Source organism: Hyla sarda, chromosome 8 (genome assembly GCF_029499605.1).
Source record: "Hyla sarda isolate aHylSar1 chromosome 8, aHylSar1.hap1, whole genome shotgun sequence".
In the NCBI taxonomy this organism is placed as follows: domain Eukaryota; kingdom Metazoa; phylum Chordata; class Amphibia; order Anura; family Hylidae; genus Hyla; species Hyla sarda.
Genome location: NC_079196.1, coordinates 70,718,419 through 70,789,752, shown reverse-complemented (window position 1 = coordinate 70,789,752; position 71,334 = coordinate 70,718,419). Strand labels below are relative to the sequence as shown.

The window sequence follows — 71,334 nt, the reverse complement described above, 5'->3', positions numbered from 1 at the left end:
CACCTTTCATTTACACATCCAATGTACGGCCCAATGAAAACTAATATTTAAATTCTTAAAACTGGCATGTTTTTTTTTAATTCTGTGGGTCAATACGAGTGAAGTGATGTTAACATGTTTCTCTCTAGTCTGACCCCTATAACATTCTTTTTTTTCTGTATACGGGCATATTTTTTGCAAATATGTGTCTTTTTGATTACTTTTATTTTTATTGTCTGCATGGGACAGACAAAGTTTTCCTTAGTGAAGTAAACCATAGTTACCATAAGACTACCGTATATACTCGAGTATAAGCCGAGTTTTTCAGCTAAATTTTTCGTGCTGAAAACGCCCCCTTGGCTTATACTCGAGTGAACTCTCCGCTTGTCAATCCCTTCTCAGTGGTCTTCAACCTGCGGACCTCCAGATGTTGCAAAACTACAACTCCCAGCAAGCCCGGACAGCCATCAGCCATACTGGGAGTTGTAGTTTTGAAACCTCTGGAGGTCCGCAGGTTGAAGACCACTGCGGCCTTCATCATCATCATCCAGACACCCCCTTTAGTTTTATACTCACCTCCCCTCGGTGGGAAGGAAGGGTGAGCTGGTCCGGGCCATCTATGCTGCAGGGACCGTCCGGTGGGGAGGGTTAGTCGTTCCGGGCTGTCAATTTTCACCCGGGAGGCCCTCTACTCCGGGCCCCACCCTGGACTAGTGACGTTGCCTTGACGACAACACACAGGGACGCGCATGAACGTCCCTGTGCGTCGTCATCAAGGCAACATCACTAGTCCGGGCCGGGCCCGGAGAAGAGCCCCTCCTCCCCCGGTGAAAATGAACAGCCTGGAACGACTAACCCTCCCCACCGGACGGTCCCTGCAGCATAGATGGCCCGGACCAGCTCACCCTTCCTTCCCACCGAGGGGAGGTGAGTAGAAAACTAAAGGGGGTGTCTGGATGATGACGAAGGCCGCAGTGGTCTTCAACCTGTGGACCTCCAGAGGTTTCAAAACTACAACTCCCAGCATGCTGGGAGTTGTAGTTTTGCAACATCTGGAGGTCCGCAGGTTGAAGACCACTGATGAAGGGATTGACAGGCTGTGATGATGAAGGGGGAGGGGGGATGATGATGGGGGTCTGGATGATGACATGGGGGGTGATGTATTTCCCACCCTAGGCTTATAGTCGAGTCAATAACTTTTCCTGGGTTTTTTGGGTGAAATTAGGGGCCTTGGCTTATATTCGGGTCGGCTTATACTCGAGTATATACGGTATGTTTAGCCAATTAAATTCTATACACCTGCTAGGAACATGTCGATCGATATGTTGGCAAAACTTGTCAAGCCTGCCAATGTATACCTGTCATGTGGTCGAAAATGTGTGTGAATAGCCTCTAAACAGATTGAAAATATGGCTGTGTAAATAAGTCTTGAATGCTTTACATTACTCACATCTTAAACCCTTCTTCATCTTCTAGATTCTTCCTGGAGTAAAAGTCATTATTGCACATACAGAAACCAAAGGTCCCCTTGGAGACTCTCATTTGGGAGAGGTAAGGAAGCAGTACATTTGGGCTTAAGGCTAGGTCTCCACACTTTTTTTTACTGTTGTTCTTTGGAAAACTGCTATTGCAGTTTTTTGAGCCAAAGCCAGAATATTGTAAAGGAATGGGAAATATTAAGGAAAGACTATTACATTTCTTTCCTGTTGAATCAATTTCAGGATCAAAAACTGCAGTGGCAGTAATCCAAAAAATCTTGTGTGAAAGCCTAAAAGTGTTTTTTTATAACCATAATGGTATATACATAAAAAATGGAGTAACCGCAGCGACATCACCTCAATGCTGCATTTCGGCAAACCCGATGACAATAGTTTGGCGGATTGCCGCGTTGGGGTGGTGTCGCTCCGGTATCCAGTGCCTTGTTACTTTTATGTATTGCTAAGTATAATTTATGTTATGGCTATATTTATTTGTAGGAATAATTTATGCCATCTTGATTTGTATAGTGACCTGATCTGTTTAGTGATCTGGTATGCACACTGATAATATGTATATTTGCATTATTAGGCACTTTATGTGATACCTGAGTGACAATTGCCTTGTCTTTTCTGTCCCCCTCCTGGGTAGATTTCTTCTTATGTTTTATTTTATATTTTAATAAAGTTTTTTTTTTGCATTTTTGTAATATTTTGTAAAATGACCATTTTTTATGTATATTATTGTTGAGAGATCATGGCGCAATACCTACTTTGGGGTGCTACTATTTATAGTAACTAGGCTTACTGATATGAGGTTTGTATTTTTGGTCTTTTTCACCCAGTCTGAGATATATAAAAACAACCATAATGGGTATTTATTTATTTTTCTTTCCAGATTTGGGTGAGCAGTCCACACAATGCCAATGGATATTATACAGTGTATGGAGAAGAGGCCCTGCATGCAGATCACTTTAATGCAAGACTCAGCTTTGGTGACACACAGACTATTTGGTCACGAACGGGATACCTTGGCTTTCTCCGCAGAACGGAGCTAACTGATGCCAGTGGAGGTAATAAGTTGCATGTTAGTAAATAAGATATTCACTGCTCAAAAAAATAGGGAACACTTAACAACACAATGTAACTCCAAGTCAATGACACTTCTGTGAAATCACACTGTCCACTCAGGAAGCAAAAATGATTGACAATCAATTTCACATGCTGTTGTGCAAATGGAACAAACAGGTAGAAATTATAGGAAATTAGCAAGACACTCCCCAATAAAGGAGTGTTTCTTCAGGTGGTGACCACAGACCACTTCTCAGTTTCCTATGCTTCCTGGCTGATGTTTGGGTCACTTTTGAATGCTGGCAGTGCTTTCACTCTAGTGGTAGCATGAGACTGAGTCTACAAACCAGGCTCAGGTAGTGCAGCTCATCCAGCATGGCACATCATTGTGAGCTGTGGTAAGTTTTGCTGCGTCTGTCAGCATAGTGTCCAGAGCATGGAGGCGCTACCAGGAGACAGGCCAGTACATCAGGGGACATGGAGGAGGCCATAGGAGGGCAACTACCCAGCAGCAGGACCGCTACCTCTGCCTTTGTGCAAGGAGGAGCACTGCCAGAGCCCTGCAAAATGACCTCCAGCAGGCCCCAAATGTGCATGTGTCCACTCAAACGGTCAGAAACAGACTCCATGAGGGTGGTATGAGGGCCCGACGTCCACAGGTGGGGGTTGTGCTTACAGGCTAACACTGTGCAGGACATTTGGCATCTGCCAGAGAACCCCAAGATTGGCAAATTTGCCACTGGCGTCCTGTGCTCTTCACAGATGAAAGCAGGTTCACACTGAGCACATGTGATAGACGTGACAGAGTCTGGAGATGTCGTGGAGAATGTTCTGCTGCCTGCAACATCCTCCAGCATGACCGGTTTGGCGGTGGGTCAGTAATGGTGTGGGGTGGCATTTCTTTTGGGGGGCCGAACAGCCCTCAATGTGCTTGCCAGAGGTAGCCTGACTGCCATTAGGTACCGTGATGAGATCCTCAGACCCCTTGTGAGACCATATGCTGGTGCAGTTGGCCCTGGGTTCCTCCTAATGTAAGACAATGCTAGACCTCATGTGGCTGGAGTGTGTCAGCAGTTCCTTCAAAAGGAAGGCATTGATGCTATGGACTGGCCCGCCTGTTCCCCAGGTCTGATTGAGCACATCTGGGGCATCATGTCTTGCTCCATCCACCAATGCCATGTTGCACCACACTGTCCAGGATTTAGCGGATGCTTTAGTCCTGGTCTGGGAGGACAACCCTCAGGAGACCATCCGCCACCTCATCAAGAGCATGCCCAGGCGTTGTAGGGAGGTCATACGGGCATGTGGAGGCCACACACACACACACACACACTCACACTCTCTACTGAGCCTCATTTTGACTTGTTTTAAGGACATTACATAAAGTTGGATCAGCCTGTAGTGGGGTTTTCCACTTTGATTTTGAGTGTGACTCCATATCCAGACCTCCATGGGTTGATAAATTTGATTTCCATTGATACTTTTTGTGTGATTTTGTTGTCAGCACATTCAACTATGTAAAGACGAAAGTATTTCATACAATTAGTTCATTCATTCAGATCTAGGATGTGTTATCTTAGTGTTCCCTTTATTTTTTGAGCAGTGTAGTTTTAAAGCTTAGAGGATAAAACCAAAAGTCTTAGTGGTTAACACTGATTGTTTTGTCTACATATATAGAGAGGCATGATGCCCTATATGTGGTTGGTTCCCTTGATGAAACATTGGAATTGCGAGGCATGAGGTACCATCCAATTGACATAGAGACGTCTGTGATTCGATCTCACAAGAACATTGCTGAATGGTAAGTTCATACCATGAAATGTATTCTTGTAATTCTTCTTAGCAGTTTCCTAAATCCACTTTTTTTTCCCCCTTTAACAGTGCCGTCTTCACATGGACAAATCTTCTTGTAGTTGTCCTAGAGTTAGATGGTCCAGAGCAGGAGGCCCTTGATCTAGTAGCTCTGGTGACTAACGTAGTATTGGAGGAGCACTATCTGATTGTTGGAGTTGTAGTCATTGTGGACCCAGGTGTTATTCCCATCAACTCACGAGGAGAAAAGCAGCGTATGCACTTACGTGATGGATTCCTGGCTGATCAACTTGATCCCATATATGTGGCATACAACATGTGAAACTAGGACAAGCTGCTTCCTGCCTTATTCGACCATGTACTTGGGTGCTGGGAATGAATGGACGCTGAGGGAAGGAGACTACATACTACTTCCATTCATCGAGGTGCTAGATTGCTGCTGTCTTCCTTCTCAGGCAATTCACCTTCCCACCACCCAGGTGTGCTCCTAGCCACAGATGGAGGAAAACCCTCTTCATGCCAAGAATGGTTCTGAACAGAATGTAACTAGCAAACTTTTACCTCTTACTGTGGCACTGGGTGTAGCATCCCGAACCCCACCTCCAAATGCTGTGTTCCCTGTGCAGCGTCCATCCTGCCTCCTGTGTTGTGTCGCCTTACAGAGCCCAAATCCATGCAATAATGTGAATCTTTGGATCTCCTATATCTGAGCACATAGATTTTCTTTATTTTATCTAGTGCATGGGGGTACCAATGTCCCCTAAGCCAAGATGGACTTTTCCAAAGTGTGAATGTTCACCAGCCCTTTGTGAGCTGCTACTTCACTTTTCATCACTGAACTGAATGTAATTATGTATAGAGACTGTATAATTTATTACGTGCATCAACCTTAAGGACATCCCAACTGGTTCTGAACAAAAGGGACAGGACCACTTCAATTTTAACACTGTAGTTTTTATAGCAAAAAAGGAAGAAAAAAAATTAAAAAATAACTCTATTAAGCACTACGGAGCCTGAAAGTTACCTGTGATATTACAAAAATGATACAAAAGCACATTAAACATTTTAAAAAATGGCATCAGTGGTGTCTATGGGCACTGACAGTATTTTGTAAAGATTGCCCAGTAGAATTTGTGCATACTTCTATGTTCACCAGTTCTTATGAGCATGCCTTGTTTGTTAATGCATAGAACAGTGATTCCCAACTAGCGTGCCTCCAGCTGTTGCAAAACTACAACTCCCAGCATGCCCGGACAGCCAAAGGCTGTCCGGGCATGCTGGGAGTTGTAGTTTTGCAACAGCTGGAGGCACGCTGGTTGGAAAACACTGCCATAGTAGTTCCTAGCCCTCTTTTAACAATACTATTTGGTGAAATGGGGTGGATCTGGTGCGTGCACTATAGCATTTAAATCAACTTATAGTGCTGTACTCTGACTAAATACCTATCTGCTAAAATACCTATATCCAGACCAGATTTAAAGTTAATTCTATATTATGCATAAAAGCAATTTTAACGAAGAAGATCACTTTTCAGTGCAACAGTGGGTGGTCTTAGAGGTTTCATTGTATTTACGGTAGTGTCCTGGCACAGGGCTGACGGAGGAATGTGACTCCTGCATATTGTCCTTACTGCTTACACCTAATTTCCATTGTAAAATAACTATGGCCTGAGATTACAGAAGAATGGTAGGGCACACAGCGATGCCCTCAGTTATCTAGTATGGTAAGTGATGCTTATTAAACCACTGTGTGCTGATCAGTGATGGAAGAAGCCACTTATTGTCAGCAGAAGAGAGGATGAAGCAAACTTAAAGGAGTACTCTGGTGCAGACTACTCCTGCTCCGTCCTGCAAAAAAAATGAAAATAAACCATCCCTCACCTTCCTGGGTTCCCACGGAGCGCCACTACGGCTGATCGGTCCTCCGGTCCATCTCCTTCATACTTCCGTGTGAACGAAGAGTCACACGCTCAGCCGGCCGCCGCAATGTTCTGCCTCGGCCCATAATAGTCTGAGCGCCATGTGACGCTTCGTTCACACGGAAGTATGAAGAAGATGGACCGGAGGACCGATCAGCTGTAGTGGTGCTCCGCAGGAACCCAGGAAGGTGAGTGATGGTTTATTTTCATTTTTTTTGCAGGACGGAGCAGGAGTAGTCTGTTCCAGAGTACTCCTTTAAAAACAAGTGACAGAAAGAGGTAGTTGTAATCTCTTAATGTTGCTTACACTACTGTATAGCAGTGTTTCCCAACCAGGCTGCCTCCAGTTGTTGCAAAACTACAACTCCCAGCCGAAAGCTGTCTGGGCATGCTGGGAGTTGTAGTTTTGCACCTGCTGGAGGCCCCCTGGTTGGGAAACACTGCTGTATAGGAACGTGCACTGCTTGTTATGTGACACTGCAACATAGTCTCATCCACAAAATAGGCTGATCGGGGAAGGAAGAAATTGCTTAAATTGGGAGATGGGAATACCCCTCTAGGCATGCTGCCATATGCATTATAATAATGGTGGGGGATCTGAGAAACCTTGTAATATGATGTATGGGGCCTCCGAAATATCCACTGACAGTAGATGTTGATGTGGAGGAGACTACATCGGACTGTTAGATTATACCTAGTCTGATCCCTTTGTTATTAAGGAAGATAAGCTACCGCAAAAGTTGTTTAGCAGCAGTTTACTCTTTACTCCTCTTCACATTCAGGACACATGCACACCTACTTGAGTGTACAGGTCTATGGCTTGGAGCATTTGGCCAACAGCTATCTAAGGCTCCTTTCACAATATATGTTGCTCCGTTTTAAAGACCTGTTACAATGTTCCATTAGGAACACACATTCAAGTTTTATTTATTATATATATATTTTTTTTGATTATCAGTCATCACTCGTTAGGAATAGTCTATTTTATTTGTAACGGGGAAAAAAATTAGTGCATGTAATGTTTTTTCTCCCGTCACAAATAACATCAGTTATTCATAACGGGTGATAACTGATAATAAAAAAATCCAATAGACTTGAATGGGATTTCTTTAAGGGATTTCTTAACGGGTCTTTAACCCCTTAAGGAAGCAGGGTTTTTCATTTTTTCCCTCATCACCTTCTAAAAATCATAACTCTTTCAATTTTGCCCATAAAATTCCATATGATGGCTTATTTTTTGCGCCACCAATTCTACATTGCAGTGACAGTCATTATGCATATATGCAGTGTGCATAGGAATTTAAGTTTTTCTTTTTTTTTTCTTGCTAGTCAACCTCGGTAGGGGTGCCCCGCGGAAAAAAAAATTTCAGAGGTGTGCCCCGACCCAAAAAAGGTTGGGAAACGCTATTTTAGACTATTCACACATTACACAGTCCATGAAGTATATTTTACTTGTTTAAATTTCACATGGTGTTAAATACCATCTCTCAAATCATCTCCAAATGGGAAATACTTTGCAACCATCCTGTAAAAAAAAAAAAAAAATTAATATTGAACGGATTATCAAACTGAAAGCTTGCAGGAATGTACTGACCTGCACTTTTGTCAGTGATGAACTAGTAACAGACCAGATTATAGTGACCGATAAATGACGTCTCCAGGTAGGATTTCTCTTGAATACTGCAGAGCCAGTGATCTTATCACCCATGTGCACTTGCAGAGGCTTGTCCAGTATGAAGAGTGTGTGCTTCCAGTGGGTAAGCCTTGGGGACAAGGGAGTGTAATGAAGTTTACAAAGAAAGTGATGGGTTTTTTGTTTTGTTTTTGTTTTTTTTAACACAAACCGGTATATTACTGGAATACGGATCAATCATTCTGTAAGTTTATACGTAGAATTTGGGCAGTATTGCCGTAAAAAGGGTCCTGTTGCTGCCAGTTCTGTCACTCGCCTACAGCATTCCACAGTGTAAGTAAGAACAAGCTGCTTGCTTCTTACCAAACTAATATCACTGGGGCATTCCCCATTTCTCCAGCCATCTCCTCAGTATGGCTGTTGCTCGGTGGCTCTTCATTGGGGGACACCTATACCGATGGGTATATGCTCTTGCCTCTAGGAGCTGCTGACACTAGGGGGAAAAAAAAGTCTGCTCCTCCCTGGCAGGATATACACATCCACTGGAAGTGAGGTTAACAGTTTTAGCTAGTGTCATAAGGAGGCAAGACACAGGTCTGGGAGCTGCCCAGACCATGTTTTTTTTATTTATTTATTATTTTCTAGTAAGGGATGTTTAGTTAGGTTCTTATCTCCCTTTTGTTTCCCTTTTTCAGGTGGGGGTTCACCATCTGCCAGCACCTGGAGGTTGTACCCTGGGTCCGGATCCCCCACTTGCCCCTGCTCGCCCCGTTATATTAGCCTGGTATGATGCAGAGTGGCCATAAGCTGGTTGAAGACATCTGGGTGAGTATGAGAAAATGGAGTCCGTTGGTGAGTATGTCTAACATCTCAACCGCCCCCCCCCCCCCCCTTCTGTACTCTGCTAGGGTTTCTCCATCAAGGGGTCTCTTTTACCTTACGCCAGCTCCTCATCTGCCATTACACGTGGCTGTGCTGGGCCAACCTCGTGGCCGCCGGTCACGCCAGCACCATGCCTGCAGCAATCCTCCCCGCTCCAACAGTCGCCCCCACCCCGGCTTTTACGCTGACATGGGTTAATCCTAAGGATTATTGGGGGTGTTGTCATCGGGGAATATCCCTGACATTTTTTATTGAGGCTCTTGGGTGTGGGGCCTTGGTGGGCTGTGCGGCGGCTCATTCTCTCGCCGTACAGCACTTAGACAGCCGGCTCTGCTGGCCGCCTTTAACTGCCCACACTTTCCTTTCATCGGCACCATTATGTGCCTCTCATGCTCCGCCCCTCTCCCTCACCTTGTTCCCGGGGCGACGGGAGGCAGAGCGCCCATCTGGTCAAGGGTTTCAACCCGATGGGGTATTCCTCTCAATGATGTTGGCTGCTGTGTGTGTGTGCGCGCTTCTTCCTTGCATTTGTAGTCAAGTCTTTGCATCTTTGCCCAGCTCCAGTGTCCAGGATTCCGATCGCTCTTGGGACACAAATTGTCTCCTCGATATGTTCTCGCAGAGTTTCTGGTGGCAACGTCCACCCAGTACTTTGTCCATTGCCGCAGGGCAGCATGTCCCTGCTCCTTCAGTGCCTGGTACACTTTGACAATACCCCTTCCAAGGAGGTACGGGGGATCAGGGGGCTTGGCATGGTCAGTGCCTGAGTTTCATCTTGACCACCCCTTGGTTTTCCCCTCCACTAGGGGGATTATTTTGCTGGGCGCTTTCTACTACCGAGATGGCGCCATCTCACTCTTCCCACTTTATAGATGGGATATCTGTCTGGGCCCTTGTTTTTTGCTGAGAGCATTCAAAAGAGCCTTTTGCTGTCTCTGCCTGTGTGCTTACTGCCCACTATTGCAGCCTTGCTCTCTTCCTGTTTCTTGGTTATCTACTGCTGCTCAGGCAGCCTTGGCACTCTCCTCTGTTGGAGAGGTTTCTGTTATGTGTGGCTCGACGACAGCTGATCTAGTCAGTCTGTTGTTTGTGTCCTGCCATTGCTCTCCTCCCCCCTCAGCACAATCTCCCTGGTAGGGCATGTTCCTCCTTCCCTTTGACTGTCAGTTGCGCTACACTGACACCACATTCTTCTAGAGTAACCTTCCTGTGCCCAGAGCCTGGGAGCCCCAGCCGGGTTCCCTTTTGTTCCCGTCCTAACTGGTTGTTTGAGTGCTCTGGTCTGCTTGGACCACTGGGGCCCAGGACCAGTTAGTCTCCTTGTCCTGGACACTATCCTAGGATCCTGTGGAGTACCTTCTTTTCTAGGTTGAGGTCTCGGGCATGTGTTGCGGTCCTGCCCAGACTTCTCTGGGATCCCATTTATGGGGCAGTCTTTCTGTACTGCCTTTTCTTCTGTCTTGGCACGGATGTTTGTCACCTGGAGCGTTTGGAGACATTGCATTGGGTTTCCTTACCCTTTCGGGTGTAAGTCTTCCAGGAGACTCAGGAACCTCCAATTCCCAATGTCTGCTGCTCTGATGTTCTGGAATACTCCTTTTCAGGGTCTTCCGCTCCTTTCTTGGTAGTTTATTTTTCCATGTCAGTCTTCCAGGTGACTCAGGAATCTCCAGCTCCCATGTCTGTCACTCTGGTGCTCCGGGATGCCCCTTTTCTTGACATTTCACTCCTTCTTGGCCATTGTTCCCTTCAATCTTCTCCTTCAGGGTCCATGTTCTCTCGAGATGGAAGGCATTCTGGTCATCCGGATTACACCAGTTCAGCTATGTCCTCCCTATGTGCTTGGACGGGCTCCTGGTTAGGGGTTTTGAGTCTGCAGATGTTCAGATCTTTTATCTTCCGCACCAGGCCTCTCTAGAGACTGTTTCCGTCTCCTTTTCTTCTGGTGATTTTCGGGCCTCCAACTCCCTGTGCTGATCTTCAGCTCAGGCGTACATTGCTCTCCCAGGCTTCTTCCGCTATGTTCTCTTTTATCGGTTGACTCTGGATGTTTTTTGTTTGTGCCATTTTCCATTTTTGTTTCCCAGCTGGGCTAGCCCTCTGTCTGGTTCTGTGTTCCTTAAAGGGGTACTCCGGTGAAAACCTTTTTTCTTTTAAATCAACTGGTGGCAGAAAGTTAAACATATTTGTAAATGACTTCTATTAAAAAATCTTAATCCTTCCAGTACTTAGGAGCTGCTGAATGCTACAGAGGAAATTCCTTTCTTTTTGGAACACTGATGACATCACGAGCACAGTGCTCTCTGCTGACATCTGTCCATTTTAGCGACCATGCATAGCAGATGTATAGCAGATGTATGTTAAGGGCAGCATGGTGACTCAGTGGTTAGCACTTCTGCCTTGCAGTGCTGGGGACTTGGGTTCAAATCCCACTAAGGACAATAATAAATAAAGCGTTATTATTATTATTATAATAACGTCAGCAGAGAGAACTGTGCTCGTGATGTCATGAGAGAGCATTCCATAAAGAAAAATTTCCTCTGTAGTATTCAGCAGCTAATAAGTACAGGAAGGATTAAGATTTTGTAATAGAAGTAATTTACAAATATGTTTAACTTTCTGCCACCAGTTGATTTAAAAGAAAAAAGGTTTTCACCGGAGTACCCCTTTAAGAGTTTATTCCTACCTCCTTCCGGGATGGTTCCGGCCCCTCTGGCTTCCTAGTTGACTTTTTCTTGTCTTTCTATGAGGACCGTAGGTTTAGAGTCTCTGCGAAGGATGGTCTCTTCCTTTGGCATCCCAGTCCATATCCATGGACGGGGGATCTTCCGGGAGCTCTGTTTCTAGGCCTCTGTTTTCTCTGCATTGGGGTCTCGGCTGCAGGCCTTACGGTCGAGTGAGTTCGGTCTCGGGACTGATTCCCTTTCTCTGGTGATTGTTATTCCCACCCTAGGGGACTGTTTTTGGTACGTCCCATCAGTATAGGTGTCCCCCAATGAAGAGTGATCGAGAAAAAGGAGATTTGTACTCACTGTAAAATCTCTCTCGTAGCCTTCATTGGGGGACACTGCACCCACTCATTTCTTCATTTTTTGTCCGGATACTCTCTTCCGTTTTTAGTTTTTTTTTTAATCAGGGAATTTTTTATTTAAGCTTTTAGTAATAATACAACAGAGAAAAAAAAAAACCACCAAAGCAACACAGTTTGGCAAAGGTTTCAGGGATTACATAGTCTTCCCAGGGAAAATGTCCCACAAATGAACGTATGGTTGCAAGAGAAACACAGTAGCATGCCTGCAATATAAGAGTAGGATACAGAAAACAGCCATAAGCACCTGGTGCCAGACAAACAACACAGCACAACCACTCCGACAACCAGTCACAGAACACATTCACACTCTGGAAGATCCCCTCCCCCCTTCAAAAATACAAGACATAGAAAAAAAAAAGCCCACTAGACACTAGGAGATATCCGAACCGGAGTATCAGAAGATTCCCCAATCAGAAAATAGAATACCCAAACCTTGTCAAACTTTTTAGGGCATTTCCTACTAGTATACAGGGATTGATATAAGGGGACATATTTATTCAACATTGCTTTCCAGCGAGACAAAGGTGGGGTCACAGGACCCTTCCATGCCAAGATAAGCACCTTATAGGCACAAAATAACAAATCTGATCAGCAGGCACCTATGGGAGCCTGTCTCCAAACCATTAACTAGACCCAAAAAGCAAACCTCAGGGATAAAAGGGTGCCAACCTCAGACTGACATCAGCAGGCATCTGAAGGGGAAACCCCAATTCTTTTCAGCCTAACCGGTGTATAATAGAGACGCAGGATAAAACTAAACTGGATTAACAAGTCCCTTGCAGTGACAACAATAGAGAAGTAGGACAGGACCACCTTCTTCCACATATCCTCCGAGAGCATAGGAATATCCTCCACCCACTTCAAATAAGTAATATCAGAAGGACTAGGACCCACCGATTGAAGGAGAGCGAACAACTGTGTGAGAGGTTTAACGAGATCAGTGGTAACCAGGAGCAACTCCACATCATTAAAAACACGAGTAACTTCCAGGGAGCCAAATTGTGCCCATACCACATGTCTCAGCTGCAGATACCTAAAAAAAAAAAAAAGGCACTACTGCGGACATCAAAGCAGTCCTGAATGTCAGGAAAGGAGGGACCTTCCCCAAACAAATGTGAGACTCCATGGGATCTCCAAAATCCAGCAGCCTCCAACCCCTGCAGGTGAGGAAAATGTGAATTCACCCACAGGGGTGCACGGGGAGAGACTACCGGCTGGGGAAAACTGCTAGATACCACTGACCCAAACCACAGAAGTCATGTGCAACAGAGACGGGAGAGAGGAGGACGCAGTGCTCCTATACAGCGTATTAGTGAGAGGAACCCATCAGCACAGCTGCCAAGGCTGTAGCCACGTTGGAGAGATCCAGGTCGATCCACCAGGCTGTGTACATCAACTGCGAAGCAAGGAAATCGTAGAGATTTGGGGCTGCCAAGCCACCTCGATGTTTAGGCACGAGGAGCAGAGCTTGACTCAATTTAGGAGATTACCCTGCCAATAGAAAGACCTCAGACCAAAATTTAAACAATGGAAATCAGTGATTCTTTTCTAGGGTCCTTTCGGAACATATTTCTTTGTTGGCTTCTCCTACTGCTTTATGACAAAACTGATTACTTCACTTCCGGTGGGTATATCCTGTCAGGGAGGAGCCTACTTTTATTCCTAGTGTCAGCAGTTCCTAGTGGCAAGCGCATATACTCATCAATATAAGTGTCCCCCCAATGAAGGCTACGAGAGAGATTTTACGGTCAGTACAAAAGTCTCATTTTCTGCTGTATACTGCTCCTATGGATAGGGGATAAGCACTTATGTACCCGAGTTCTCCTTTAATATGACTGACGTGTCTGATATTTATGACTGTAAGGGGTTATCAATCATTAGAATAACAGAGCTGATTTCTTCAAAAAACTGCACCACCTTTGTCTGCAGGTTGAATTCTACTGAAGTGAATGGAGCAAAGTTGTAATAGCTCAGTTTTTCTATTGCTGGATAACCACTTTATTGTAAGACAAGTAATTTCTTACGTACGGATTGAAGGGGCCAGTATTTAACTCCACCTGCTCTTGGTTATCAATATTCTGGAACTGGACACTGAACCAAGCAGTAAATCCATGAAAAGTGCCATCACGATCCACATGGAACTGAAACTCGTTGTTCATTCTCTAAAGAGAACATTGACAAAAGGTTTTCAAAATTCAGTAGGAACATCCAATAAAAATAATCCAATGAAAGACTACTTTCACCTCTAGGTCTTCTATGTTTAGTGTCTTCATATTGACATTTAGCAAGGTGCATGGCTGAGACAGGCAATCCTCTGGTTTTAATACATGATCAGGTTTTGGTCTGGAAAAAAACTCCTGTATGGCCATAGGCCTGTGGTGGAAGAAAGATGTGAAGATCAGTGAAGTGTGACCACTCTACACTATGGTACTTTTAGATGGGTTTTTAATTTTATCATCAACAACACTTCTCAAGATTAGTCTGGTCTTCAGCTGAGGCTTCGATTGGCCATAGAATGCTCGGTGTCAACTGCAAGATCCTGGTAGAAAGTTCTAGTAATGCTGGGACCTCCTTGAGGCTTATAGTTAACAGTATTGCTCTGAAAATGCAATCAAGTTGCAGCTAACAAACCACTGAATAGGGAATTCTGGTCTACTGAAATGGACTTCAGCTAATAAACTCAGTCCTGCATCTGTTCTGTGTTTATCTCTCTAATGTTTTAGGGTGCTCTTGCACAACACACTACCAGCCCTGGCTAGCACTTGTGTTAATGGTACCTGCACACATGGCTTGGATTTGCGGCCTAGGTAGACATTTAAGGATGCCCATATACCTTACACTAAAGTCGGCTGAAGACAGTCCAAGGTGTATGGCAATGACCTAACAAATTATGTCTATGGAGAGGAGGGTTGGGCATGTTGGATTTTTTTTTATTTGTCCAACCTTTTTGTCCTGGGAAGGATAAGCTTGCCCCAGACAATCTGTCTGGCTGCAGCTTACCACTCCCCATACACAGCGCATGAACATTCAGCCATGCAGAACATTCATGTGTCTGGGGAAGTTGTGAGAGAATTGTGTTCAGCCGACAGTTATTGAAAAACCTAAATTAAAACCTAAGACTTATACATAGTATTTTTTTTTTTAATCTATTGATTGTAGATTTTTCTTATCCTATTTGTTTGATAAAGGGCATCCATCTTACCAGCTTATTTATCTGTTTTAGGCTTGGTTTCTATTTGGCAGTTTTGAGCCAAAGCCAGAAGTGTATTCAAAAATTCGGTGTCCGTTTTAGGACAGTCGTCAGCCGTAACTCCGTCCTCAGTCAGGTGAAACGGCATCCCGCCTCCACCCTCTGGCCAATCTCTGTCAGGCGTCAGCCGCAACTCCCTCCTCAGTCATCCTAAAGTCTCTCAGCCGAAACACAGTCATCCCTCAGACTAAAAACTTTCCTGCCGAGTCAGTGTCTGCTCTCTGTAGCACATGTAGTGTCTGTAGTACACACGTGCAAGTGTCACAGTTTCGACTCTCCTATACATGCTGTGCAGTATCGGCTCTGCTATGCGGCAGGAAATTGCGTCTGAGGGAGAATAGTCTGAGGCATAATGGCGTTTTGAACAAGGGAGGAAGGAGTTGTGGCTGAAGGATGACGGCGATTGGTCCGAGGGAGGAGGTGGGACGCCGTTTCACCTGACTGAGGACGGAGTTACGACTGACTATGTCCTAAAATGGACACCGTAGAAAAGGAATGAGAAATATAAAGGAAGGACTTAAACCTCTCTCTGCTTGATCCACTTCTGGATTTAAATTAAGCCTTATTTGCACATTAAAGTGTAGCTGTCGTTAACAAAAACTTGATATAATGTAGATAATACTATAATGTATTTATATTTGTATATGTATATTTTGGGTGAAAAAAATGCTGTCCCTGCAGCTATTGCCTGTGAGGAGTCCAAATACAGGAAGTGAGGGCAGGAAAAGTGGGGCTCTGTAGCGGCTCCTGGCTTGTCAATCATCATGTGTAAGCCGGGAGTGTGTCACAGAGCCTCAGTGCACAGAACCCCGCTGGTCCTCTGTGCACAAAAACCAGCCGAAAGTGCTTTTTTTTTTTTTTTTTTTTACAACTTTAGACGCAGCTATCAACTTTGAACGCAGCATCTAAAGGGGTTAATAGCGTGGCACCGCGATTGGTGACGTGTGCTATTAGCCATAGGTCCCAGACGTTGTTAGAGGCCGGGTCTGACGCGCTATGACGCGTTATAGAAAGGGAGTGGACTCAGGGCGTATATGTAAGCCCTTGGTCCTTAAGAGGTTAAACAAGGTTTTCAGACTATACATCCCTTTTACGGGAAACGGACAGCAGCGTCACCCGCACTTAGCTGCTGCTACAAGCCAATAGTGCAATTTGGGGGGGGGGGGGGGGGGGGTTGTCCAGGGACCAGCTGGGCACCTTGAGGCTAGGTGCACCAAAGGAACTAATATAAATACCCTTGTAATCAAAGTCAACCACACTATTAGCAGGTTAGTGCAGGTGATGCTGCTGTCAGTTTTCCATTATGGAGCTTTTTCGCTGTGTGCATTTGCCTAGTTTTTGAGGTTGTAATAGCTGCTGCAACCACATATTACACCACCTATTTTTAAAAAGGGGTACAAAAAATTTCACCAGAGTACCCTAAAAATGTTGTAGCTCTGCTGCATGAGCAAGTACCTATAGTCAATGCAAATCATTCTAAGTCTGAGTTCACACCACATTTTGCAATACAGTTCCCATATCAGGTTTTTGATACCAAAACAGATTCCTCAAAACCTGACAAAACTGTATCAAAATGTGTGTACAAATTTTTATCTATACGGTTTGAAAAACTATTCACTCCATTATGAATAAAGTTTCACTTGTTTGATTCAAATTCTAAGAAAAAAAAAAAACTGTGCAAAGTAAAAAAAACGGATGGAACCATATGGACATACGGTTCTCATTGACTCTCATGTAAAAATAAACATATACGGTTTTTCACCCGGACCAAAAACCGTGGTAGGCCACGGTTTTCTGTCTGGGGAAAAAAAAAAAAAAAAAAAAGAGTAAAAAACCGTATGGTTTGAAAAAAACGGAGACAACCGTATACATTATGGTGCATACGGTTTTGAATGGGAAGTCTATGGGCACGGTTTTCTGTACAGTTGCAATTTTTTTAATGAAACCGTATGCCGAAACTGTGTAGCAAAATCGTGGTGTTAACACACAGGGCTTTCGTTTTTCGCGCTCCTGTGACACTTACTTCAAGGCACTAAAGTTGAAGCCATAAGGAGCTTCCCAGAAATGGACTTTAGAAGCATACACTTTGTCTGCACTGCATGGCACCAGGTGGATACGAGCAGTGCTTGGCCACATCACGCCATCCTCCTTCAGCCACAGATCACGAGCTAAGAGAACGGATTCCAGCATGAATTCAAACTGCAGATGGAGAAGTTTGAAATGATAGAACATTGAAGATAATGAGCAATATTATATAAATCAAACACCCTCTGTGTGTGGTTGTTAAAAGCAGTGTTCTTGGGAAAAAAAAAAAACATTTTAAGGGGAAATTCACACAGGCGGATTACCTGCGGAATTTCTGCAGTGGATTTTGCTACCATTTATTTCAATGGGCCCAAAGGAAAATCTGCCTCTATTGCGGATTTTCTGCTAACCTATTGACATCAATGGTAGCAAAATACGCGGCGGAAATTCCACAGGTAATCCGCCCATGAGAGAGATTCCTGTTTTCTTTTTAGTACTTCTTAAAGTAAACTGTTCACCCACACTAAACCCAATACACTGGTCTATAGTGTTGGTGAGTAGGAGTCAGATGAGGGGGGGGGGGGGGGGGGGGGGGTCACAGACTAAAATGCGTACCTTCAGTCGGCACGTGTGTTTTTGGTTGTACAAGCTGCTATATTAGCAAAACTAGGAAATGTAAGTTAAAATGAAAGCTATAAAAGAAACGCATGAATAAAGATTAGAAAAGAAGAGTCGAGAATAAATTGCCAAACCTCATACCATTAAACAGGTTCCCATCCATTCAGACACCAGGACGTCAACCTTGGTAGGTAACTGCAATTCTTCTGCCCTCTGACACACAACTTGGATGATGTTTGAGAATCCATTCTCTTCTACCAGTTTACATGTCTGCTCAGCAATCTCACTTGCTTCTACTGCATAAACCTGTGAGAAACAGACTCGAGCTATGTTCATTTTATTTTTTTTAACATGTTTAAAAAAAAAAAAAAAAGCTGTTTTTGTAAAGAGCTATTTTATTTAAAAAAATTGGTTTAAAAATTTTTTTTTATAAATATTTTATGGGTTTATGGCAAACTTGTTTATTTCAGCCATTTTTTTAATCTGAATTCAATAAAAAAAAATAAAACATGCTAACTGATTTAATGGGCTTAAAAAAATAATGGACCCCCCCCCCCCCCCCCCCCAATCATGTGCAACAATGGCCAATTTTCTATTGACCACAACGGAACATGTAATTATAAGAAACTTTGCTGGTTGTTACCCAACAACAAAAAACGTGGTCTCAAATGGCAGGAGGTGCTCAACCCCAAATGCGGTTGTGCATTTATACTGGGGGAGCAGATCCTGCCATTGTAGTCCGCTGCTAGGGGCGATCCCCAGCATAAACATTTTTACCTGATTTTTACCCCAAAATTATAAAAATACTGTTTTACGACTAAAAACAGAAGAACACCCAATTTTACTATGTGAACATGGCCTAACAGAGCACAGGGAGAAGCACAACATCTACTCTACTTCCCAATAGCAACACTGCCTAGCATTTTAATAGGCAACCACATCAAAAGTTTGGCTGGGTTTGTGTGATTTGTTTGTATTCTGTTGACATGGCCTCACAGAGAACCAGTCATCAGTTTCATGATTCAATACCATGGGGGGCAGCATGAAGCGGTGACAAGCTCCCCTATTACCATGATGTAACATTCATTCATAGCAGTGGGCTGGGGAGAAGCTGCCAGGGACCACCTCTGTTCTTAGCTTAGCTGAAACACTGCAGCATTTTAGAGTGAATCATACAATGGAGGTCTGTCCCTGTTTCATGCTATCCATGGTTCAGCAGTAATAAACTAATAATAGGTTTCCTTTAAATAGGATTTTCCATCAGATAAGCTGGATTTACACATGTAATTTATTGGGCTACACTGACTGTTAAAAAGGCAGACATATCAGCACTTTCTTCTTCATCCCCTAATTTTGGTTCACAGACTATACATGTGTGAATCCAGCCTGAGCAATTCTTAAAGGAGAACTCCAATGCAAGTCTTTTCCTGTGACAATGAAGCAGTAATGAAAGTTATAAAAGTTAGGCTTGTACTTGCGTTTCCTATTCTGAAGCTCTGATGGACATTTTCTGTTTTTTCCTCCGACCGGATGTACAGTAGTTCTGGGTGGAGTGATGACACTCGACCCGATTTCTTTTCATTGTGGCCGGCGTCTCTAGCCCGATGACTCCTCCTCCCAGCAGTCCTTGCGATCTTCCCCTGCTTTCCGAGCCAGTGTTGGCTACTCCCCGTGTATGAATATTCATATATTCGGCGTTTGCAGAGCCCTAATTGGCCCAGCTCTGCAAACGCCCATCTTCTAGGCTCGTCCAATCGCATGTGCCGGTTTGCACATGCACATTTTTCAGGGGGAGGGCAGGAGTGGACCGGACATTATGCTAAGGCATTATGGGAGATATAGTCTTTTACGCTACACTCCCTGTTACTATACCCGGAAGTGACTGGATTTTCGGACGGGCATAGCGGAGGAACTACTGGACAGATTCTCGTGAAAATGGGCTCTATTAAAAAGGTAGGAGCCTAAGCTATATGTAGGTATTACTTTAGTGCATCAGAGTTCTCCTTTAAACCCAATGATCTGTCACCAGTCTACTATAACCTACAGCTGCATCTTTAGGATGACAGTATTAGTGCTGCCATGTACAATAATTGTTCCCATTGGATAGTTCTCAGAATGGCTTGGAAAGGCACTTGAGACCATAAAAAAATCTTGATGGGTCAGCAGGTCCGAGAAGCAACAGTAAAGCACAAAAATAAACAGTTTGGAAGGCTGTGAATAGTAATTAAAGGGGTACTCCAGTGGGGAGAAAAATTCAACTGGTGCCAGAAAGTTAAACAGATTTGTAAATTACTTCTATTAAAGAATTTTAATCCTTCCAGTACTTATCAGCTGTATACTTTGGAGGAAGTTGTGTAGTTCTTTCCAGTCTGACCCAAGTGCTCTCTGCTGACACCTCTGTCCATGTCAGGAACTGTCCAGAGCAGGAGAGGTTTGCTATGGGGATTTGCTCCTAGTTCCTAACATGGACAGAGGTGGCAGCAGAGAGCACTGTGGTCAGACAGAAAAGAAATTCAAAAAGAAATAATTTCCTCTGTAGTATGCAGCAGCTGATAAGTACTGGAAGGATTAAGATTTTTTTTAATAGAAGTAATATACAAGTCTGTTTAACTTTCTAGCAGTTGATAAAAATAAAAATAAAATTCCACTGAAAGTACCCTTTTAAAAATACTATGAATAATTTTATTTTTAAAGAATGTATTCCTGTAAATTTTTTCATATAAAGCACCACTTTAAAGGAGAAGTATTATGCAGGGGGTCAGACAGCTGGGACCCCCACAATCTCCTGCACAGGACCCAGGCTTTCCCCAGAAATGGAGCATGTCAATCCCCGCACAAAGCCAAGGCCGAACGCCCCCTCCATATATCTCTATGGGATAGCCGGAGATAGCCAAATGCTGTATCTCCGGCTCTCCCATAGAGAGATACATGGAGGGGGCGTTCGGCCTGTTCCCAGGCAGAGCTGGCATCCTGGGCAGAGGCCCTTTGGATAGGGGATACGTTTTTTGTGCATGACAATTCTCTATTAAATTATTAAATGGGTACTTCGAAAAACCGCCCAAAACATCTTATCCCCTATGCAAAGGTCTCGCTGCTGGGGACCCATGATCTCCAGCACAAGTCCCCAGTCATCCGTGCACAGAGCGAACTACGCTCTGTGCCGAATGACTGGCGACTACAGCCGCCATGCCCCCTCTGATACACATGAATGGAGGGGGCGTGATGTGACGAATACAGAAGTGCCAAGCTTCCGTGTTCCGGATGCCGGCCCACTGATCGCGGGTGTCCCCAGGGGAGTATACCTTTAACCCCTTAAGGACTCAGGATTTTTCAGTTTTTGCACTTTCGTTTTTTCCTCCTTACCTTTTAAAAATCATAACCCTTTCAATTTTCCACCTAAAAATCCATATTATGGCTTATTTTTTGCGTCGCCAATTCTACTTTGCAGTGACATTAGTCATTTTACCCAAAAATGCACGGCGAAACGGAAAAAAAATCATTGTGCAACAAAATCGAAGAAAAAAACGCCATTTTGTAACTTTTGGGGGCTTCCGTTTCTACGCAGTGCATATTTCGGTAAAAATTACACCTTATCATTATTCTGTAGGTCCATATGGTTAAAATGATACCCTACTTATATAGGTTTGATTTTGTCGCACTTCTGGAAAAAATCATAACTACATGCAGAAAAATTTATACGTTTAAAAATGTCATTTTCTGACCCCTATAACTTTTTTATTTTTCCACGTACAGGGCGGTATGAGGACTCATTTTTTGCGCTGTGATCTGAAGTTTTTACCGGTATGATTTTTGTTTTGATCGGACTTTTTGATCACTTTTTATTCATTTTTTAATGGTATAAAAAGTGACCAAAAATGCGTTTTTTTTGAGTTTGGAATTTTTTTGCGCGTACGCCATTGACCGTGCGGTTTAATTAATGATATATTTTTATAGTTCGGACATTTACGCACGCGGCGATACCACATGTTTTTTTATTTTTTTACACTTTTTTTTTTTATGGGAAAAGGGGGTGATTCAAACTTTTATTAGGGAAGGGGTTAAATGACCTTTATTAACACTTTTTTTTTGCAGTGTTATAGGTCCCATAGGGACCTATAACACTGCACACACTGATCTTTTGCACAGATCACAGGCGTGTATTAACACGCCTGTGATCAGTGTTATCGGCGCATGACTGCTCCTGCCTGGATCTCAGGCACGGAGCAGTCATTCACCGATCGGACACCGAGGAGGCAGGTAAGGGCCCTCCCGGTGTCCTGCAAGCTGTTCGGGACGCCGCGATTTCACCGCGGCAGTCCGGAACAGCCCGACTGAGCAGCCGGGTCACTTTCACTTTAGAAGCGGCGGTCAGCTTTGACGGCCGCTTCTAAAGGGTTAATACCGCACATCGCCGCGATCGGTGATGTGTGGTATTAGCCACGGGTCCCGGCCGTTGATGAGCGTCGGGACCGACGCGATATGATGCGGGATCGCGGCGCGATCCCGCTTCATATCGTGGGAGCTGGGTTAACCCCTTAAGGACCCCGCCAATTTTCATTTTTTCACTTTTGTTTTTTCACCTACAGACCCATATAAGGGCTTGTTTTGTTTGTCACCAATTGTACTTTGTAATGACATTACGGTACTTATTTTATAACAAAATGTGTCGAAAAAAAAAAATATTTGTGGGGTGAAATTAAAGAAAACCCACATTTTGTAATTTTTGGGAGCTTCTGTTCCTACACAGTGAACTTTTCCATAAAAATGACACCTTATCTTTATTCTGTAGGTCAATATGATTACAATGTGATTACTAAAAAAAAAAAATTATAACCACATGCACCAAATTTAGTATGCTAAAAATTGTCCTCTTCTGACCCCTATAACTTATTTTTCTGTATACAGGGATCTATGTGATCTATAGTTTTAACTGGTACCTTTTATGGTATATGAAGTGACCAAAAATGTGCAGTTTTGGAATTAGGTATTTTATTACATTTACGCCATAGACCAGACAATTTAATTAACACTATATTTTAATAGTTCAGACATTTACGCACGTGGCTGTACCACATGTTTATTCTTTATTACATAATTTTATTTTAAAGTGGGAAGTGGGTGGGTGTGTTGGGGGGGGGGGGGGGGTGATTCAAACTTGTATTAGGGAAGTGGTTAATTCACTTTTATTAAAGGGGTATTCCGGGCAAAAACATTAGGGGATAAGATGTCTGATCGCAGGGGGCTCGCCGCTGGGACCCCCCGCAATCTTCCTGCAGCACCCGCATTCTATGCGGCAGCTGCGTCTCCAGTTTCGGAAACCTCCGGGTTTCTGGGACTGGGGACGTGACGTCACGCCACTCCATTCATGTCTTTGGATAGGGGATAAAATGTTAGGACAGAAGTTCCTAAACGGAGAAATTCATAGTGTGAAAGCAGCCTAACAGCATCTTTTCCAAACAGAATTTCTTAGTGGAATTCCGCTCAGAAAATCTATAGTGTGAATGAGTCCTCAAGATGGTTGTTACCGTATCTACAAAAATTATACTCACAATCTCAGGCTCTGCCAGCTGTGCACAGAAGAAGCTTATGATCCCTGTTCCACATCCCAGGTCAAGGATACGTTTGCCCTTCAGGGCTGTGCTGTTTTGTATTATGACGTTTCTATATGCCTGTGTACGAGGCTCATCAGACAACATCTCCAAGTGCAGTTTCTAGGGAATTAAAATAATCAGCAACGGTTCCATTCAGAGAATTCATATGTATGAACATTGGGAAAGTGCCTCACCAGTGTTTTGTAGCTTCCATAATATTCTTCATCCTGCCATGGGTCATCTATGTAAGAATCCTCTTTATTGTATACTCCATGCAAATGGGTAGCTGGTACATAGCCACACTGACCATTATATTCAACCCACCACCAGTCTTCTGTCACCACATTAAGAAGAAACACCTTGTCTCCCTGAGAAAGACTAAGCTGCAGAGAAAAAAAAAGGGTTTTGACATATTACAAAGACATGTGAAAGGTTTTGATTGGCTGGGATCAAATAGCTGCATACTCACCTCCACCACTAACCCTGCTGCTGCCAAGTCTTCCGTTCCCTCTTGTGGTTCCCTTCTTCCTCCCTCTGATGATGTATTGTGACAGCAGGACCTGCCTGACCAGGAGGAAGAAGAGGACTGCAGCAGGGACCGGAAGATTTGTCAGCAGCAGCAGAAGGAAAGGTATGAGTGGATTTTTTTTTCAGTGAACAAGAGAAAAAAACACATCAATTTTTGTAATAAATAAAAAATTATGTTGTCAAAATAAAGTAATCCTACATAGCTGCCGTTGCAATGCCTCCCCACCCTGCTTGTCACCGCTTCTTCTTGTTTCCATTAATGCGGTAACAACTGCCAATTCACTGAGGCAGGAGACTGCTGAGCCAGGTAGTTCCTGTGGGAACAAATTGTAGGTAAAGGAGTATAACTTATTTATTTTTATACCACCACCATGCAAATTAGCAGTATACCGCAGGGTCCATCAAATCAGACACCAGGGTCACTTAAAGAGTAGCTGTCACCAAACTAAACTTTTAAAATATTGTTCCTTATGTAATTATAAGACACTTTACGATTTACTTGCAGTTAAAATTCTCTACTTTTATATGTTTTTAATGTGATTGAAAAAAGGGCCACTAGGTGGCTCTGTTATGTTCCCTGCGCAAGTCAAACTGTTAGTTTGGTCTCCTCCCAGCCTGGCAGGAGACCAAACTCAGGAAGTGCGTGCAGGGCATGATGAGGCACAGCTCTCGCAGGTTTTAATGACGTCGCACCTGCTGGGGAACGCCCACTTTATCCTGCCGGGAGCTCACACAATGTGAGCAAGGGGGGGAAAAAAAGGTATGATACAGAGCTTTTTAAAGCTTGTAAAACATTTATTAGGGCAGAAGTGGTGTTGGCAGTAGTTAGGGAATAAAATATGAGTTAGTTTACAAAATAAGGTTTGAGGACAGGTATTCTTTAAGACCACAGCATCTAATAGCTTAAGATGTCCAAATCAGAGTCATCTGTCTTTCTGTGAGTAGAAGCTTTATGGTAGAAATTTTGTTTATGAAGACTACTTAAAAAGTTGCTTAAAGCGCAACTGTCATGAAATCTGGGTGCAATAACCTGCACACAGCCTTTGTAGTGTGTGCAGGTGGTGGGTATAGCAATGTATTTACCTAATATTTGCAGGCTTTCTTGACCCCAAAAAATGCTTTTTGATCAAAGCCACTGATGGTCGGATAGGCGTGGCGTGAGGTAAGCGATGCCCCGCTGACGCCACGCCCACCCCCTGTATGTCAGCGCTGGGACCGCTGTGTGATTGACACACAGGTCCCAGCGCATGCGCCCTTCAGCTCACTTTTTTTGGGCTGGTTATTATACTCGTGCCCGTTATCTTCTTTCACTGAGGAGTAAGACAGCGGCGGGAGAGAGTGCTGGGGGAGCGCACGTTAGATGAGCTGAAGGGTGCATGTGCTGGGACCTGTGTGTCAATCACACGTGCATATTTAAAAAAAAAAAATTTTAAGTCAATGGGCAGCAGATCTGCAGCAAGAATAAGCATGTGTGAATGCACCCTCGGGTATATTCACACATACAGGGGGAGATTTATCAAAACCTGTGCAAAGGAAAAGTTGCCCAGTTGCCTATAGCAACCAGATTGCTTCTTTCATTTTTAACAAGGCCTCTACAAAATAAAAGAATCAGTCTGTTTGGTTGCTATTGGCAACTTTTCCTCTGGACAGGTTTTAATAAAGTACACAGTACATATGTGATGTGCAGGATCTGAAGCTGCAGATTAGAAGCTGTGTTCAGTCATTTGGTTTACATTGTGATCTGTAGCCCAAAATCTGCAGCTTCAAATCCTGCAAATCAAATATGCTCAGGATACTGTACGTGTGAATAAACACTAAAAGGGTACTTTCACACGTACAGGATCTTCTGCAGGTTTGTAGCTCCTTTAGTTTGCCCTAAAACCTGCAGCAGATTCTGTTTGTGTGAACGTATCCTAATTTTGAATTCAGGAAACAAACTAAAAAAAATGCAAGCATGTCTATAGCCTTTAAATTATAGATAAAATAAAGATTCCAAACATAATCCCATACCTGCGTGTCATCAGCAGCAACAAAATCACATATCGCCATGAATTCATTAGTACTGAAGTCCACATAGGAGTAATCCACAATACTACCCTCCGGACAGACTGCCGCCCAGCAAGCTGCACCTGCACAATCTTCAGAAGACATGTTGGCTTTGGGCTCCTTTGGTCCGCAGGCTCCATGTAAACCTCCCTGTACAGTCAGATCCTTAATATTAACCTGACTTGTGTCTCCTTCCCCCTCACCGTGCCCAGACCATCTTGTGTCTCTGCTGAGAAGACATTCTTCAGGATCTACCTCTCTAAATAGATCCCTGGCCATCCTTTTGGAAAAAGAATCCCCAGTATAACCCTCACAGTCGCCGACAGCCCTGTCTACCTCACTACTAACCAATCGCCCATCTTTATCATTAACGCCATGAAATTCTCCATCCCCCTGACGGTGACTTTCCCGATTCCTCTCTCCATAGCCGGACACTTTGGGCTCCTTCGTTACAACCTGAGCTGAGTTTCTGTCCTTGCCCCAATCTAATGGTTCTCCAAGCTCCCGTTCTATCTCTTGCACTGCCCCCAGAATAGACTGGATGTCCATGTTCTTTGTATTCTGGGCTCTAGACTCTTCTTTCTTCTCTCTGTTCCTTTCTTGGGCTCTAGAGCTCTTCTCAGGGTCTTCTCCAGAAGAAGCCTCATCCTCACCATCACCCCTGCCATCCCAATGTGCCCCCCAAATCTTATCTGTCTCCATTATGTGGTATGCACCAATTAAATAAAACTGCCATATACATGCGCCCTTCTACAACACAGGACACTCCTCACCTGTCCATCTCCTCAGGTCTAGTACATTCCCTTTCTATGTCCACTATAGTGATACATTACTTGTCCTCCACCCACCATACTTCCTATGACCCCACTATTCTTATGCCTGGCAGCAGAACCTGTGGGCTTTCTAGGTGTTACACTACAGTGCACTCCCACTGCTCTAGACCTGCCTAACAAATGTGTTATCGTCTCCAGTGGAACGACAAGTCACAGCAAACCCTTCGAATCCAGAGAGACTGCTCCCGTGAGAGGACACAGCCCCGGATGTAGGCGCTGCTGCCGTGCTCAGTCTGTGCAGAGTAAACAGGGGCGGGGGGCGGGCGTCCTCCTATATTTCACCTTTTTCTGGTGACCCCCGAGCGCCCGCCGTCTGTCATGTGCGGAAACTGGGGTTGAAGTTTCAGTTCCCCGCGTCTTATACTCAGAATTATTCCATGGAAATGCATTATGGGAAGTGTAGTTTATAGGGTTCAACGAGCAGCGCATGTGTAGTAGATGCCTCTGGAAGTTCTCCACCACAGCGAAACTATGGGGGAGATTTATCAAAACCTGTGCAGAGGAAGAGTGGTGCAGTTGCCCATAGCAACCAATCAGATTGCTTCTTTCATTTTCCACAGGCCTCTTTAGAGGCCTGTGGAAAATGAAAGAAGCAATCTGATTGGTTGCTATGGGCAACTGCACCACTCATCCTCTGCACAGGTTTTGATAAATCTCCCCCTATAACTCGTGTCATGCTGGGAGTTGTAGTTTTGCAACATCTAAGGGCACGCGGGTGGAAAACACTTCTACAGCAAAACTGCAACTCCCAGGTCGCCGAGAAAGTTATAGGCTGCCCGGTTTTGTAGGCGTTTAATGGAGAAAGACAGACCTGACCTGCAGTATTTTCCGCCCGACCGTCATGTGAACGGAAATGTGAATGACCCCTAAGGTTGGGTTCACACTACGGAATTTCCGCCTGCAATTCCGCTTTGAAATTGCAGGCAGAAATTCTGCTTGCTAAAATGTACTGTATAGTGAATGGGCTTCAGTTCACAAATTCACATTTCGGAATTTGTGAACGGAAAATCCGCTTGAAAATTTCCGCCTGCAGAATGGCGTTGCTCAGTCTTCAGGCGGAAATACTCACGGAACACATTGCAGTCTATTGAAGACTCCAGTGTCCACTGATTTAATCAGCGCTGGCCGCACTCGGAATCTCCGGGCGGAAATTTTCTGCTCTGAGATTCACAGAGTGAACCTAGCCTTAAGGCTAGGTTCAGACTCCGGAATCTCCTGGCAGAAAATTTCCGCCCGGAGATTCTGAGTTCCGCCTGCACCGACTGAATAAGTCCGCGTTAGGACCGTGCGGACACTGCAGTCTCCCATAGACTGCAATGTGTTCCGCGAGGAATTCCGCCTGAAGAAAGAGCACCGCCTATCTTCAGGCGGAAATTTCTAAGCGGATTTTCCGCTTCACAAATTCCGAAGTGTGAATTTGTGAATGGAAAACCATTCACTGCACTAGACATTTTAGCAAGCGGAATTTCTGACGGAAATTTTACGACTGAATTTCTGTCGCAAATTCCATAGTCTGAACCTAGCCTAAGGGTGCGTTCACACTGAATAAATCAAGAGGAATTCACGCTGAAAAATTTATGTGCGGGAAAAAATAAATTTCTATTCGCGCAGAATTTGTGCAGAATTTGCGTGCGGAAATGGGGGAGAAAGAATTGAGGTGTTTTTCAGTGAATTCCGCGCAAATTCTGCACAAATTCCGGGCGAAAACGATGTCGGGCGGAATTTTTTTTCCATTGACTTCTATTGATTTCTGCTAGCGGATTCCGCTTGAAGAATGAACATGTTCTTTCTTCAAGCGGAAAGGAATTCAGCGTCGGAATTCCGCTAGCAGAATTTCCGCAGTGTGAACAGCACAACAGAAAAAACATTAAAGTCAATGGGCAAAGGGGATGTGCATTAATTTGAGGCAGAGAATTCAAGAGGAATTACTCAAGTAAATTCCTCTTGAATTACTCTGTGTGAACGCACCCTAAGGCTAGGTTCAGACTACGGAATCTCCGGGCAGAAAATTTCCGCCCGGAGATTCTGAGTTCCGCCTGCGCCGACTGAATAAGTCAGCGCAAGGACCGCGCGGACACTGCAGTCTCCCATAGACTGCAATGTGTTCTGCGAGGAATTCCGCCTGAAGAAAGAGCACCGCATTTCTTCAGGGGGAAATTTCTAAGCGGATTTACTAAGCGGATTTTCCGCTTCACAAATTCCGAAGTGTGAATTTGTGAACGGCAAACCATTCACTACACTAGACATTTTAGCAAGCGGAATTTCTGACGGAAACTTTACGACTGAATTTCTGTCGGAAATTCCGTAGTCTGAACCTAGCCTAATAGTTAACAAGACTACCAAAATGTATACTGTGCTATAGCATATTTTACACAGCTAACCATTTTTTTCAATTTTTTTATTTTATTTCATTTTTCTAATAATTTTGCTGTATCTAAAAGCATAGTACACTTCACTTTATGGGAAGAATTTAATATTGTGTAAATCAAGCTATTTTTGCTCCTATTTGCCTAGGGATGAGGTGTGTATTTCTCCCACATTTATCAAAGAGGTGAATGTTCTGCATAAACACCAAAGTAACTTAGATGTAGACAAGTTTCTAAATGTGGTCTGAGCTGGTGGACATTGATCAAAACTTTAGCGATGATTCAAAAAAGTCACAGCTGATAAATTACTGACCACTGCAAAAGCTAACCATGCCACACTGCATTTAGGGTGCGTTCCCACCTGGCTTATACACAGCGTATTTCACACTGCGCAAAAATTTACGGCAGCAGCGGGAAATACGCTGCGTATTCCTTGCTCACTATACACACAGGGCTTTCCGGAATGCACCCTTAAGTTGTTTTTTTCTCTTTTCCCATTTTCCCATTTTTTAAAAATTATAATCTTTATATAATAACAATTCATCACCCAGAGTTTTCATGAATATAAACCAGCACATATTCCCAGATATTTTCTACTCTATAGAAAAAATTGCCCTATTTACCCAAAACATACAAAGATACAGTTGATTAAAGATGTACTCTGGAGGAAAAAAATGTCTCCAATCAACTGGTGGCCTAAAATGATACAGATTTGTAAACTGCTTCTTTTTAATAATTATTCCAGTCTGACCACAGTGCTCTCTGCTGCCACCTCTGTCCATGTCAGGAACTGTGCAGAGCAGGAGAGGTTCGCTATGGGGATCTACTCCTGCTCTGGACAGGTCCATAAGTGTCAGCAGAGAGCACTGTGGTCAGACTGGAGAGAACTACGTAACTTCCTCTGGAGCATACAGCAGCTGAAAAATATTGGAAGGCTTAAAGCGTCAGATCCCACAAAAAAAAAAAAAAAAAAAAGATAGATAGATAGTAGTAATCCAGAAAACAGCAGCACACAAAAATTAGGTGAAAAAAACTTGTGGATTTATTTCATTATTCCAGTGCAAAAATCAGGAGAGCAATGTTTCTGCGGCCTCTCGCCACCGTTATCAAGCCCGAGAGGCCGCAGAAAAGTTGCTCTCCTGATTTTTGCACTGGAATAATGAAATAAATCCACAATTTTTTTTCACCTAATTTTTGTGTGATGCTGTTTTCTGGATTACTACTTCAAGTGGAGCCCTAACCCAGGCACCCGTACAGCGTGCACCTAACACAGAATTCTTGCAAGACTGTGCTGCTCTTCTTGGGATATAGATAGATAGGTATATATATATATATATATATATATATATATATATATATATATATATACACAGTGGGGATCAAAAGTTGGGGCACCCCAGGTAAAAAATTGTATTAATGTGCATAAAGAAGCCAAGGAAAGATGGAAAAATCTCCAAAAGGCATCAAATTACAGATTAGACGTTCTTATAATATGTCAACAAAAGTTAGATTTTATTTCCATCATTTACACTTTCAAAATAATAGAAAACAAAAAAATGGTGTCTGCAAAAGTTTGGGCACCCTGCAGAGGTAATATCTTGTACTGCCCCCTTTGGCAAGTATCACAGCTTGTAAACGCATTTTGTAGCCAGCCAAGAGTCTTTCAATTCTTGTTTGAGGTATCTTTGCCCATTTTCCTTACAAAAGTCTTCCAGTTCTTTGAGATCTCTGGGCTGTCTGTCACGCACTGCTCTTTTAAGGTCTATCCATAGATTTTCAATTATGTTGAGGTCAAGAGATTGTGAAGGCCATGGCAAAACCTTCAGTTTACGCCTCTTGATGTAATCCCCCATGGATTACGAGGTGTGTTTAGTATCATTATCCATTTGTAGAAGCCATCCTCTCTTTAACTTCAGCTTTTTCACAGATGGCATCAAGTTAGCATCCAAAATTTGCTAAAATGTTATTGAATCAATTTTTCCTTCACTCGTGAGATGTTCCCTGTGCCACTGGCTACAATACAACCCCAAAGCATGATTGATCCACCCCCATGCTTAACAGTTGGACAGAGGTTCTTTTCATTAAATTCTGTTCTCCTTCTTCTCCAAATGTACCTTTGCTCATTCCGGCCAAAAAGTTAAATTTTAACCTCATCGGTCCACAGAACTTGTTTCCAAAATGCATCAGGCTTGTCTATATGTTCATTTGCAAAGTTCAAACGCTGATTTTTGTGGTGAGGACGTAGAAGAGGTTTTCTTCTGATGACTCTTCCATGAAGACCATATTTGTACAAGTATCTCTTTATAGTGGAATAGTGTACCACAACTCCAGTGTCTGCCAGATCTTTCTGGAGGGATTGTGCAGTCAAAAGTGGGTTTTGAATTGTTTTTCTCACAATCCTGCGAGCTGTTCTGTCTGATATTTTCTTGGTTTTCCAGATCTTGCTTAAACTTCCACTGTTCCTGATGACCGCCATTTCTTAATTACATTCCGAACAGAGGATATTGACATCTGAAAACGTTTTGCTATCTTCTTATAGCCTTCTCCAGCTTTGTGAGCGTCAACTATTTTCAGTTTCAGATTTCTAGACAACTGCTTAGAAGAACCCATGGTGCTGATTGTTGGAGCAAGGTCAGATGAGTCTGGGCATTTAAAACCTTTGAGATTGACATCACTTGGTCTTCCCAGATGATGATTGAGAACAATCCATGACACTGGCAGGTCTCAGCTTTGCAAAGGAGGCAGTGCATGCTATAAATTCTGCAGGGTGCCCAAACTTTTGCACACGCCATTTTTTTGTTTTCTGTTATTTTGAAAGTGTAAATAAAATCTAACTTTTGTTGACATATTTTAAGAATGTCTAATCTGTAATTTGATGCCTTTTGGAGATTTTTCCATCTTTCCTTGGCTTCTTTATGCAAATTAATAATTTTTTTTACCTGGGGTGCCCAAACTTTTGATCCCCACTGTAAATATATATATGTTACTGAGTACCTAATCATGACCATATACATCTAATTTTTATGCCTCTATTATGAATATAACTCTTTTATGCCTTGTTAGCTCACAGTGTTAGAAATCCTCTCAGGAGAAGGGGGTGTGCTCTACCTTGTGATGGGAGGTGATTGGTGGGAGGGGGCGTGTCCCTCCCTTGTGGTGGTGGGAGGTGATTGGTGTCTGCTCATGCAGCCTTGTCCTGGAGTCATCTCTTGTCCATGACTCATGGACAAGCCTGATGCTGCTGCAGGACTAGTTTGTGTCCCAGTAGGTATGGGGACCCTTAGTGGTGGGATTTTCAGGGGCCGTTTTTTTTTTTTTTTTTTTATAATCAAAATTTTTTAAACTACCATATTACAAAAGGTCTTTAATTTTTATCAGTAACAACATATAAAAAGTTTTTGGATCTGACAGTGCCCATTTAAGATTTTAAATAAGTAAGTAATTTAAAAAATCTGTATAACTTTATGGTACCAGTTGATTTGAAAAATGTTCTTTCCCTGGAGAACCCCTTTAAAATAAGTGTTAGTTTAAAGGGGTTGTCTGCCTAGACAACATTTTAAAAATGGGGCAGACTGGGTTAAACAATTCAGTGATTGGCAGAGTGGGCATTTTCTATGTGTTAAGATCAGGATTGGAGATCAGCGGGAACTTGGACGCCACTTGAACAGCATTTTTTTGTTTCAGTATTTTTACGCAAAACCAGTAGTTGGTACAAAACACAGAAGAGTTTCTATCTATGTCAGTTTCACTTCTGGTTTTGGCTAAAAATACAAAAAAAGAAAACAAAAGAATATATAAAAGAAAAAAAATGAAAGAAAAAATACACACAAATAAATACGGTTATCCTGTAACACTGTTGGAAAGAATGTTTTAAGTAATTTTTAAATCTTTCTAAATTTTATGTTGCTATGGTTATTTAGTCCAACTGATACAGAAAGTAAAGAGTGGTAAAGACCTGAGTCTTAAAGGGAACCAAGCACTAGATTTTACCATATACAACAACTTGGCAACGCATTATACATGGTAAAATCTTTATCCTTACCATTTCCGGGGGACGTTTTTACTCCCAGCGTTGGTGAGGATATGAAGTTATTAAGTCTTCCCGGCCTAAGCAGTTCCCTGGGTGGGGAGCTATACTAATAAGGTCACATCGCTCCGGCCATGGTGATGCCCCCCTCAGCTTGATTGATGGCCCACGCCATCGCTCTGCAACCTAAGCAGTATAAGTATTGCTCCCTGACTAGGGGACTACTTACTGGGTGTCAAGGGAGACTTTATAACTTCAGAAAGGTAGAAAGAATTGTCGTCCGGCACTGCTGCCCAACAGCAAACGATCCCAGCAAACAATGTACAAACAATTCACACAGTCCGTGTGGTACTGGGGGTGCAATCCACAAGGTAGTAGAGACAAATGTTCATCAAGAAAATGAAAGGATGCACTCACCCGGGGGCCTTGATAGCTAAAGACTTTATTACATCAACGGTGTAACACGCAGGCGGGTAGGCGCAGAGGAGCAACCTCGCAGGAGCGAGGTTGCTCCTCTGTACCTACCCGCCTGCATGTTACACCGTTGATGTAATAGTCTTCTGCTATCAAGGCCCCCGGGTGAGTGCATCCTTTCATTTTCGTCTTCTTGATGAAGACTTTATAACTTCATATCCTCACCATCCCTGGGGGGCAAAAACATCCCCCTGGGATGGTGAGGATAAAGATTTTACCATTCATAACACTTTGCCAGCTTTTTATATGGTACAATCTAATGGTTTCCTTTCATGCATTAGCTCTTTATTCTTGTCCAGACATTTCATTCCCATGATTTCTGGGGCTCTTTTTGCGGCTTCTGTCTGCAGTCACTATGGCACCAACCACAGTGACTACTACAGTTAGGCTGATCATCAGCACAGTTACAGTCTCTGCTACACAGAGCTGAGTGTGCAGTGAGGTAATGGCTCTCCCCTTCAATGCTGGGGGATCTGCACAGTTCAGATCTTCTCCATCTTGTAGACTGATTCTCTGCAAACTTCTCAACTTGCCAAACATACGCTGCGAATCACAATCACATTCCCATGGATTTGATGACAACAAGAGTAGAGTCCCAGGCGATGGCAAGCTACTCAGAGTTTGGAAGAGTAGATGGCGTAACTGGTTGTTTTGTAGATTGAGGAACGTCAGAGAATAGAGAGGTGTGAACACTCCAGAAGGCAGACTGCTTATCTGATTTCCTGATAAATCAAGGAATTCAAGTCTTTGTAGGACAGAGAAGATATCATTCCCTAAGCTCTGCAGCAGGTTGTTCTTTAGGACAAGATGCCGAAGTTTAGTTAGAGACCTAAAAGCTCCAGAATCCAGGAAAAAAATGAGATTTCCTTGAAGATTCAATAGCTCTAGATTATGCAAGTGTTGTAAACTGTATTTAGAAATACTTTGCAAAAGGTTATGTGCCAGAAAGAGGTGTGTGAGAGACTCAAGACCCAAGGAAAAACTCACACTTAGATTTCCTATTTTATTTCCATTTAGGTCCAAGATTTGAAGACTCTGCAAGCCCTTCAAGGATCCATCACCCAAGTGCAAGATTGCATTCTGAGCCAGAAGAATTGTACGGAGCCTCCAGAGGTTGTGAAGAAGGGGTACAGTATGTAAGGAACAGCTGGAAAGGTCCAAAAATTCTGTTACCATGGGAGGAGTGATTAGGATGGATGACAGATTAGTTCCTGAGCAATTTACAAAAAGTGACCTGGAGTCACACTGGCACAGAGATGGGCATAGTGAGTAAATGGAGATAACGGATGTGGGGTACACCATCAGCAGCTGAAGCCATAGCCCTGGGGAAAACAGCCACATCTGGGAAGAGATGCACTGCAACAAAATTAATATACAGAATATTTATTATGTTTATAGAAACATTGCACTTGGCTATATTTATAATGAAAGAATATAAGTCACTAATGCTGGTTTATCACCCAAGAAAGCTAAGGTATTTGATAACACAAGCCCACCAGGGCAGCATGGTGGCTCAGTGGTTAGCTCAGTGCAGCGCTGGAGTATGCCTGGAGGACAATGCCTGCAATGAGTTTGCATGTTCTCCCCTAACATACTGATAGGTGAATTTAGATTGTAAGCCCCAATGGGGACAAAAAACTATTGCAGTGTACAGTTCTGTGGAATCTGTGTGTTTTATATAAATAAATAATTATTATGTCTTTTCTATGAAAAAACAATGTCTGTACTTTATACATGTCCAGTCTATTACAATATTTTATATTTAATAATGTTATTTTTTCTAGATGTTTCAGGTGTTCAGGTGATGCTTTATATATGGGGTTTTGCAAAAAGGAGAGCTTACCTGTATCTGTATGGGTTCTGAGTGTTTCTGTGCCTATTTAGGGGACTGAGCTTGGCTAAGGCAGGTCAGGCGGTCACAGCTATTGTTCCCCCAGAGAGGTGCTGATATATGTGTGTAAGACAAGAACGGGACACTGAGACGTTGTGAAATTCACCCAGAGGAGTTATACGCTTCAGAAACGTTGTCGATTGTGGTGTCACTCAATACTGCAATGTGTGCAGCCTTCACTGCAATTCTGTGGGTCTATTTGCTATCAGTGGTATTCATTTCTCAGTTCACATAAATGGCTCTCATTCTAATACGTGTCTCAAGTGGCATTTAAAGGATATCTGTCATGAGACAGACCCTTTATTTTATGGGCATCTGGAAGAATGTATTAGCTGCAACAATTCCCACTTATTTGTGCCGAAACATCATATAAAGGAGTTTGCTGAAAGAAAGTTTAGATACTGTATGTAAATTAGTGCGGCCAAACCATGTTATTCTGGCTACTCTCATGAGGGGCATCAGTATTACAAAACAAGTGATACAAACAACCAATCAGAATGCACAATGCACACACTCATGGAAGTGTTAAAGGGGTACTCCACCCCTAGACATCTTATCCCCTATCCAAAGGATAGGGGATAAGATGTCTGATCGCGGGGGTCCCGCCGCTGGGGACCCCCGCAATATAGCACGCAGCACCCACCTGTTACTGCTCTGGAAGCGCTGGAGGGTCTGACTCCCGACCACGGGGACGGAAGATCGTGACGTCACGACTCCGCCCCCAGGTGACTTCACTCCCACCCCCTCAATGCAAGTCTATGGGAGGGGGCGTGACGGATGTCACGCTCCCTTCCATAGACTTGCATTGAGAGGGCAGGGCGTAACGTCATGATCTTCCGTCCCCGTGGTCGGGAGCCAGACCCTCCAGCGCTTCCGGAGCAGTAACAGGTGGGTGCTGCGTGCTATATATCGGGGGTCCCCAGCGGAGGGATCCCCGCGATCAGATATCTTATCCCCTAATCTTTGGTAATGGACAGTATGAGCTGCAGTCTGTGAAACTCTATATTCAACATGCTTACTGTAAAAAAACTAAACATATATAAACAGATTTAAATGCATTTTTTATTATTGCATTGTGTTTTGTGGAAAGAAATCAAATAGATCATTATTAAAAATGTTGCTAAGTTTCTCTTCTGTAGTCTGCAATGTATGGTAGACAATGTATGGTAGACAATGTATGGTAGACATGTCTATCATACATTGCAGGCTGTTCTGTTCAGAGTAAAATCTGGTAGACCAGCATCTCCAGCCTCTCGCTCTCTCTTCTCCATAATCTTATCAGTTAATTTATGATGTAATCAAAATTTACCTTTAATCTGGTCATAAATAAACTTAAAGGGGTACTCCAGTGAAAAACCTTTTTTATTTTTTAAATCAACTGGTGCCAGAAAGTTAAACAGATTTGTAAATTACGTCTATTAAAAAATCTTAGTCTTACTACAGAGGAAATTATTTTCTTTTTGAAACACAGAGCTCTCTGCTGACATCATGAGCACAGTGCTCTCTGCTGACATCTCTGTCCATTTTAGGAACTGTCCAGAGCAGCATATGTGTTCTATGGGGATTTTCTCCTACTCTGGACAGTTCTTAAAATGGACAGAGATGTCAGCAGAGAGCACTGTGGTCGTGATGTCAGCAGAGAGCTCTGTGTTCCAAAAAGAAAAGAATTTCCTCTGTAGTATTCAGCAGCTAACAAGTACTGGAAGGATTAAGAATTTTTAATAGAAGTAATTTACAAATCTGTTTAACTTTCTGGCACCAGTTGATTAAAAAAATTATAATAATTAAAAAAAAGTTTTCCACCGGAGTACCCATTTAACAGATTGGCAAGGTCACCCATGACGTCTCAGCAGGATTACCATAAAAATTAGCGAGAAGCACAAATTACCAGACTGATGTTATATCATTTTAGTAACAAAAGCAGTAAGTTTATTATATAAATCAAATGATTATAACAATTTAGGGCAAAAATACATAAAAGTGTCAAGATGGCGTGAAAGCAAAACACAAATAAGATACTTATGATACACAAATCCAAGGTACAGGTCAGAGTAGATCTGATACGAATCTAGGTAATAAACATTGTAAGATAATAATGATCACACAGGTATCACACCTAGACCTAGTAACGTACATCTGGAACATAGGAGAATGACAATTATGCTTAGTAGAAATCAAAGGGAAACCGTGTTGGAAAGTGTTTAAAATTTTTTTTATACCATATATTGAAAATAACAAAAAGTCATATTCCTTGCTGTACAAGAATAATGATAACATCCATAAAGTGTCCATTGTAAAATGGCTTGAAAATAATGTCTGATTAAGCCAGGCTGTATAGAGATTGCCTTGTGAAATACATTATTTCTTTCTTCAAATTTGATGCATTTATCCTCCATATTAGTAAAAAAAAAATTTCATAAAAAAGTTACTTCTCTTACATTTAGTAGTAGAAGGAATAAGTATCTGAAATACTAAAAGAAGTCATGACAGCTATAACAGATCCGTTTCCAAATCCTATCATATCAGTGAAAAATCATATTATAGCCCATTGACCCAATAACTCATAGGGGGGTATTTATCAAAGGATTTATGTGGGGGGTTTTTTCACGTAACTTTGGCGCAATACTTTGGCGCAGTGTGTTTTTGCACCAAAGTTTGGCGCGTCTTCTCCACTGTCATTTTTACAACTTTCTCAAAATCACACGGTCCTGTGTGTGATTTCAACTTTAATCAGTAATTCATAATTTGCCAGTTTTTTTGGCGCGAATCCCCACTAAGAAATTTTGCACATGGAAAACATACTTAGCAATGTCAGAAAATGTCAAGGCGTCAAAATACATTGACATTTTTTTTTTTTGTGAAAGCAGCGACGCCTCCAGGGCTGCTCAATACTATCCTGTGACATAGTTGTCTCTGAGGAACCTTCACCCTCCATTGGGCCAGAATTGGACATGGCCACACAGGTTAAGGAAAGGTAAGCACTAAAGCAGTGGTCTCCAACCTGCGGACCTCCAGATGTTGCAAAACTACAACTTCCAGCATGCCCGGACAGCCAACGGCTGTCCGGGCATGCTGGAAATTGTAGTTTTGCAACATCTGGAGGTCAGCAGGTTGAAGACCACTGCACTAAAGTAACAAAAAAAAAAACTACCCAAGTTGAAAATAAAATCCATTTCACATGGTGGCTATAAACCCCACAAAAGAAAATAACTCATGTCGCTTGCTGATAGACTGCAGGAGGGACTCCGAAATGGCCGCTCTACAGGGTAAAATACGCGTCCTCTGTGGCGGTAAGTTCTGTGTAAAAGGCACTGTGAACAGCTAATTTCAACATTTGCGCCAAAATTACTAACAACTTGCACCAAATGATAAATTTGGTGAATGTCCACGAAAACCAAAGTGAAAAAAAAAGGGTCAAAAGAAACTGTCAACAGGCAAAATTGATAAATACCCCCAATAGAATACATATAAAGACTATAGAGTTATTCCAAGCATAGAATCATGTCAGAAGATCATGATAGGAGTTGGGATTCCAAGGATGATTTCAATGATTCAATTTCAATGATTTCAACAAAGATATAGATCTGTAGATATCACTACATGGACAGCAAGCGCTGGGACCCTCTAATTCAAGACGCTGGCATCTTAGTACAAAGTGTCTTATTCAATACAAAAATAGAGATAGTCACCTGTTCACACCTGGGTTGGTGTAATGCATTTCATAGTGAGGGATCAGAACTCACTTAAAAGGGATCAGTCCATATACCAGTGTAAATTAAACGCCAAACAACTTTAAAATTTTTCTTCGTTTTTTTTTGCATAAATATACAACTTCATAGGCAAATGTTGCAAAGAGGAAAAATGCTAAATAAATGAATCACCCAAGGTGCACCTTCGGCAGACACGCTAGACACTCTTGAATTTCAGCCCATGTTGGGGCTACCTTCAGCTGAACAACCTTCCTCTCATGAAGGGGAACAGAGTGGAGCTTGCGTTGACACGACATTTCGGAGACCACGGGCTTGGTCAGAGATGTCAGCAGAGAGCACTGTGCTCGTGATGTCAGCAGAGAGCTCTCTGTTCCAAAAAGAAAAGAATTTCTTCTGTAGTATTCAGCAGCTAATAAGTACTGGAAGGATTAAGATTTTTTTAATAGAAGTAATTTACAAATCTGCTTAAAGGAAAACTGTCAGCTTTCTCCCCCCCCCCCACACTAACCAGCAGTACTGGCTGGTAGTGCGGGGGGCCGCTGATCAGTTTGGTCCTTACCGTGCCTGGATCCGCCGCGCCGTTCGGATGTAATATTCTATTTTCAGAATATGCAAATGAGGTGCTAACTGGCACCGGCCAGGCTAACTGGCACTCTGACGTCAGTGCCGCTGGCCGCAGCACCGCCCAGCTCATCAATATTCCTCCCCTCTCTCTTCATTACAGAGCGGGGAGAAGTGGGAGAGGCGGAGGGAGGGGAGGAATATTGATGAGCTGGGCAGCACTGCGCCCAGCTGCACTGGCGTCAGAGTGCCAGTTAGCCCGGCCAGTGCCAATTAGCACCTCATTTGCATATTCCGAAAATAGAAGATTATGGACAAACGGTGCAGCAGATCCAGGCTCGGTAAGGACAGTTTTCCTTTAACTTTTTGGCACCAGTTGATAAAAAAAAAAAAAAAAAAAGTTTTCCACCGGAGTACCCCTTTAAAGATTCATATTGGCTTACAATACAGGAAAACATAGTTTTCAGCTAAAATACCAGCAATAACCAGTCTAACAGGCGGCCTATTACTTATAAGAGATAACTTTGACAGCAACTGACACCTTTTATGAATTATTTAAGAAGCTGAAGTGATGCCTCGGTCCCAGGACTCAATCTTCAGGTTACAAATCTCCATGAATTGTAACCGCCACCAACACATATTTTCCATTCATACGAAACAAAGGATACACAATGTGTATGGTCTGTTTATTTCTGGAGATCTGCAGTCAATATTTTATTAATATAAAAAAACAATATACAAAACAAAAAATAAGTTATTTGTATTCAAATAACATCTTAGAATGAACAGAGAAGAGCATGCCTGCGGCTCTTTTGTATTGTAAGTGCATAACTAATGGTGATGGATGAGTATGCACAGCTCGATCATCATCAGGATTTATACAACATATTACTTGTCACATAAACATAGTCAGCAAATGGTTTGGCAGACATATTCTTTGCACTTTCTGTATTTTATATACATTGTGAATTAAAAAGATCTATAAAACTACTATGTAATTTATTTATGAAAATCTCTGCTAATTCCTACTAAGTGACTGACAGCTTTCTCAATATACACACGAATACAGTGATAGGACCAACCACATGACTACGCCTGCCCTGTAACATGATGTCTGCAGATTGGGAAATTAGCCTAAGGAGCGTCAAACACAATTGAGGGCAAAAAAGTCTACACAACCAAGTTCTGCCTGCGCTACAAGGCCTGCCTGCATTCACATCGCTTGGAGGGCCATTACTGGGACAGCATTTCTTTTATATGAGCCGTTATACACGAGGAGCCCTGAAAGGAAAGAAGTTCCTGACAGGTTAACCACTTTGGGCCTTATTGCTAAAATAGTGTTCTTGTTTTTATCATTGTCACATTCTAAGAGCCATAACTTAGTAAATACATTTTATAAGGGGGGGGGGGGGGGGATAATGAAAAAATGCAATTTTGTCTTTTTTTGCATCTCCAAAATATGACATTCGCCTTGAGGTAAAAATGTCATTATCATTTCATTCTCTGGGTCAGTATGATTACAGTGATACCAATTTTATATATATATATATATATATATATATATATATATATATATATATACACAGAATCAAGTAGAAGCGGCACACCAGTATTCCAATGAAAGCGTGGGTTTATTCACACATTTGTGCAGAAAAACTACGTTTCGGCTCGACAATAGAGCCTTTAGGCTCTATTGTCGAGCAGAAACGTAGTTTTTCTGCACAGATGTGTGAATAAACCCACGCTTTCATTGGAATACTGGTGTGCCGCTTCTACTTGATTCTGTATACTATTTGGGAATTGGTCGGTTCCCGAAGCTTGGCACCCGGGTGGATCTAGAATCCTTGTGCACGGTGCTCCCCCTGATCTATTATTGATCTATTATATATATGGAAAACTGTTGCCTTCTGATGGAGTAAGAGAGGTCCCCGGATCCGTCACATGCTGTGGACTTGATCTGACAGCGGCATGTAAAGGGACAATCGGAGGCCACAGGATAGGGGATGTGTCTCATTGTAGGGAATACAACCTTCAGGACACAACACCTGCCCCCCTGCACAATCATTCAAACGGAGCCCGGTCTCTCACCTGTAGATGTTGCTTTTACCTGCTGAGTGCTCCACAACACCAGCCCACCTTCCAAGATGGCGCCGGTCATCCAATCACCAGCTGAGAGGCGGGACTTTAGAGGATAAGTTTGGGGTACCCCTTTAGAAAGAACATAGCAGTAAATATATGTAACATGTAACCAAAGGACATGAGCAGCTTATTAGCCTGGGCTTTCTCACAGTACATTGTGTGTATTTTTATGACAATTGGATGTTAATAGATAATTTTCAATTAAAAAAAGTGAAATAAATTGATCTTTAGCTCTCTTAATGGTGAGGATAGTGAACATAGTCCTTTATTTTAAATGAAGCCGCTGCTGTAACTACAAAGCTATATATCATTTGACAGCACCTGCTGTTCTGTATAACATGTAAGAACTACACATCCCAGCATCCCCTGACCCCTGGCTTACTATAAGAAATGTGAAACTTCACATCCAAGCATAGAACAAAAAAAAAAAGTAATGCAAAACAGCTCACCACCAGTCTGAATAGGCATATAGATCCAGGGCACAAAGTAGATATGGAAGAATGAGATTTCAACATGTCCCTGTGGAGTGATAAATGCCGACGCGTTTCAGGCTGAGGAATAGCACCTTTGCTTTGTTTTTAACTCACTTTTTGTGGGGAGCTGGATCTACACCTTTCTATTGGCTTCATATCCAAGTGTGGTAGTCTGGGGTGAAGGATGCAATAGGGTGTTGCGAGTGATAGTGATGTAGGGTGCTGGTATTAACCCTTTGTTGTCGTGACGCCAGGGTGTGGTTTCCCAATGGTTAATGTTCCTACCGCCAACCGTCCCACAAACGGTATGGAGAAATAATTGAATGTCCACAGTGTATTTTCTTATTACTTTTTGCAGTGTTTCCCAACCAGGGTGCCTCCAGCTGTTGCAAAACTACAACTTCAAGCATGCTGGGAGTTGTAGTTTTGCAACATCTGGAGGCACCCTGGTTTGGAAACACTGCAAAAAGTAATAAGAAAATCCACTTCCCAGCATCCCCTAGACTAACTATACGTATTAAGAAACTACACATCCCAGCATCCCCTGTCCATAGACTTACAATGAGTAAAGTGAAACCACACATCCCATCATCCCTGTCCATAGGCTTTCAACAAGTAGAGTAAAACTACACATCCCGGCATCCTTTCATCAGCTGAGAGTCTACAATTAGCGGTTTGACCTCAGAAACACGCAGGCAGCAGGGACGGCCCGTGACGTCATCTTCGTGCGCCCGCTCCTGTAAGGACCCCGGCGCAGGTTGTCCCGGGAAGGGCAGCGATATGTTCGGGAGGACGGTGCTTCGTGGCCTGACGGTGACCGGGAAAGCCAGCGTCCTGTGCCTGGTGAGGGTGGGCTCGGGCTATTACATAATGGCAGGGAATGGAATAATAGTGTGCTCTGTAGTCCGGTGTACACGCGTCCTCCCTGACAGGTGTCATTGGGTTTACAGCCAATGGGGGAGATGGATCAAAACCTCTGCAAAAGTTGTCCGTAGCAACCATTGCAATCGGAGTAGTTGCTATGGACAACTGCTCCACTCTTCCTCCACACAGGATTTGATAAATCTTCTCAACTGTATTTTTCGGTATCACTTCGTGAGCGGATAATTCTCCTCAGCTGTATGAGGATGCTGGGAATACAGTGTAAAGATGTCGGCGCGCTCGGTGGTGTACGTATAACAGTCTGCGCGCTCGGTGGTGTACGTATAACAGTCTGCGCGCTCGGTGGTGTACGTATAACAGTCTGCGCGCTCGGTGGTGTACGTATAACAGTCTGCGCGCTCGGTGGTGTACGTATAACAGTCTGCGCGCTCGGTGGTGTACGTATAACAGTCTGCGCGCTCGGTGGTGTACGTATAACAGTCTGCGCGCTCGGTGGTGTACGTATAACAGTCTGCGCGCTCAGTGGTGTACGTATACCAGTCGGCGCGCTCAGTGGTGTACGTTTAACAGTCTGCGTGCTCGGTGGTGTACGTATAACAGTCGGCGCGCTTGGTGGTGTACGTATAACAGTCGGCGCGCTCGGTGGTGTACGTATAACAGTCGGCGTGCTCGGTGGTGTATGTATAACAGTCGGCGCGCTCAGTGGTGTACGTATACCAGTCTGCGCGCTCAGTGGTGTACGTATACCAGTTTGCGCGCTCAGTGGTGTACGTATACCAGTCGGCGCGCTCAGTGGTGTACGTATAACAGTTGGCGCGCTCAGTGGTGTACGTATACCAGTCGGCGTGCTCAGTGGTGTACTTATACTAGTCGGCGCGCTCAGTGGTGTACGTATAACAGTCTGCGCGCTCGGTGGTGTACGTATAACAGTCTGCGCGCTCGGTGGTGTACGTATAACAGTCTGCGCGCTCAGTGGTGTACGTATACCAGTCGGCGCGCTCAGTGGTGTACGTTTAACAGTCTGCGTGCTCGGTGGTGTACGTATAACAGTCGGCGCGCTTGGTGGTGTACGTATAACAGTCGGCGCGCTCGGTGGTGTACGTATAACAGTCGGCGTGCTCGGTGGTGTATGTATAACAGTCGGCGCGCTCAGTGGTGTACGTATACCAGTCTGCGCGCTCAGTGGTGTACGTATACCAGTTTGCGCGCTCAGTGGTGTACGTATACCAGTCGGCGCGCTCAGTGGTGTACGTATAACAGTTGGCGCGCTCAGTGGTGTACGTATACCAGTCGGCGTGCTCAGTGGTGTACTTATACTAGTCGGCGCGCTCAGTGGTGTACGTATAACAGTTGGCGCGCTCAGTGGTGTACGTATAACAGTCGGCGCGCTCAGTGGTGTACGTATAACAGTCTGCGCGCTCGGTGGTGTACGTATAACAGTCTGCGCGCTCGGTGGTGTACGTATAACAGTCTGCGCGCTCGGTGGTGTACGTATAACAGTCTGCGCGCTCGGTGGTGTACGTATAACAGTCTGCGCGCTCAGTGGTGTACGTATACCAGTCGGCGCGCTCAGTGGTGTACGTTTAACAGTCTGCGTGCTCGGTGGTGTACGTATAACAGTCGGCGCGCTTGGTGGTGTACGTATAACAGTCGGCGCGCTCGGTGGTGTACGTATAACAGTCGGCGTGCTCGGTGGTGTATGTATAACAGTCGGCGCGCTCAGTGGTGTACGTATACCAGTCTGCGCGCTCAGTGGTGTACGTATACCAGTTTGCGCGCTCAGTGGTGTACGTATACCAGTCGGCGCGCTCAGTGGTGTACGTATAACAGTTGGCGCGCTCAGTGGTGTACGTATACCAGTCGGCGTGCTCAGTGGTGTACTTATACTAGTCGGCGCGCTCAGTGGTGTACGTATAACAGTTGGCGCGCTCAGTGGTGTACGTATACCAGTCGGCGCGCTCAGTGGTGTACGTATAACAGTCGGCGCGCTCAGTGGTGTAGGTATAACAGTCGGCGCGCTCAGTGGTGTACGTATATAACAGTCGGCGTGCTCGGTGGTGTACGTATAACAGTCGGCGCGCTCGGTGGTGTACGTATAACAGTCGGCGGGCTCGGTGGTGCACGTATATAACAGTCGGCTGGGCTCGGTGGTGCACGTATATAACAGTCGGCTGGGCTCGGTGGTGCACGTATATAACAGTCGGCGGGCTCGGTGGTGCACGTATATAACAGTCGGCGGGCTCGGTGGTGCACGTATATAACAGTCGGCTGGGCTCGGTGGTGCACGTATATAACAGTCGGCGCGCTCGGTGGTGCACGTATATAAGTCGGCTGGGCTCGGTGGTGCACGTATATAACAGTCGGCGGGCTCGGTGGTGCACGTATATAACAGTCGGCTGGGCTCGGTGGTGCACGTATATAACAGTCGGCGCGCTCGGTGGTGCACGTATATAACAGTCGGCGCGCTCGGTGGTGCACGTATATAACAGTCGGCGGGCTCGGTGGTGCACGTATATAACAGTCGGCGCGCTCGGTGGTGCACGTATATAACAGTCGGCGCGCTCGGTGGTGCACGTATATAACAGTCGGCGCGCTCGGTGGTGCACGTATATAACAGTCGGCGCGCTCGGTGGTGCACGTATATAACAGTCGGCGGGCTCGGTGGTGTACATATAAGGCTTCTTTCACCCTGCAGTTAGGAGTCGGAATAGCGGGAGAAAAAATACTGCTTGCACTGTCTTTTTCTCCCGCTACAAAATAACGGGGCCTGAAGGACCCCATTATAGTAAATGGGATCCATCATGTGTGGTTATTGCCCATTGTTCCTCGTCTCGATAGCAGCTGTTAAAGGCTGAAAAAAAGCCTAACACCCATTTAAGAACAGCGAACAACGGCAGTGTGAAATTAACAGTTGGTGTGCATAGTGCCAAATATGTAGGGGAGATAGTTGCCCATAGAAACCAATCAGATCGCTTCTTAAATTTTTCAGAAGCCTTTTAAAAAATGAAAGAAGCGATCTGATTGGTTACTATGGGCAACTCGGCAACGTATTTTCTGGACAGGTTTTGATAAATCTCCCCCATAGGGCTGTCATGTTCTCAGTGCCAGAAATATAGGGGGAGATTTATCAAAACCTGTGTAGAGGAAGAGTTGTGCAGTTGCCCATGGCAACCAATCAGATTGCTTCTTTCATTTTTAACAGGTCTCTTTAAAAATGAAAGAAGCAATCTGGTTGCCATGGGCAATTGCACCACTCTTCCTCTGCACAATTTTTGATAAATCTCCCTCATAGAGCAGTCAGTGTGCTCAGTACCAGACATATAGAACAGTCGGTGTGCTCAGTACCAGACATACAGAGCAGTCGGTGTGCTCAGTACCAGACATACAGAGCAGTCGGTGTGCTCAGTACCAGACAAATAGAACAGTCGGTGTGCTCAGTACCAGACATAGAGCAGTCAGTGTGCTCAGTACCAGACATATAGAGCTGTCTATGTGCTCAGTACCAGACATATAGAGCAGTCGGTGTGCTCAGTACCAGACATATAGAGCAGTCAGTGAGCTCAGTACCAGACATATAGAGCAGTCGGTCTGCTCAGTACCAGACATATAGAACAGTCGGTGTGCTCAGTACCAGACATATAGAGCAGTCAGTGTGCTCAGTACCAGACATATAGAGCTGTCTATGTGCTCAGTACCAGACACATAGAGCAGTCGGTGTGCTCAGTACCAGACATATAGAGCTGTCTATGTGCTCAGTACCAGACATATAGAGCAGTCGGTGTGCTCAGTACCAGACATATAGAGCAGTCAGTGAGCTCAGTACCAGACATATAGAGCAGTCGGTCTGCTCAGTACCAGACATATAGAGCAGTCGGTGTGCTCAGTACCAGACATATAGAACAGTCGGTGTGCTCAGTACCAGACATATAGAACAGTCGGTCTGCTCAGTACCAGACATATAGAACAGTCGGTCTGCTCAGTATCAGACATATAGAGCAGTCGGTGTGCTCAGTACCAGACATATAGAACAGTCGGTGTTCTCAGTACCAGACATATAGAACAGTCGGTCTGCTCAGTACCAGACATATAGAACAGTCGGTGTGCTCAGTATCAGACATATAGAGCAGTCGGTGTGCTCAGTACCAGACATACAGAGCAGTCGGTGTGCTCAGTACCAGACATATAGAGCAGTCGGTGTGCTCAGTACCAGACATATAGAGCAGTCGGTGTGCTCAGTACCAGACATATAGAGCAGTCGGTGTGCTCAGTACCAGACATATAGAGCAGTCGGTGTTCTCAGTACCAGACATATAGAGCAGTCGGTGTGCTCAGTACCAGACATATAGAGCAGTCGGTGTGCTCAGTATCAGACATATAGAGCAGTCAGTGTGCTCAGTACCAGACATATATAGAGCAGTCGGTGTGCTCAGTACCAGACATATATAGAGCAGTCGGTGTGCTCCGTACCAGACATATAGAACAGTCGGTCTGCTCCGTACCAGACATATAGAGCAGTCTGTGTTCTCAGTACCAGACACATAGAACAGTCGGTCTGCTCAGTACCAGACACATAGAACAGTCGGTGTGCTCAGTACCAGACACACAAAGCTGTCGGTGTGCTCAGTGCCAGTCGGTTCGCTCAGTGCCGTACATATAGAGCGGTCTGTGTGCTCAGTACCAGACATAGAGCAGTTGGTGTGCTCAGTACCAGACATAGAGCAGTCGGTGTGCTCAGTACCAGACATAGAGCAGTCGGTGTGCTCAGTACCAGACATAGAGCAGTCGGTGTGCTCAGTACCAGACATAGAGCAGTCGGTGTGCTCAGTACCAGACATAGAGCAGTTGGTGTGCTCAGTACCAGACATATAGAGCAGTCAGTGAGCTCAGTACCAGACATATAGAGCAGTCGGTGTGCTCAGTACCAGACATATAGAGCAGTCGGTGTGCTCAGTACCAGACATATAGAGCAGTCTGTGTGCTCAGTACCAGACACATAGAGCAGTCGGTGTGCTCAGTACCAGACACATAGAGCAGTCGGTGTGCTCAGTACCAGACACATAGAGCAGTCGGTGTGCTCAGTACCAGACACATAGAGCAGTCGGTGTGCTCAGTACCAGACACATAGAGCAGTCGGTGTGCTCAGTACCAGACACATAGAGCAGTCGGTGTGCTCAGTACCAGACATACATAGAGCAGTCGGTGTGCTCAGTACCAGACACATAGAGCAGTCGGTGTGCTCAGTACCAGACACATAGAGCAGTCGGTGTGCTCAGTACCAGACATATAGAGCAGTCGGTGTTCTCAGTACCAGACATATAGAGCAGTCGGTGTGCTCAGTACCAGACATATAGAGCAGTCGGTGTGCTCAGTACCAGACACATAGAGCAGTCGGTGTGCTCAGTACCAGACACATAGAGCAGTCGGTGTGCTCAGTACCAGACACATAGAGCAGTCGGTGTGCTCAGTACCAGACACATAGAGCAGTCGGTGTGCTCAGTACCAGACACATAGAGCAGTCGGTGTGCTCAGTACCAGACACATAGAGCAGTCGGTGTGCTCAGTACCAGACACATAGAGCAGTCGGTGTGCTCAGTACCAGACACATAGAGCAGTCGGTGTGCTCAGTACCAGACACATAGAGCAGTCGGTGTGCTCAGTATCAGACATATAGAACAGTCGGTGTGCTCAGTACCAGACATATATAGAGCAGTCGGTGTGCTCAGTACCAGACATATAGAGCAGTCGGTGTGCTCAGTACCAGACACATAGAGCAGTCGGTGTGCTCAGTACCAGACACATAGAGCAGTCGGTGTGCTCAGTACCAGACATATAGAGCAGTCGGTGTGCTCAGTACCAGACACATAGAGCAGTCGGTGTGCTCAGTACCAGACATATATAGAGCAGTCGGTGTTCTCAGTACCAGACATATATAGAGCAGTCGGTCTGCTCCGTACCAGACATATAGAGCAGTCTGTGTTCTCAGTACCAGACACATAGAACAGTCGGTCTGCTCAGTACCAGACACATAGAGCTGTCGGTGTGCTCAGTACCAGACACACAAAGCTGTCGGTGTGCTCAGTGCCAGTTGGTTCGCTCAGTGCCGTACATATAGAGCGGTCTGTGTGCTCAGTACCAGACATAGAGCAGTTGGTGTGCTCAGTACCAGACATAGAGCAGTCGGTGTGCTCAGTACCAGACATAGAGCAGTCGGTGTGCTCAGTACCAGACATAGAGCAGTTGGTGTGCTCAGTACCAGACATATAGAGCAGTCAGTGAGCTCAGTACCAGACATATAGAGCTGTCTGTGTGCTCAGTACCAGACATATAGAGCTCTGTCGGTGTGCTCAGTACCAGACACATAGAGCTGTCAGTGTGCTCAGTACCAGACACATAGAGCAGTCGGTGTGCTCAGTACCAGACACATAGAGCAGTCGGTGTGCTCAGTACCAGACACATAGAGCAGTCGGTGTGCTCAGTACCAGACACATAGAGCAGTCGGTGTGCTCAGTACCAGACACATAGAGCAGTCGGTGTGCTCAGTACCAGACACATAGAGCAGTCGGTGTGCTCAGTACCAGACACATAGAGCAGTCAGTGTGCTCAGTACCAGACATATATAGAGCAGTCGGTGTTCTCAGTACCAGACATATATAGAGCAGTCGGTGTTCTCAGTACCAGACATATAGAGCAGTCGGTCTGCTCCGTACCAGACATATAGAGCAGTCTGTGTTCTCAGTACCAGACACATAGAACAGTCGGTGTGCTCAGTACCAGACACACAAAGCTGTCGGTGTGCTCAGTACCAGACACACAAAGCTGTCGGTGTGCTCAGTGCCAGTCGGTTCGCTCAGTGCCGTACATATAGAGCAGTCGGTGTGCTCAGTACCAGACATAGAGCAGTTGGTGTGCTCAGTACCAGACATATAGAGCAGTCTGTGTTCTCAGTACCAGACACATAGAACAGTCGGTCTGCTCAGTACCAGACACACAAAGCTGTCGGTGTGCTCAGTACCAGACACACAAAGCTGTCGGTGTGCTCAGTGCCAGTCGGTTCGCTCAGTGCCGTACATATAGAGCGGTCTGTGTGCTCAGTACCAGACATAGAGCAGTCGGTGTGCTCAGTACCAGACATAGAGCAGTCGGTGTGCTCAGTACCAGACATAGAGCAGTCGGTGTGCTCAGTACCAGACATAGAGCAGTTGGTGTGCTCAGTACCAGACATATAGAGCAGTCAGTGAGCTCAGTACCAGACATATAGAGCTGTCTGTGTGCTCAGTACCAGACATATAGAGCTCTGTCGGTGTGCTCAGTACCAGACACATAGAGCTGTCGGTGTGCTCAGTACCAGACACATAGAGCAGTCGGTGTGCTCAGTACCAGACACATAGAGCAGTCGGTGTGCTCAGTACCAGACACATAGAGCAGTCGGTGTGCTCAGTACCAGACACATAGAGCAGTCGGTGTGCTCAGTACCAGACACATAGAGCAGTCGGTGTGCTCAGTACCAGACACATAGAGCAGTCGGTGTGCTCAGTACCAGACACATAGAGCAGTCGGTGTGCTCAGTACCAGACACATAGAGCAGTCGGTGTGCTCAGTACCAGACACATAGAGCAGTCGGTGTGCTCAGTACCAGACACATAGAGCAGTCGGTGTGCTCAGTACCAGACACATAGAGCAGTCGGTGTGCTCAGTACCAGACATATATAGAGCAGTCGGTGTTCTCAGTACCAGACATATATAGAGCAGTCGGTGTTCTCAGTACCAGACATATAGAGCAGTCGGTCTGCTCCGTACCAGACATATAGAGCAGTCTGTGTTCTCAGTACCAGACACATAGAACAGTCGGTCTGCTCAGTACCAGACACACAAAGCTGTCGGTGTGCTCAGTACCAGACACACAAAGCTGTCGGTGTGCTCAGTGCCAGTCGGTTCGCTCAGTGCCGTACATATAGAGCAGTCGGTGTGCTCAGTACCAGACATAGAGCAGTTGGTGTGCTCAGTACCAGACATATAGAGCAGTCTGTGTTCTCAGTACCAGACACATAGAACAGTCGGTCTGCTCAGTACCAGACACACAAAGCTGTCGGTGTGCTCAGTACCAGACACACAAAGCTGTCGGTGTGCTCAGTGCCAGTCGGTTCGCTCAGTGCCGTACATATAGAGCGGTCTGTGTGCTCAGTACCAGACATAGAGCAGTCGGTGTGCTCAGTACCAGACATAGAGCAGTTGGTGTGCTCAGTACCAGACATATAGAGCAGTCGGTGTGCTCAGTACCAGACATAGAGCAGTCGGTGTGCTCAGTACCAGACATAGAGCAGTCGGTGTGCTCAGTACCAGACATAGAGCAGTCGGTGTGCTCAGTACCAGACATAGAGCAGTTGGTGTGCTCAGTACCAGACATATAGAGCAGTCAGTGAGCTCAGTACCAGACATATAGAGCTGTCTGTGTGCTCAGTACCAGACATATAGAGCTCTGTCGGTGTGCTCAGTACCAGACACATAGAGCTGTCAGTGTGCTCAGTACCAGACACATAGAGCAGTCGGTGTGCTCAGTACCAGACACATAGAGCAGTCGGTGTGCTCAGTACCAGACACATAGAGCAGTCGGTGTGCTCAGTACCAGACACATAGAGCAGTCGGTGTGCTCAGTACCAGACACATAGAGCAGTCGGTGTGCTCAGTACCAGACACATAGAGCAGTCGGTGTGCTCAGTACCAGACACATAGAGCAGTCGGTGTGCTCAGTACCAGACACATAGAGCAGTCGGTGTGCTCAGTACCAGACACATAGAGCAGTCGGTGTGCTCAGTACCAGACACATAGAGCAGTCGGTGTGCTCAGTACCAGACACATAGAGCAGTCGGTGTGCTCAGTACCAGACATATATAGAGCAGTCGGTGTGCTCAGTACCAGACATAGAGCAGTCGGTGTGCTCAGTACCAGACACATAGAGCAGTCGGTGTGCTCAGTACCAGACACATAGAGCAGTCGGTGTGCTCAGTACCAGACATATAGAGCAGTCGGTGTGCTCAGTACCAGACATATAGAGCAGTCGGTGTGCTCAGTACCAGACATATAGAGCAGTCGGTGTGCTCAGTACCAGACACATAGAGCAGTCGGTGTGCTCAGTACCAGACACATAGAGCAGTCGGTGTGCTCAGTACCAGACATATAGAGCAGTCGGTGTGCTCAGTACCAGACATATAGAGCAGTCAGTGTGCTCAGTACCAGACATATAGAGCAGTCAGTGTGCTCAGTGCCATACATTTAAATAAAAACCTTTTGATATGTCCTAGAGACATATCAAGTTTAAATTGGTCGGGGTCTGACCACCCAGATCCCAAACAATCGCTAGATAGGGAAAAGTGTAGCTGTTTGTTAAATGAGCGCTCTCATTTGTGTTTGTTTATTTGTGTTTAAAAAAAGCTGCCACTAGGTGTCTCCCTACTTGTCCAGAGCACATATTCCCCTATATTTTGCACAGACTTTGGACTCCTGCTGGCCTGGCAGAAGTCCAAAATCAGGAAATGCTGAGGGGCTGTGTGTAGCAGAGTGAGGGATGAAGTTCTCCCCTGTATGGCTTCAGATGATGTCACAGCCTGCTGGGGAACGCCCCTTCCCAGTCTGTGAGACTGAGCAGAGAATATAGAGCAATATTAAGGTAGAAAACTAAAAAATAATAAAAATAAAGGCAGGGAGTTGTTTATCATGATAGGGGCAGTGAACTGGGAGGATTATTACATTTAACAAGATCATGAGGTACTCTCAGCATTTGAATACCCTTATTTAAATGTTCTATAACTTTAGTACTGTTTGCTATAAATATTAGCAAGTTATCAAAGATGGTATGAATGGTTCTTGATTCTGTAAGAGTTTTTAAAGGGGTACTCCAGTGAAAACCTTTTTTCTTTTAAATCAACTGGTGGCAGAAAGTTAAACCTTTGGACATCAGGTGAGGACGGCTCCATTTTACTTTTTTTAGGACATTGCGTGTTCTGTACAGGTCCCTGAAGAAGCTCCTGTCCTCTACATAGACCAGTGTTTCCCAAAGAGGTTTCCTCCAGCTGTTGCAAAACTACAACTCCCAGGATGCCCGGACAGCCTTCGGCTGTCCGGGCATGCTGGGAGTTGAAGTTTTGCAACAGCTGGAGGCACCCTCTTTGGGAAACACTGAAATAGACAGTGATTTACAGCTCCCATCAGCTCTTTCTTACTTTTATATGTAAATATTTGCTTTATCTATATTAGTTATCTCCTTTTTTTTTTCTTTAATCCTCACTTTTTCCTATTTTTGGGTGACATTTTGGGGGCTTCAGAACCAATTACCAGGTTTCCATAGAGTGAGGGTCTCAACATACAATGGGTTCAACATACAATGGTCGTACTTGAACCAATTAATATTGTAATTTGAGGGAGCACTGTATATACACTATTCCTTTTCTGGTATTTTTCTAGTGCTAACCTGTCACATACTGATCAGGAACTTTGGAGAACTGACCTCTTCTTTCTATGTGTTTGACCTTCACACAGGCCCAGCTCCATGTCAGCTCAAGGCATGGTCTGAAGTATGGCTACTGGGCATACATGCTGGGCGAGAGAACAAGCAAGTTGTTTGGGCCGAACAGCAAGATCATCACCGTTGATGGAAACTTGGCTTCTGGCAAAGGGAAACTTGCTCAGGCACTGGCTGAGAAACTGGGTGAGACAATTGTGGATTAGAGGATATATATATATATATATATATATATATATATATGTTATTTTAGTTAGTTTGCTTTCTGACTGGCTATTGGGTAGTGCAAAAAACATTTTTTTTTATAAATTCTTTTACCCAGGTATGAAATATATGCCGGAAGCTGATCAGAATTATGTACACAGAATCACTGGTGATGGGACTATCCTGCCTGACAAGTTTGCAGGCCTCTCCAGTCTAGAGAAGTTCTATGAGGATCCCAAATGTCCGGATGGGAACTCCTATCGCCTGCAGATATGGTTGTTCTGTGCACGCATGCTGCAATATTCTGATGCTCTGGATCATCTTTTGAGCACAGGTACATCAAAAATATATTTTTAAAGATTGCTTAAAATGCCTATATACTACACAAAAACCAGTACCCTCCTATACTATGGTAAGACAAGAACTTGTTTCTGTAAATTGGTTTATGCCACCCGACAACCTCATACCATGAAGCTTCTTTCACTGAATGGGATCAAACTGTTACAATGTTGTGTACCCATGCAGTGGATTTGTGGAAGCATTGCTAAAAATCCTTAGTTTGCCTTTTCTGTAATTGTGCACTATTCATGGGGGAACCCTAGGATTGTTAAAGGGGTACTGGAGAAAAAGGTAACTTATCCCCTATCCACAGGATTGGGATGAGTGTCAAATCAAGGGGGGGTCTGACCACTGGGACCCCATGCGAGGTCCCAGTGAACAGGCCCCGGTTCTAAGAAGAGCGCATGTTGGGGTTGGTACGTGCTTCATTCATTTCTATGGGGAGTAAAAACCTTGTGGCATTATCACCAATCAACTAAACTGTGTAATATGAGACCACAGAGAGGGTACTGGATCATACTAGGTTCCCAGCAATCAATATTACCAAAAGAAAATTGGGAAGAGCATATTAAAACGTAACCTTTACTATTTGCATATAAAATACACCACAATAGTGAACCCAGTGAATACGTGGCACTAGTAAGTGCCTCTTGCACTATACTAGTATTGTGTACCAATAACGTCAAATAACGCCCAACGCGTTTCTACTGCGTATAGCAGTTTCCTGAGGGGCTAAGAAGCGTCGGTACCTCAGTACAAGACAAAGTTTTATGTCTAAAGTTAAAATATCATGTAAACTATGGGTCCCAGTACACAGGCTATTAAATACAATAGTTATGCAGTTAGACACAGAGTGTAACCTGATGTACAAATTAGCTCATCACAAGACTCCCACATCATCAGAAGGCACCTAGCCTTCTCCTGCAATGCGTTTCTGGAGTCTTAATTGGACAAGCAGGGGACCGAGCGCACCTGCAGTGGCAGGGAGCGTAACTCAGGCTACTAGCGCTCTGTGATAGGCTATTAATATGTGATGCTGGTATCAGCAGCACCTCAATAGTTGGCAAAGACTGGTGGACCCATAAAGTTATTTAGGACCAAAAGCAGAGGTTCACTTCAGATTTGTGAATTAGCATTTTACAAACTATGGAATTCAGTATGTGATTAAAAGCAATAGCATATCATTTTATGTAATAACTATATACGAGTATATATCTCGACTATACGACTATATACGATATATATATTTGTATTTTGCCTGATGACATTTTTGTCCTAATGCTTGGAGTACCCTAACAATGTTTCTCACTTTTGCCTAAGAATATGGCTACAGTAATTTTGCATACAGTGGATACAATGTAAATAACTGGAGTATTTTCTTTTTTTTCCTTTTAGGTCAGGGGGTGATTTTGGAGCGCTCACCCTTCAGTGATTACGTTTTCCTTGAAGCCATGTGCAAAAGCAATTACATCCGCAAGGAATGTGAGTAGATTCCAGATAAAAATGATTTTATTTGCTTTGATTGCTTTTATATGATGCCTGACCAGGGTTCCCCGCTGGATTCTATGTACTGTAACCTAAAGGTGCTGCCCCTTTTCACCGTGTGCACGACCTCTGTACAATGGCATACACTCTCCTTTGGGCTCATATTGCACATGGGTTCTTTGTGGGGGGGGGAAAGACCTGTGTCTGCTTGGAGGCACATGAAGATATAGCATGCGTCTATAGCCAAACAACATGGCTTTGTAATAGTCATGTGCTTGAGACCTTAAAGGGAACCTCCCATCACATTCATGCTGCCTGAACCATGAGTCATTGGGGCAGTCCTTGGCGGCTTCTGTCAGCCTTAAAGGGGTACTCCGGTGAAAACCCTTATTTATTTTATTTTTTAAATCAACTGGTGCCAGAAAGTTAAACAGATTTGTAAATTACTTCTATTAAAAAATCTTAATCCTTCCTGTACTTATTAGCTGCTGAATACTACAGAGGAAATTTATTTTCTTTTCGAAACACAGAGCTCTCTGCTGACATCATGACCACAGTGCTCTCTGCTGACATCTCTGTCCATTTTAGGAACTGCCCAGAACAGCATATGTTTGCTATGGGGATTTTTTTTTTTTGCTATGGACAGAGATGTCAGCAGAGAGCACTGTGCTCGTGATGTCAGCAGACAGCTCTGCGTTTCAAACTGAAAAGAATTTCCACTGTAGTATTCAGCAGCTAATAAGTACAGGAAGTATTAAGATTGTTTAATAGAAGTAATTTACAAATCTGTTTAACTTTCTGGCACCAGTTAATTAAAAAAAAAAAAAAAAGTTTTTCACCGGAGTACCCCTTTAATTAATGAATCCCTCCCTATACAAAAATGTAGATACTTATCAGAACAGCCGTGTGGGGCAGGGGTAAACCACAGCATGCTTAGTCTGATAACTGAGCCCTATTCTATGCCTTTAAAAAAAAGCTGCCAGTGATACAGACAACGTGAAACTGAAAAACTGATAAGTTCCTTACAGCTCATTCACACTACCAAATTTCTGCCCAGAGATATTCCATTTCTTAACATCGACCGCAGAACAAGTTGGTGCTAGGACTTGCTCCTAAATGCTCAGTAGACTGCAATGCATTTCTGAGGGCATTAAGCCGAAAGAAAGAACATGTTCATGCATTGTGCAGAGTCTGCAGTCCACGTTCGGCCGCGGAAATTCAGTTGTGTGAATAGTGCAGCAGAATCCAATTGAGAACAATGGGAGGCTACTGCACCATATCGCAAAACTACAACTCCCAGCATGCCCGGACAGCCAAAGGCTGTCCGGGCATGCTGGGGGTTGTAGTTTTGCAACAGCTGGAGACACCGATGTAAAATATGGATCAAAATCAAGTGTAAAAGTGTCCTCTGGGATTCCAATTGTACTTACCCAACTTTTAATTGAAATAAATGGTACTGAAGTGGCAATTCTTATTGATGAACCTCACTTAGAAATTCTCCTCCTTGTTTTCCTTAGGTGTAAATCATTACAATGAGATCAAGAACGTGAGCATTGATGAGTTCCTGCCTCCACACATAGCTATCTATGTGGACGTTCCAGCTGCTGAAGTGTACAAGAAAATCCAAGAAAAAGGAAATGTAAATAATGAGTATTTCTATTGTTATCTAAGGGTATGGTAACAACTTCAAATTACTCAAGATCCCAGTGAAATGCTATCACTCTGCCATCTTGTTTACCCCACCTAAAACATAACTTTTGTTAGATATTAACCCCTTCAGGACGGAGCTCATTTTGGCCTTAAGGACCGGAGCGTTTTTTGCACATCTGACCACTGTCACTTTAAACATTAATAACTCTGGAATGCTTTTACTTATCATTCTGATTCCGAGATTGTTTTTTCGTGACATATTCTACTTTAACATAGTGGTAAAATTTTATGGTAACTTGCATCCTTTCTTGGTGAAAAATCCAAAAATTTGATGAAAAAAATGAAAATTTTGCATTTTTCTAACTTTGAAGCTCTCTGCTTGTAAGGAAAATGGATATTACAAATAAAATTTTTTTTGGTTCACATATACAATATGTCTACTTTAGGTTTGCATCATAAAATTGACGTATTTTTACTTTTGGAAGACACCAGAGGGCTTCAACGGTCAGCAGCAATTTTCCGATTTTTCACAAAATTTTCAAACTCAGTATTTTTCAGGGACCAGTTCAGGTTTGAAGTGGATTTGAAGGGTCTTCATATTAGAAATACCCCATAAATGACCCCATTATAAAAACTACACCCCCCCCAAAGTATTCAAAATGACATTCAGTCAGCGTTTTAACCCTTTAGGTGTTTCACACGAATAGCAGCAAAGTGAAGGAGAAAATTCACAATCTTCATTTTTTACACTCACATGTTCTTGTAGACCCAATTTTTGAATTTTTACAAGGGGTAAAAGGACAAAATTTTTACTTGTATTTGTAGCCCAATTTCTCTCGAGTAAGCACATACCTCATATGTCTATGTAAAGTGTTCGGCGGGCGCAGTAGAGGGCTCAGAAGGGAAGGAGCGACAAGGGGATTTTGGAGAGTACGTTTTTCTGAAATGGTTTTTTGGGGGCATGTTACCTTTAGGAAGCCCTTATGGTGCCAGAACAGCAAAACAAACCCACATGGCATACCATTTTGGAAACTAGACCCCTTGGGGAATATAACATGGGATAAAGTGAACCTTAATACCCCACAGGTGTTTCACGACTTTTGCAAATGTAAAAAAAAAAAAAAATTTTTTACCTAAAATGCTTGTTTTCCCCAAAAATTTTTATTTTTAAAAAGGGTAATAGCAGAAAATACCCCTAAAAATTTGAAGCCCAATTTCTCCCGATTCAGAAAACACCCCATATGGGGGTGAAAAGTGCTCTGCTGGCGCACTACAGGTCTCGGAAGAGAAGGAGTCACATTTGGCTTTTTGAAAGCAAATTTTGCTCTGGGGGCATGCCGCATTTAGGAAGCCCCGATGGTGCCAGGACAGCAAAAAAAAAACCCACATGGCATATCATTTTGGAAACTAGATCCCTCGGGGAACGTAACAAGGGGTTAAGTGAACCTTTATACCCCACAGGTGTTTCACAACTTTTGGATATGTAAAAAAAAAAATTTTTTTTTTTACCTAAAATGCTTGTTTTCCCCAAAATTTTACATTTTTAAAAAGGGTAAAAGCAGAAAATACCCCCCAAAATTTGTAACACAATTTCTCCCGAGTACGGCGATACCCCATATGTGTCCCTAAACTGTTGCCTTGAAATACGACAGGGCTCCAAAGTGAGAGCGCCAAGCGCATTTGAGGCCTAAATTAGGGACTTGCATAGGGGTGGACATAGGGGTATTCTACGCCAGTGATTCCCAAACAGGGTGCCTCCAGCTGTTGCAAAACTCCCAGCATGCCTGGACAGTCAACGGCTGTCCGACAATACTGGGAGTTGTTTTGCAACAGCTGGAGGCTCCGTTCTGGAAACAGTGGTGTACCAGACGTTTTTCATTTTTATTGGGGAGGGGAGGGGGGCTGTATAGGGGTATGTGTATACGTAGTGTTTTTTACTATTTATTTTATTTTTTGTGGTAGTGTAGTGTAGTGTTTTTAGGGTACAGTCGCCTGGACGGGGGTTCACAGTAGTTTCTCGCTGGCAGTTTGAGCTGCAGCAGAAAGTTTGCGGCAGCTCAAATTTGCAGCCAGATACTTACTGTAATCCTCCGCCCATGTGAGTGTACCCTGTACGTTCACATTGGGGGGGACATCCAGCTGTTGCATAACTACAACTCCCAGCATGCCCGTTCGCTGTCGGTGACTGCTGAGAGTTGCAGTTTTGCAACAACTGTAGGCACACTGGTTATGTATCACTGAGTTTGTGACCTAACTCAGTGTTTCACAACCAGTGTGCCTTCAGCTGTTGCAAAACTACAACTCTCAGCAGTCACCGACAGCCAACGGGCATGCTGGGAGTTGTAGTTATGCAACCAGCAGATGCACCACTACAACTCCCAGCATGCACTTTAGCTGTTTGTGCAAGCTGGGAGTTGTAGTTATACAACAGCTGAAGGTACACTTTTCCATAGAAAGAATGTGCCTCCAGCTGTTGCAAAACCATAAGTCCCAGCATGCCCATAAGGGAATGCTGGGAGTTGTGGTGGTCTGCCTCCTGCTGTTGCATAACTACAGCTCCCAGCATGCCCTTTTTGCATGCTGGGAGCTGTTGCTAAGCAACAGCAGGAGGCTGTCACTCACCTCCAACGATCCAGACGCTGCAGGTCAGTCCCGCCGCTGCTCCTGGGGCACCGATCCCAACATTAACGCCAGGGATCGGGGTCCCCAGCACCCGGGGTGCACGTCCCGCACCCGCTCACGTCCTCCGGAAGAGGGGCGGAGCGGGTGCGGGAGTGACACCCGCAGCAGGCGCCCTGATTGGTCGGCCGGTAATCCGGCCGACGAATCAGGGCGATCGTGAGGTGGCACCAGTGCCACCTCACCCCTGCAGGCTCTGGCTGTTCGGGGCCATCAGAGACGGCCCCGAACAGCCAGTAATTCCGAGTCATCGGGTCACTGGAGACCCGATTGACCCGGAATCGCCGCAGATCGCTGGACTGAATTGTCCAGCGATCTGCGGCGATCGCCGACATGGGTGGGCATAATGACGACATGGGTGGGCATAATGACCCCCCTGGGCGATATGCCGGGATGCCTGCTGAACGATTTCAGCAGGCATCCGGCTCCGGTCCCCAACCGGCTAGCGGTGGGGGCCGGAATTCCCACGGGCGTATGGATACGCCCTCGGTCCTTAAGGACTCGGGATGCAGGGCGTATCCATACGCCCTATGTCCTGAAGAGGTTAAAAAATACTTTCACAAAAACTCTTTAAAAAAAATACCTATATTGCCAGAGTATAAAGATTGTGTGCTACAGGGCTCAATAGTGTACAGGGTGGGCCATTTATATGGACACACCTTAATAAACTGGGAATGGTTGGTGATATTAACTTCCTGTTTGTGGCACATTAGTATGTGTGAGGGGGGGGGGGAAACTTTTCAAGATGGGTGGTGACCATGGTGGCCATTTTGAAGTCGGCCATTTTGAATCCAACTTGTTTTTTCAATAGGAAGAGGGTCATGTGACACATCAAACTTATTGGGAATTTCACAAGAAAAACAACGATGTGCTTGGTTTTAACGTAACTTTATTCTTTCATGAGTTATTTACAAGTTTGACTACTTATAAAATGTGTTCAACGTGCCTCCCATTGTGTTGGATTGTAAATGCAACCCTCTTCTCCCACTCTATACACACTGATAGCAACACCGCAGGAGAAATGCTAGCACAGGCTTCCAGTATCCGTATACACTGCTATATACTACTATATACACCGCAGGAGAAATGCTAGCACAGGCTTCCAGTATCCGTAGTTTCAGGTGCTGCACATCTCGTATCTTCACAGCATAGACAATTGCCTTCAGATGACCCCAAAGATAAAAGTCTATGGCTCAGATCGGGAGACCTTGGGGGCAATTCCACTGGCCCACGATGACCAATCCACTTTCCAGGAAACTGTTCATCTAGGAAAGCTCGGACCTGACACGCATAATGTGGTGGTGCACCATCTTGCTGTAAAAACTCAGGGAACGTTCCAGCTTCAGTGCATAAAGAGGGAAACACATCATCATGTAGCAATTTCACATATCCAGTGGCCTTGAGGTTTCCATTGATGAAGAATGGCCCCACTCTCTTTGTACCCCATATACCACACCATACCATCAATTTTCATGTTCCAACAGTCTTGGAGGGATCTATCCAATGTGGGTTAGTGTCAGACCAATAGCGGTGGTTTTGTTTAACTGCACCATTCACATAAAAGTTTGCCTCATCACTGAACAAAATCTTCTGCGTAAACTGAGGGTCCTGTTCCAATTTTGGTTTTGCCCATTCTGCAGCACCTGAAACTATGGATACTGGAAGCCTGTGGTAGCATTTCTCCTGCGGTGTATATAGTAGTATATAGCAGTGTATACGGATACTGGAAGCCTGTGCTAGCATTTCTCCTGCGGTGATGCTATCAGTGTGTGAAGAGTGGGAGGAGAGGGTTGCATTGACAATCCAACACAATGGGCAGCACATTGAACACATTTTATAAGTGGTCAGAAACTTGTAAATAACTCATGAAAGAATAAAGTTACGTTACAACCAAGCACAGCATTGTTTTTCTTGTGAAATTCCCAATAAGTTTGATGTGTCACATGACCCTCTTCCTATTGAAAAAACAAAAGTTGGATTCAAAATGTCCGACTTTAAAATCTCAATGGTGCTTATAACTGTACACTGTATTGCACAACCCTATCGGCCTCTTCTATTGTCTTAGCAAATTGGTAGCTGCAGTCCACCAGCTGGCTTAAGGTACTCTGACACTAGACTTCAAAATATTAACACACCTAGCCCCCTGACATGTTTTGTTCAGCCGAGTGTCTTTAGAGGTCTGAGCTAATGGTTAACTTACCTGTGACCCCACCGAGGTACATTTTTGTATTTTGTAGTCTAAAGGTTGGGTCACACACAGGGCATCCGCAGCATATTTAACTGTTCAGGTGCGCTACTGGCAGTAACAGAGCGAAAGCAGAGTGAGCTCCCTGCTGCGGCTGGGTAGCTCTGTGTGTCATCTTGTGACTGTCATTGGGAAATCAGCCACTAGGAGCGGACGCACAGAGCTACAGGGAGCTAGCTCTGCTGTTACTCTGTGATTGCTGGCAGTGCATCCTTAGTGTTAAAGGAGTTCTCCAGGATGTTAAAATTCTCATTCATACTGCTGGCAGTAAAAAAAATAGAGGTACATACCTTCCGTCGCTCTCTCGGTAACCCGTTCTGGTCTCCGCCGCGATCCTCTTCCTGGTTGCCGATGGTCAGGGAGTCATACCATACTGCCTAGGAAAAGGATCGTGGCGGAGGCCGGAGCGGGTTACCGGAGGCACCGGGGGATTGACAGAAGATATGTACCTCTTTATTTTTTTTACTGCCGGCATAAGGAATTAGAATTTTAATATCCTGGAGTACTCCTTTAAGTATGCTGCAGATGCGCTGTGTGTGACCCTACCCTAACATGTATTTTTCATCTCTCATTTGTTTTTTTAGGCAGCTGAGAAGAAAGTTGAGCTATCTTACCTCCAGAATATTGAGGATACATACAAATCATCCTTCCTCCCACTAATTAGGTGAGAATTTTAAAAATTTCCCATAATGCTTTGTGCTTATTGAAGCTATTAACTATTGCAGCCAATGTTTGCTGATCCCTTTTTTTTTTTTTTCTTCATTCTAGAGAGACATCTGAGGTATTGCAGTATACTGCTTCTGAAGTACAGAATGTGGAGCAGGTACGGAGGGGACCAAGTACCTTATGGTCCACTGATTCTGGTGATCCAGCATCCTACTTAAAGTAGTGTTTCCCAACCAGGGGGCCTCCAGCTGTTGCAAAATTACAACTCAGAGAATTCCTGGAAAGACTTTGTCTGTGGCTACTGGGAGTTGTGCTTCTGTAACATCTAAGAGACTGTGACCTCTGTAATCGCCCACGAACTACAGTAATCGATAAATAGTTCAAAAGATGCTTATTTTAATCAACAATTTTTATTTTTCTACCTGCATTCCCTAAATGTAAGCCCGCATACTGTGCATGCTCATGCTTAGAGAGGATTACTTACTCTCCAGTGGTTGAGGGTTTATAGCAGGGAAATGCAGGTGAGTAGAAAGAGTTAAAATTACAATTTTGTAATTAGTATCTAGAGTCTATTTATGTATTTCTGTAGTTTAGGAGGGGTCTTGGTGGTCACAGTCCCTTTGAATAGATTACTAATGATCCTTGTTACCGCATTTAGATGGGATCTAAGCATTTTCAGCATGGGATCTAAGCATTTTTTTAAATTTTTTTGCATATGTCAGCTGTTGTACTTGTTAGAATTGGTCAAAAAACTGTTTATCGGAAAGTACCCAAAAAGTTATTTGATGCTAGTGAATTTGATATTATAAAATTGTTATGAGCCCACCCCATATATAGAACCAAGTACAGATAGGAAGTATAGCAATTATGTATAGCACCTAACCTGTCACTTTTTTTTTCCTCATAGTATTGGGGCCTTCCTTTTTTTTTCGTTGTCGCTCATCTGTACATTTTATTTCACAACTATGGCTACATTAGGCATCGTTCACATGGTCAGGTTTTTAAGAGAATTTATTTATGAATATGGCACCTAAATCATTATCCAATTTACTGTCATTCAGTGTAAGCAAGTGGGATGTATTACCCTTTATTCACCAGAAATAAATCTGCATGGATTTTTGTCCACGCCATGGAAGAAAAAAAATGTGTAACAGGAATAACAAGCTCAATCTTGAGATTACACGTGGGAAAGCCATAGTTTACCTCCTCCTCCTCCTCAATGGGGCTTATTCTTATGCAGAGCATATGTGGACATATGTTTTTGTTCCCATTCCTACAACATTGATGGCCTTTTTAGAGTCACTAGAATGTTAAATGTGCATTCAGCTATCCTTTGAGTTGTGCAGGCCATACTGAAATGTATCCATCTTGCAGATTGCTGAAGACCTTGAATATGTAAAAATCACTAAAGCTCCATGGACGGAACAGAATGATGTCACCTTCCATCATTTACGTTTGCTGTGAGTGTTCTGTATTCTTGCTTTTGCTGTGGATAGGTAGATGATGATTGTTTCTTTCATTTGTATAAAAGAGTTTGAAAAAAGCTGAAGGCCTCAAATGAGGTTTCTTAAAATTCACAAATCAGTTTTTTCCCTATTGAATTACATTGAAGTGCAGGATACTTATTTTGGATGTAATATCATGCTAATTTGTCCATTTTGTGTGTTGCATAGACTTTCACAGTATCGTGTGTTTAGTACTGAGGAGGGCTGAACTTGATAATCCTTTTGTCTGCATGTGTATTCATTATGTCTCTTGTGTGTCTTAATTCCAGGGTTCAGGACAAGTTCAACGTTATTAACCTCTTCAACCTGCCCATCTTCATTCCAGAAGTCACAGTCGGTGGATTAGAGTATGACAAGCTGTATTATCAGTTCCGAGATGTAAGAAAATTATACTTTTTCCTGACATTTACATATTATTTGTGTTCATGCAAAAGAACTTTTCAGGTTTCCATGACTTTGTTTGGAAAAGTTAGTTATCTCAAGATTAAAAGATAAGCTTGATAGTTAATAACTAGCGGACTCATAGGGACCTGACCGCCGAAACCCCCGTTCTGATGGTTGGTGGTGACTAGAGATGAGCGAACTTACAGTAAATTTGATTCGTCACGAACTTCTCGGCTCGGCAGTTGATGACTTTTCCTGCATAAATTAGTTCAGCTTTCAGGTGCTCCGGTGAGCTGGAAAAGGTGGATACAGTCCTAGGAGACTCTTTCCTAGGAATGTATCCACCTTTTCCAGCCCACCGGAGCACCTGAAAGCTGAACTAATTTACGCAGGATAAGTCAACTGCCGAGCCGAGAAGTTCGTGACAAATCGAATTTACTGTAAGTTCGCTCATCTCTAGTGGTGACGATCAGATATTTGTCCCCCATCCTGTGCATTGGTGAAAACATTATAACCTTGAGATGATGCCTTTTATAATCGAGCTACAGAGGACAATCTGATCACAATAATAAACTAAACTAGCTAATTCTAACCAGTGAAAATGTATAGGAATGTTTTAGCCTAATTACGTATAATCATTTGAGACAAGAAAAAATACACGGGGAGGGATATTTGCAATAAAAAAAATCAGTCCCATCATAGCAAGTTCAGTGACCCGCCCCCCCCCCCCCCCCCCCCCCGACCTACGATGGCCAGACATACGATCATTTCAACATACGATGGCCTCTCAGAGGCAGCATCAACATCTGATGCTTTTGTATGTCGGGACCATCGCATAAACGGCTATCCGGCATCGCAGACTGCTTCAGCTGCCACCGGATAGCCGTGTGGTCCGCTGACAATCACTTACCTGTCCTCGGGGCTCCGGCGCGTCCTCTTCGGGATCCCCTCCATCGCCGGCGCTCTCCATCGTTGTCATCACGTCGCTGCGCACACCGTCCCGTCATCCAATAGGAGCAGCGTGCATAGCGACGTGAATGTGATGAGGATTCCGGGGAAGCAGAGGCCTTGCCGGAGCGTTGGGAACGCTGCGACAGCGATGGAAGGCGACATCCAGGACAGCGGTGATGGTCCGGAGCGGCGGGGACACGTGAGTATAACCTCCAATACCAGTGGTTTTAAACCTGCGGACCTCCAGATGTTGCAAAACTACAACTCCCAGCATGCCCGGACAGCCGTTGGCGTTGGTTGTAGACCACTGCCCTATACTTTACATTGCACGGATCCCTCAACATACGATGGTTTCAACAAACGATGGTCCATTTGGAACCATCGTATGTTGAGGGACCACTGTATATTTCAATGTATGCAGGTTAACAATATTTCAATGTATGCAGGTTAACAGGTTGGAATTTAGCAAAACATTGTTGTGCAAAATAGCTGCTACCATTTACTGTCCATTGAGTACATTTTTTACCTCCAGATGTCTTTTTGCTTTCTTAGGCCAAATACTCCATTCTGAATAGTAGCTTACGTTTGGGGTTCACATCAGCATACCAACATAAGTGTTCTGAAATGTACTGTGGCCTACTTGGGCTGGGTCCATTGAGCCCAGTGGGCTGCACAAAATAACATACACTTGAAAATAGACCAGATACAGTCACCAGTAGACTCGGTTTGGTCCATTAAACTCCATAGACAGGAGCAGTATTTGTCTTCATACTGTTTTGATATATCGCTATATACCCCAACCGTAGGCTACTTTTCAGAGATCAACATAGTCTCGCTGAGTTTTTTTTTAAATGTCATAATTCTGTTAGAACCCAGAAGACATTTTCTGTGAGTTATTATAGATGTACTTATTTTTTAGATATAATGCCGCATAAGCAAAAAAGGGAAGCTTTATAAGCTTAGTATGGGTTATATGGCTCCAGAGAAGGGCCCTAATCTTGTTTTAAAGTCTGATTGCGACGTCTTATTTCCTATAAACGTGTAGGAAGAATGTCAAGTGCACTCAATACAAAATGTATAGAAATGTAAAAATAATAAGGATGTCGCCTGTCTTTTCCTTAATGACCAAGCCCAATTTTTCAAATTTGGCATGTCTCTTTTTAACTGGTAATACCTCTGACATGCTTTTACTAAGTGACACGATTCTGAGAGTTTTTTTCGTGACATATTGTACTTTATATTAGTGGTAAATCTGTGCTGATTCATGCAGCATTTTTTGTGAAAAACTCCGAAATATTGTGAAAAATTGGAAAATTTCTAGAATTTTTTTAATTCTTTTTTTTTTATGGCATTCACTGTATGGTAAAAAATGTTAGTTTTATTCTGTGGGCCGGTACGATTATGGCGATATCAATTTAATAAAGCTTTTATAGGTTTTTCTTTTTCTCAACATTTTCATTTTCCTTTTTTTGGATTGTCATGTTCTGACAGCCATAACTTTTATTTTTTTGTCCAACGTCATTGTGTGAGGGCTTATTTTTTGCGGGACAAGCTTTACTTTTTATTGGTACCCTTTTTGAAATTCATGCTACCTTTTTTGATTTTTTTTTTATTCCAGTTTTGGACCCAAATTTGCGTATTTTTATATATATATTTTTTATATTCTGTCCATATAATTAAAATGAGACCCAACTTATATAGACTTGATTTTGTTTTACTTCTGTAAAAAAATACCTTTTTGCACAAAAATTAGTATGTTTAAAAATGTTACTTTTCTAACCCCTATAACATTTTTTTTTTCCGTATACGTAAGTGTGTGAGTAAGGGCTCATTTTTGTGCCGTGATCTTTAGTTTTTATTGGTACCATTTTTGTTGTGATGGAACTTCTTGATCGCTTTTTATTAAAAAAAAAATGTAGTATACAAAGTGACCAAAAATATTAAATTTTATATATTTTAAGTATACGCCATTGACCATACGGTTTAATTAACATATTATAGTTTGGACATTTACGCACATGGCTTATGTTTGTTTTTGTTTACATTTTTTTTTTTTTTATGGGAAAAGGAGGGTGATTCAAACTTTTATTCGGGAAGGGGTTAAATCACTAACTTTTTTTTTTAAGTTACTTACACTATTTTATAGTCCGCATAGGGGACTATTACATGCAATCTTCAGTTTGGATACGCTATTCACTGCTATGTCATAGCATAGATCAGTGTTTTCGGTGCTCAATTGATCCAGGCTGCTGAGGCGTCCTGGAGCATAAAGACACCCATCAGACGGCGAGGAGGCAGGTACGGGCTCTCCCACCGTCGCCTCAGCTGATGAAGACACCGCATTTCCACTGCGGTGGTCCCGATCAGCTCCGCTGAGCTGCTGGGAATTGAAATATTTTTTTTACACTTTGGATGCCGCAATCAACTATGATCTCTGCGTCTAAAGGGTTAATGCTGGACATCACAGCGATCTGTAATGTTCGGCATTAGCAACTACTCCACTATGACGTGGGCTCAGCTCCTGAGCCCTGGTTATAGAATGGGAGCGGGGCAAGGGCATTTTTGGTATGCCCTTCGTCCTTAAGTGGTTAATTTCTCACCCAAGTGTCAGAGGTGGGGCCAAGCTCCTTGAGTGTCACAGCCAGCACACCTTTCAACTTGTCCTTTCCTAATAGCCTCTCCTTGATTTATGTACAGAGCTCTATATGTCAGTTAAAGAATGGCTGGGAGATTAGGTCAAGGGAGGAGCCATGTGGGGCTGTGGCACTTTAGCAGCTTGATTCTTCCTCCTTGACTGAGACATAAATGGCTATTACACAGAGCTGGCAGACAACCAGCTAAGCGCATACATTTCCTGGCTCATTCTACTGATTGGTTGAGGTCTGAACACAGACCTGGACCAATCAAAACATTTGATTATAGCTTTATGACAAACCAAAAGTTCTATTATTTTGTTTTATTTATTTATTTATTTTGTGACAGTGCCAATGTAAAGAGTATTTAAAAATCCTTAAACTGCAGGAAAAAGATGCATGTAACATCCAAAACAAAAACCACAAGAATATCTATAGATTAATTGCTATTTTCTATTGCAGCTGCCTGGAAGAAAATATGCAAAAGGATACAATGAAGATATTGGGGACAAGTACATTTGGCTGAAATAAACTATTTTGAGCCTCACAGCATCTGCTCCTGTTAATGTTTTCACTGCAATGACTGGCATTTTGTTTTTTAAGATCAGACTGTGCTATGAGGGAGTAGTAGGAGTGACGCTATATATCCCAAGGAACATAATACATCTGTATGTTGCTGCTGTCATGCTCAATCACAAATAAATGTTTTCTTTGAAATTGTCATTGTTTTTACATTTATAGCTTTTACACTTTCATTTGCTGCATTTACGTGACTTACACCTGAGTGCTAATCTTGGTGCACAGTTTTTCACTGGTGTGTTTCTACAGTCTAACACTTTCAGTAATGAATGGACAAAGTGGATGACTTTCAGAGTGTATAAGGGTATACCCTTCCTGATGGGGAGAATCGTAACACTTGTCCTGTTCCAAATAGCCTCTCCTTGATTTATGTACAGAGCTCTATATATCAGTTTAGGAATGGCTGGGAGATTAGGTCAAGTGAGGAGCCATGTGGGGCTGTGGCACTTTGGCAGCTTGATTCTTCCTCCTTGACACTTGGCTGAAATATTAATGGCTATTACACAGAGCTGGCAGACAACCAGCTAAGCGCATACATTTCCTGGCTCATTCTACTGATTGGTTGAGGTCTGAACACAGACCTGGACTGATCAAAACTTTTGATTATAGCTTTATGACAAACCAAAAGTTCTCTTTAATTTGTTTGTTTTATTTTAATTTAATTAATTTATTTTATTTTGTGACAGTGCCCATGTAAAGAATATAAAAAAAATCCTTAAACTGCAGGATAAAGATGCATGTAACATCCAAAACAAAAACCACAAGAATATCTATATATTAATTGCTATTTTCTTTGAAATTGTCATTGATTGTTTTTACATTTATAGCTTTTACTCTTTCATTAGCCCCATTTACGTGATTTACACCAGAGTGCTAGTCTTAGTGCACATTTTTCACTGGTTTTAAATTTCTTTTTGTTTCTACAGCCTAACACTGTCAATAATGAATGGACAAAGTGGAAGATTTTCCAAGTGTGTAAGGGTGTATGTGCATATGTGTATATGTATGTATATATATGTGTGTATGTGTATATATATATATATATATATGTATATATATATATATATGCAAATCATAAAATGTTGCAGTATTACAAGATACTGCAACATTTTATGATTTGCATCTGCATCACTGGACTAATAAGGCTACTCAAATTTACTATATATATATATATATATATTGTTATTATTGTGTGTGTGTGTGTGTATATATATATATATATATATATATATATATATATATATATATATATATATATACACACATATATTCATTATATACACATATATATAATGAATAAAGAGAAATGGAGTCAGCTCACCCTACCAGTAGTAGATGCAGATACAGGACAAAGTTCAATGGAAGCACAGTTGATTACTGAGCCGGATCCCAGTTGAGCAGATAGGAGAGAAAAAAGCAAATTTCCAGGTTCCATAAAAAAAAGTAAATTTTTTTTTCAATCCTTCAATGCCGTCACCCTTGGATTTTATGGGGTCACCTTTATATTTTTTGCACGCTTTTTTTAAAGGATTGAAACAAAATGTATATTTTTTTTTTTTATGGAAGCTGGAAATTTGTTCTTTTCTCCTGTATAAGGGTATACCCATCCTGACGGGGAAATTCTTTAACACTTGTCCTTTTCCATTATCACACAGCGGTCCCAGCGCCATAGTAGATGGGATGGGCTTGGCGGACTCCAGCCATGCCTATACGACTGTTGCTGACCACCAATGTAAATTGATTTGCAGGGCGACAAATTGAAGATAAGTGTAGCCAAAGGTATGGCTGCTTTCCATTAGTTGTCACCAGTGCTTTTAGTTTAGTAGTCTGGGGGGTTCCAAGAAGGTGATAGTTGTGCTTTAAGGGGAGCTGGTCTGTTTGCCAGAAGTACACCAGTCTCTATCTCTCGCTCTCTCCCTCCATGTTAGCCCCCCCCCCCCTTTCCTGTAATTTGATACTTTTACTAAAGAATTTTGGACCTAACAACAAGCAGTAGACAGCAAACTAAAGGAAATGGAGACACCCAATGGTCAAGATCTGCCTCTTTTCTTTTTTATTTTTTTTTTATTTTTTTGGGGTGGGGGCTAAGAAATTACTACTTTCCATTTAAATTGCAATATGTGCATGTGTACAGACACTTTGTATCTTGCAGCACAGACTGCTACACCTTACCCTGCAGTGATGTCCTGCTCCAAGTTGCAGCATTCACCAATTATTTAAAAG

The 71,334-nt window shown here is 43.6% G+C and overlaps 4 protein-coding genes across 13 annotated transcripts in view; 2 read left to right on the top strand and 2 right to left on the bottom strand.

Moving 5' to 3' along the window:
- Positions 1-5,415, top strand: part of DIP2A (disco interacting protein 2 homolog A) — a 118,912-nt gene extending 113,497 nt beyond the window's left edge. For all 6 annotated transcript variants that reach the window (XM_056533247.1, XM_056533249.1, XM_056533250.1 and 3 more), the window contains 4 exons: positions 1,456-1,530; positions 2,353-2,527; positions 4,203-4,326; positions 4,407-5,415. In XM_056533247.1, coding sequence (XP_056389222.1) covers positions 1,456-1,530; positions 2,353-2,527; positions 4,203-4,326; positions 4,407-4,659 — 627 coding nt within the window. In that variant the 3' untranslated portion in view covers positions 4,660-5,415. The remainder of the gene's footprint in view (positions 1-1,455; positions 1,531-2,352; positions 2,528-4,202; positions 4,327-4,406) is intronic.
- Positions 5,416-6,975: 1,560 nt separating this feature from the next.
- On the bottom strand, positions 6,976-27,259 carry PRMT2 (protein arginine methyltransferase 2). Of its 4 annotated transcripts, none has more exons than XR_008847369.1 (9): positions 25,884-27,259; positions 23,540-23,728; positions 23,304-23,465; positions 17,896-18,060; positions 17,135-17,310; positions 14,105-14,234; positions 13,886-14,023; positions 7,850-8,018; positions 6,976-7,780 (listed from the first exon to the last, which is right to left on the bottom strand). XR_008847369.1 is itself a non-coding variant. In XM_056537087.1 (9 exons), the coding sequence occupies exons 1-9, from the start codon at positions 26,619-26,621 to the stop codon at positions 7,748-7,750; spliced, it is 1,896 nt and encodes a 631-aa protein (XP_056393062.1). In that variant the 5' UTR covers positions 26,622-27,259; the 3' UTR covers positions 6,976-7,747. The 4 variants fall into 4 exon arrangements, 2 of the variants coding, with proteins under 2 accessions (XP_056393062.1, XP_056393063.1); XR_008847370.1 differs by having other exon boundaries at positions 13,919-14,023; XM_056537087.1 differs by having other exon boundaries at positions 13,890-14,023.
- Positions 27,260-33,850: 6,591 nt separating this feature from the next.
- On the bottom strand, positions 33,851-34,795 carry LOC130285281 (leucine-rich repeat-containing protein 70-like). Its single transcript, XM_056536638.1, has one exon. The coding sequence runs from the start codon at positions 34,793-34,795 to the stop codon at positions 33,905-33,907; it is 891 nt and encodes a 296-aa protein (XP_056392613.1). The 3' UTR covers positions 33,851-33,904.
- Positions 34,796-43,079: 8,284 nt separating this feature from the next.
- NDUFA10 (NADH:ubiquinone oxidoreductase subunit A10) lies at positions 43,080-69,256 on the top strand. Of its 2 annotated transcripts, none has more exons than XM_056537091.1 (10): positions 43,080-43,236; positions 53,809-53,977; positions 54,114-54,329; positions 55,730-55,816; positions 57,337-57,458; positions 62,978-63,057; positions 63,162-63,216; positions 64,434-64,519; positions 64,834-64,942; positions 68,995-69,256. In XM_056537091.1, the coding sequence occupies exons 1-10, from the start codon at positions 43,174-43,176 to the stop codon at positions 69,061-69,063; spliced, it is 1,056 nt and encodes a 351-aa protein (XP_056393066.1). In that variant the 5' UTR covers positions 43,080-43,173; the 3' UTR covers positions 69,064-69,256. The 2 variants fall into 2 exon arrangements, with proteins under 2 accessions (XP_056393066.1, XP_056393065.1); XM_056537090.1 differs by having other exon boundaries at positions 43,107-43,242.
- The last annotated feature ends 2,078 nt before the right edge of the window (positions 69,257-71,334 follow it).

Bases quoted from the DNA above. Each gene is read 5' to 3' on its own strand.
- PRMT2 (XM_056537087.1), bottom strand. From the start codon at position 26,621: ATGGAGACAGATAAGATTTGGGGGGCACATTGGGATGGCAGGGGTGAT. The intron at 23,466-23,539 runs GTGAGGCACTTT...TTAATTCCCTAG, and splicing joins ATGGAAGCTACAAAACACTG to AAACTGCACTTGGAGATGTT. The intron at 14,235-17,134 runs GTAAGTGTCACA...CTTCCACCACAG, and splicing joins TTCAACTTTAGTGCCTTGAA to GCCTATGGCCATACAGGAGT.
- NDUFA10 (XM_056537090.1), top strand. From the start codon at position 43,174: ATGTTCGGGAGGACGGTGCTTCGTGGCCTGACGGTGACCGGGAAAGCC. The intron at 43,243-53,808 runs GTGGGCTCGGGC...ACCTTCACACAG, and splicing joins GCGTCCTGTGCCTGGTGAGG to GCCCAGCTCCATGTCAGCTC. The intron at 64,520-64,833 runs GTGAGTGTTCTG...TCTTAATTCCAG, and splicing joins TTCCATCATTTACGTTTGCT to GGTTCAGGACAAGTTCAACG.
- LOC130285281 (XM_056536638.1), bottom strand. From the start codon at position 34,795: ATGGTAACAGAATTTTTGGACCTTTCCAGCTGTTCCTTACATACTGTA.